Here is a 72,089-nt window from a genome sequence, read left to right as displayed (position 1 = left end):
TAATTTCAAGTACTCACATTTGATTATGGATGATGATATGAGTGTATTTGTATTTCATGACAGAAAAAAATACACATAATATATATTATAAAAATATATAATATACTATAAAATGTAGCGCTTAGTGATATTTTCATAGAAGAACATGTAAATGTCTCATTTTAAAAATTTCTGTAGTGTATTCAATTGTGGGAATGCACCCACCTTTCTTTATGTGGTCTAGAAATAGATTAACAATTGACAAACTAAGAATTTAATATATATTATTATATATTAATTATAATTATATATTTATTTTATACATAATATACATAAAATGAATGAATAAAGAGCCTTACATTTAAAAAACTGGAGGCTCCAGATTTTATTTTCTTCTCCCAAAGTGGGTTTATCCTTTCCTCACTTATCTAAAGTATGAGGAAAGATCACCTTAACATAATCACACGTTGAGCTAATTCCAGGCTAAGTTACTAAACTTTGGAAGTTTAGTCTTATTCTGATATATTCCTGCTCCTCTCTACTGAAAGCTTTGGGTAGCTCCACACAATGGATCTTTGTCTGCAATCTTTGTCTCCTGAGCTCCACAAGATTTCTTCAACTTCATTCAGTTCTAGACTTCTAGCCTCCTTTTCACACAAATTGACAAAAGACTCAAGAAAAAAAAAATCAAGCACCATGTGCCAGCCAAAATCTCTGCTAATTTCCCAGCCCCCACAACATGATTCCTCTGTTGTGGAAACACTAACTACCAGCTTCCTGCTTATGTCCATAAATAGGTCCATAAATAGCAAATGACATCAAGGGAATAGCAGCAATCCCCTCTTATATCTTTGTGGCTATCCCTACTCTGGAGTACCAACTGTCTCAGTTTCATTGTTTCTGTGGTTCTCTAATGCCTTTATCAGATAACCTTATGAACTACTTTTCTCTGCTTATTGTTCCTCAGAGTGTTTGTCCAAAGAATTACTGAATTACATCCAAAACTCGAAGTCTGCAATAACTCTGCTGTTTGTTTCTTTGCTTTTCTGCTTTTTTGTGTATTTATTAGTACATAGTAATTTTACATAATCGCAGTGTTTGACATATTCATAAATACATATAACATAATTTGCTCCATTTTAATCCCTAGTGTACCATCTTCTCCCCCCTGATCCCTCTCCCAATCCTCTTTCTCTACTACATTTGTCTTCTATCAATATACTTTTTAATTGATGTCTTATAGTTTAAAAAGTGAAATTCATTGTTATATATTCATACATGCATATAGAATAATTTTGTAAATTTCATTCCACAGTTCCTTCTCTTTTCCATCCCTCCTCCTTATTCCTTTATCTCCTTGCTCTACTCCACTGTTCTTCTCTCTATTTACATGAGATCCTTCTTTATCCCTTTATAAAATTTTTAGTTCTCTCTAGATTCCGTATATGAGAGAACACACTGGACCTTTGATTTTCTGAGTCTGGCTTATTTCACTTAGCATGACATTCCCAGTTCCATCCATTTACAAGCAAATGGTATAATTTCACTTATTTTTATAAAATAGTTTATGGAATATTCTTTTTAGTCCATTATGTATATGTAGTAGAGTTTCTTTCTTCTTTTGTATATTAAGGTACACTGTGCTGTTATAAATATTCATATGCATATATCACCGTACTAGACTGATTTTAGTTCTTTTGGATACATATCAAGGAGTGGGATACATGGGTCATATGGTGGATCCAGTCTTAGTCTTTCATTTTTACATAATTTTTTATTTATATATGACAGCAGAATGCATTACGATTCTTATTACATATATATGCACAATTTTTTCATATCTCTGGTTGTATACATAGTATACTCAGACCAATTTGTGTCTTCACAAGTGTACTTTGGATAGTAATGATCCTCACATTCCATCATCATTAATTACCCCATGCCCCCTCCCTTCCCCTCCAACCCCTCTGTCCTATCTAGAGTTTGTCTATTCCTCCCGTGCTCCTGCTCCCTATCCCACTACAAATCAGCCTCATTATATCAAAGAAAACATTAGGCATTTGGTTTTTTGAGATTGGCTAATTTCATTAGCATTATCTTTTCTAGCTCCATACATTTACCTGCAAATGCCATGATTTTATTCTCTTTTATTGCTGAGTAATATTGTGTATATATGCCACATTTTTTTTTATCCATCCATCTATTGAAGGGCATCTAGATTGGTCCCACAGTTTAGCTATTGTGAATTGTACTGCTGTAAACATTGATGTGACTGTGTCCCTATAGTATGCTGTTATTAAGTCCTTTGGGTATAAACCGAGGAGAAGGACAACAAGGTCAAATGGTGGTTCCATTCCCAATTTTCCAAGAAATCTCCATACTTATTTCCATATTGGCTGCAACAATTTGCAGTTCATTGTTATATATTCATACATGCATATAGTATAATTTTGTATGAGTAATTTTGTATGAGTGTACCCTTTTCCCCACATCCTCGCCAACACTTATTGTTGTTTATATGATAATAGCTGCCATTCTGACTGGAGTGAGATGAAATCTTAGAATGGTTTTAATTTGCATTTCTCTAACTGCTAGTGATGATGAACATTTTTTCATATATTTGTTGATTGATTATACATCATCTTCTGAGAAGTGTCTCTTCAGGTCCTTCACCCATTTATTTATTGGGTTATTTGGGTTATTATTTTTTTTTTGGTGTTTAGCTTTTTGAGTTCTTTATATACCCTAGTGATTAGTGCTCTAGCTGATGTGTGAGGGGTAATTATTTGTATGATTCAATACCTGAAAGACCCTGAAAGTTCCACCAGAAAACTCCTAGAACTAGTTAATGAGTTCAGCAAAGTAGCAGGATGTAAAATCAGCACCTATAATTCAAAGGCATTTAGTGTATATCAGTGACAAATCCTCAGAAAGGAAAATGAGGAAAGCTACTGAATTCTCAATAGCCTCAAAAAAAAATACTTGGGAATCAACATAATGAAAGAGGTGAAAGATCTATATAATGAAAATTACAGAACTCTACAGAAAGGAATCAAAGAAGACCTTAGAAGATGGAAAGATCTACTTTGCTCTTGGGTAGGCAGAATTAATATTATCAAAACAACCATACTTCCAAAAGCACTATACAGATTTAATGCAATTTTGATCAAAATTCCAATGATATTCCTCATAGAAATAGAAAGAGCAATCATGAAATTCATCTGGAAAAATAAGCGAACCCAGAATAGCTATAGCAATCCTTAGCAGGAAGAGTGAAGCAGGTGGCATCATTATACCAGACCTTAAACTATACTACACAGCAATATTAACAAAAACAGCATGCATAGTATTGGCATCAAAACAGACTGGTAGACTAATAGTACAGAATATAGGACACAGAGACTAATCCAAAAAACTGCAATTATTTTATACTAGACAAAGGTGCCAAGAAAATGCTTTGGAGAAAAGATAACCTCTTCAATAAACAGTGATGGGAAAACTGGAAATCCATATGCAACAAAATGAAATTAAACTCCTATCTCTCAGCATGCACAAAACTCAACTCAAAATGGATCAAGGACTTAGGAATAAAACCAGAGACCCTGCATCTAATAGAAGAAAAAGTAGGCCCTAATCTCCATCATGTGGGATTAGGCCCCAACTTCCTTAATAAGACTCCTGTGGCACAAGAATTAAAATCAAGAATCAATAAATGGGATGGACTCAAACTAAAAAGTTTCTTCTCAGCAAAAGAAATGACCTGTGAGGTGAATAGAGAGCCTACATCTTAGTCTTAGTCTTTCAAGATATCTTTATATTGCTTTCTAAAGTGGTTGTACACATTTGCAATTCCACCAACAATGCATGAGTATACGTTTCCTCCACATCCTTAATAGCATTTATGGTTATTTGTATCTTAAAAATTGCCATTCTAACTAGAGTGAGATTAAATTTAACACTAGTTTTCATTTGCATTTTCTTGATTACTAAAGATGTTGAACATTTTTTCAAAATTCTTTTTTGCCATTTGCACTTCTTGTTTTGAGAAATGTCTATTTAGTTTGTCTATTCTTAATCTGCCTGTTGACCATGTAAAGAAATGTGGGTGCATTCCTACAACTGAATACACTACAGCAATGGCTTTAAACGAGGTATATTTATATGTTCCTTTATGGAAATCTCACTAAGTGATATTAAGAAACTAACATTTTATTATATATATTTTGGCTTATTTTAAATGTCTGCCAAATATATTAAAATATCTTTTTAATTAAAAATAAAGTATAATTGATTACCCTGAGTAATGGTACAAATCTAATAATTAAGACTCTAGTTTTGAGATTTAAAATGAAGGGAAAAAAATGTTTGCCTCCTAAAATTCTATCCATATGGAAAGTGCATTAACAGGCAAGCTGTGATAGAAGAATGCCATAAATGAAAACCTGGATGTTAGATGATTTGTATTCCAGTCTATTTTTTGAGTGATATTGAAAAGTCTCTGATTTCTTAGTGACTAAGTTCCAATCTATAAACTGATAAAACCAAATAATACAATTCATTTCTAGAATTCTACTATCCATTGATAGAAACATTATTTCATGCCCTGATGATTAAAAAAAAATAAAATAAATTGTGAATATTTTACACAATACATCCTCACTGAGGATGAGATATATATTAACTAAATAATAATATATTTACATAATATTAGATTTATATGTAACATAAATTGAATATGAGATATATATTGAATATAATATATATTGAATGTAATATCTCTTATTTAATTTGATAGCTACTCTGCAGTAAAGTGTAAGGTTAATTTGTTACCATCAGGTTAACTTGCTACTGTGTGTGTATTTTGTGTTTTATTTAAGCTAAATAAAAATATGTTCTAAATCACTAAGTTTAAAATCACACTGTGGCTTACAGAAGATTTTCCTTTTTTGCTGTATTCCATTCTAAAAACTTTTGATTACTCTCTCCTAACTTTGGCCATTACAGATGTTTGAAATTTTAAATATCACTTATTAAAGCACATTTTTAAAAATTTTAGAATTTATACTTTCATGAGCAATTATTCCCAACTGGAGTTAACACAAATGTTCTCCTTTCATAGGTGTCAAATTTAAATTAACATATGAGCCAATTTATTATTAAAAACACAAAAGCTAAGCAGTTAGCAATGCTTAAATTATGTAGCTATTTAAATAAAATAATTTCAAGTATAATACTTCAGTGTTCTAGAATTCCTAGAAGAAAATTAGCAGTTTTATTTAGCCTAGATTCAATATGTATTAAAATACATGCCTTGTTTTGTTTAACTCTGCTAATTTACCTAACAACCGTAATACTTTGTAATTCAGGTACAAAGTTACCATAGCACACTGCAGCAACCTGCTCAGATTCCCTGAATCCCTTCACTGCTATCTGTGTACTCTTCCCCAGACTTTCTGGCTTTTCTTTAAAGAGCTTGAACTTGCCATTTTAGGGAGGTTTTTCAAATGTGCAAACTAAAAGTGCTTAGGGTTTCACCAGTTACTCCTTGCTATCTAATTGCACCACCATTTGAAAATGACTGAGTAACATGGAAACATAAAAGTCCAAGGCCTATGTTATAAAATATGATAAACTGAGGCATCATTTACATTGCATAGACCCTACAGGGTCAAGCCCAGGCTCAGCCTGTTCCTCAAATTGCACCATTTCTTGCTGTCTTCCCCTTCCCTGTCCTGCTTCTCCCACCATTTTGCTGGGTTATGCTGAAAGTACTTGTACACAAACCTCTTCTCATATTCTACTTCTGGTGGATGGATTTATAAACAGGTAACTAATAATTAAGCAACAGCTCAGCATAATGATAATGAGAAAAGAAAAGGTAACATCACCTTCACCTTGTTGCTAACCTCCTTTCCAAAAACATCCTTTTTTTTTTTATAAGGACAGAGTCAGTAAGACAATTCTCTGATTCTGAAGTAATACTGTGAGAGAACAGTGCCATATATATTTTAACTTTCCTTATGCAGAACAGACAGAGGCTACCTACCCTGCATTCATTGCCCCTCAGCCTTAACATGAGGCATGTCAACGGCCGTGCAGATAGAGTTACTCTTATTGGAATTTTTCCAATAAATGAACACAGCATTTGACTCTCACTATGTAGCAAGTGGATAATAACTTCATGTATGTATTGAGATTTATTCTGATTGAGTACTTTAAAAGATACTTGCAGCCACTATTGAAACCCCAGAGGAAAAATATTCTTATATTGGTGCAAGGTTTTTTTTTTCCCCAAGAATTTAAATACCATAGCAGATGGTAGCATATTTAAGCATTTCCAAATTATTTCACCTAAATGTAATTACATTATAATCCTATTACAGACAAAAAGGAGACATGAGGGCCATGTTTAAATTAAAGAATCACATTCAAACTAAATTGCTACGTATAATTATACAACTACAACAGATGGCAGAGGTGGTATTATGCTTTGAAATCAAAATAAGTTATTGTTTTAATATGAATAAATGTTTTCTGTTTTTGAAACTTGAAAATCTGTAATTAGAAATAATGAAATGTTGGCCTTATCTATTAATGTTCTGCAATTAAGAAATCCTTTTATTAAACAAAAAATTACCACTTTATTTAAATGCAGTGTACATGAAAACTCTTAAAATTCCCTACAAGATGGAGTAATACTTCAATTTACCTTCTTCTTTTAAACAAAATTTCTCAAATTATATTAGATTGTATTTCCATATGTGTTGGCATCAGAAATATAACCAAAAGAGCCATTTTATTTTTCTATTTCACAACATTCTCATTACTAGCTATAAGACTTGATTTTATATCTGTTTTTATCTTCTGGACTTATTAAATATAGTCCTACAGCGCTCAGAAAGTGTCAGGTGCTCTGCGTCAGTGCTTCTTATCCTTGAGCAAGCACAAGAGTACATGCAGAGCCTACTGAAATGCAGGTTCCTCACGGCATGTAGGTGTGGATGGGTCCAGAGAATTTCCGAATCTAACAACGTAACATTGCCAAGGTTGTTGGTAGAAGAGCACATTGGTCGAACTCTCTAGGTAAACTCATTCTTTGTTTTTCAATGAAAGAATAAATTAATACTAAGAATCTGGTCACATAATCTCACTTAATGTCTACAGAGGTATAATGCAGCATGTAAAATTTGGAAGTTTATTAATTTTTAAATTTGCTTTGAATATTGAGATTACATTTGTAAACTATTTTGAATATAAATTCTATGATTAACTGGGAAACAAGAAGACTAATTCATCAAAGAACATATCTGAAAGAAAGTATCCAACTGTGAACATGCTTGTCGGAGCCTCATGTCTAAAAAACGAAGTAAGATTCTCAAAAGAATCAACTTTTGAGAAGCGTCAACTCATCTTCTCTTGACTCTTACCACTTCTGCTCTGACCAACCCACCCCACCACATCTGCCTTTTATTTGATGTTTGACCTATGCTTGACTGCTTGGTAACTTTCCACTCATTTCATATCACATTGGGAAAAATAAGTTTTATAAAAAGTGGGTAGAACTATACTGTTTCCATTCTTGAAAGAGAGGTCATTTCATGTAGACTGGAATTCACTGAACCTGTAACTGAATCCTGGTACCATTTTGGGATTCGGTCATATGAAATCTTCAACTTCTGGCACTTTGAGTCTATAATGATATGTGAACCATGGGAAACTCTTCTAATGTATTGTATCAAAAACTTACATTCCTCAAACTTCAATATTTCATCACAAACATTTTAGAAGTTTCAGCAAGAGCCTTTTTTGGTGGTGGTTGAATATTTTAGAGGAGCATTCATTTTGTTCATTGGATGGTTCACTGGATTGAAATTCTAGACACTCCTTCTGTAATCATCTGTTTTATGAGCTCTTGGAAGGCACTTCATTTCTCTCAGCTTCATTTTCACTCTTCTGAAATATAAATCAAACCAGAGCATCTCCATCACCTTTACTTTTTCACCTCAAAAGATCAACTATTCCAAAAAAACAATTCTTTGAGCCATATTTCATAAGCAATTTTGTTTTGGAGGTAATGAATACACAAACTCTTGATCCCTGAGAAAGAAGAAAGATGAGGATCAAGTTAGGTTTCCACATATTTTTATGAAGAAAAGTGTATTGAAATTATTTATAGGATTTAAGCTACCTCCACAGGCCAATTTTCTAATCCCAAATGTAATGTTTATATTCTTTATAAACCTGTATTGGATAATTACTTGTGCCCTTAGAGAACTCATACAACTCCTCACTGCAATTTAATTGACATTAGAGAGTAGTGTTACTTGATAGGTTTAAGACATTATCAAACTCCGTATTTTTTTAAAGGCATAGCTTTCTGCATTAGTAGTGTGGCTCTTTGGAGGGGTATTATAGATATACACAATGTAAGTTAATCAATGCTTAGCAGCACACAGATCTGAGAAGATACAGTCTGAAACAAGATCTAAACAAAAACTGTATTCAACTTACACTATTCCTAATTTTAATAACAGCTAGACAAAAACTTGGCTTTTGCTAAGCTTCCATAGAAAATCTTTCACTAAAAGCAGCAGAACCCTTGCCATACAAGGCCCCAGGCCAGACATTTAAAACTGGTCTGTTGTTCTGCATCCAAGCTTGTCACTTCATCAGAGCTCAAGAATCTCTTTCAAATCTGGAGAATAGCTTTCTAGGCAGAACAGGAACAAGAGTTCTTTGGCTTTCCCATGAATTCCCTCTGAATTGTCAAGAAGTCCCTCAACATGGTGGGCTGTTACTTTGGTTAGGATTATCAAGTCCAGCTAGGCTCAACTTGTCTTTGAGTTTCATCATCTCTACAATCTGCCCCATTCGATAAAGAAGCAAAGGACTCACTTGATAATGCCTTGATGTTAGAATTTACCCTTTCAACAGCTGTTAGCTTTTTGCAATTTTGCATTCTCAATCCGAGGCAAGTAGAGATCTTTGAAAGTACTATGTTTTTATTTTGAACACCATGATATACCTAAAATACAATCTAATGTGATATATTTAAACCATTATTCCTACTAACAGTACTCCTTTTTAAATACAGACTCCTAATTTTAGTAACTAAGAAAAATGTTGTTAAATTTTCAGATGAAAAAAGCTCACAAGAGAGGACAAACCATAGATGACAGGTTCCAGGAGATAGGCAGTTCTCCCAGCTGAAATCAACAATGAGAGACTTCAAAGGACCAGGAAGTATTACATTGACAGGCTTCAAAATTAATTGCATAGGTAGCATGACGGAGACATGGCAGTCTAAATAATAAGTGGATGGGTGCTCATGTAGCCATAAGCTTCACATGAAATTAATATACAATGAGATTATAGATTAACACATTGTGTTCCACAGGTATCAGACAGCATTGTCTAATTTTGAAGCTCATATCTAAAGAAAGTACTTTGAGAAGACAATAATATAACTTAATAGTTATATTAAGTCTGATATTAATGTAACTTAATAGTGATGGTTGAAAGAAGTGAATCTACACAGTTGTCTGGCCAGTTGTGGGTGTCGCACAGGGTGTACTAATGTTGGATTAGAAATAGTGGGTATATTACTCTTAAAACTTTTGCAAACAGGCTAATTCTATGTTTTCACTGAAGATAAAACTAGAATCAAAACAGCAAACAAAATATAAGCCATGTTATAGCTTGACATAAAAATCAACTTATGCTATCATTAAGATCTTGTCTATCCCCCTTAAGGCCTAGATGTTAAAGGCTTGGTCTTCAGAGTGGTGCTGAGGTAGAAGGTTGTGAAACTTGTAAAAGTGGGACCTAGTAGAAATAAGGTGGGTCATTTGCAGAATGACTTGAAGGAGACATCGGGACCCTGGATCCTTCTCTTCCTTTCTCTTTTTGTTTCCCAGACTACCATGAACTGAGTAGCTTCTCCTGCCACAAGTTTCCTGCCATGATATACTGTCTGGCCACAGACCCAAAGGTAATAGGGCCAAAAGACCATGTTTTCAAACTTCTGAAACTGTGAGCCAAAATAAACTTTGCCTTTTTTTTTTTTTTTTGAAATTGACTATGTCAAGTGGTTTGTTACAGAAATGAAAATTGGTACCAAGAGGTGAAGTCATACTGAGGTCACACCTAAGGATGTGGTCCAGAAACTTTGGAATTTGTTCACAGGATACATTTTGCAAAGCTTGGAGAAAAAGCCTGGAATATTGTAAGGGGAACTTAATTCTGGTAAGGGCACAGAAGATCAGAATACTGATAGAAATTTGGACAGAAAGGATTATGCTCATGATCATATGGAAATAAGGACTCTATTAGACATTGGACTAAAGATTACTTTTTTACACTCTTACAAAGAATTGGGATGCATTATGTTCATGTCCTGCTTGTTGGAATCTGAATTTAAAGTTGACTATCTAGCAAGGGAAATTTCAAGGCAACACAGAATTCAGGAAGCAGCTTGGGTACTACAGGCTGCTTTTTTCAAAATTTACTGTGAGACTCGGGAAAAAAACAGGATCAGGGTAGGAAAAATTAGAAACTTGCAGTTGAGCCAGAAAAGGAGCCCATTTGAAGGTGCTGCCAAGGAGAGTGCAATGGCTAAAAAGACCAACACCAATAAAAAGAATTCAAGTACTTAGCTCTAAGACAGTGGGGAAAATGTCTTAAGGGCATCTCAGGAATGGGCAAGATTCCAAAAGACTCAAAGGTACAAAAGTGTAAACTTCTTCAAAAACGATTTTGTTGGTGGTGCTGCCCAAGGAATTATTTCCCAATAATTCATTTCCCCAAGTTCAGCCTATAAGGCACTCAAATGCTGCTAAATCCTTGCTTCAAGCAAACCTTTGTGTAGCTTGTACCCATGGTCGATGTTGGCATTGTCTAGGAGACACTGTTTTTGCAGGAATTCAGGAAAAGAGTTATGTGGTCATAAAAAATTCTACTGAAATTTCAAGGGAAAGTATGGGAGGGTAGGCAGTAGGAAACATGGGTGGAATCTATGTCCATCTCCTGCAAGACAGTGTAGAAACTGTGAGAGCAAAACCCAAAGCAGTAGAGACCCAGAAAGATAGAGATGCTGAACACATGGCACATTAGCTGAGGGAAACTTCAAGCTGTGACCAGAGCCAGCCCAAGAGAGTTGCCCTGTGGGTTTTAACCAGCAAGATTATAGGAGTACAGCTGTCCAAGTTCACTTCCTACCACCGTGTGCCCCAGATGCCAGACATAGAACTGTACAATTTAATCTTGGCTTTGCTCGGTTTAGTCTTGTTTTGATCTTATTCCTCCTTATTTTTCTATTCCTTCATTTTGGAATAGGAAAGTTTATCCTGTTCCATTGTATCTTGGAAGTATGTAACTTATTCTTCTGATTTTACGAAGGGCTGAGAGCTGAGTTTGAGTCTTGGAAGAGATTTTGGGCTTGGATTTTTCAGCAATTCTAGAACAGTCAAGAATTGAGGATTGTCGGAAATGGGCCAAATACGTTTTGCATTGTGTATTAGGCATGAAGCTTGGGGACCAAGGTGAAGAGCTATAGTTTTGATCTAACTATAAAAAATGTCCCCAGAAGACTCATGTGTTAAAAACCTGATCCTCAGCTTGTGCTATTGAGAGGTAGTGGAACCTTTAAGAGGTGCAGCCTAGTGTAAGGCAGTTATATCATTTCAGGCACACTTTTTAATGGGATTGGATCAGGGTCCCTTCTTATCTCTCTTTGTTTCCTGGTCACCATGAGGAGAGCATCTTTGCCTCACCTCACATTCCCTACCCTGATGTTCTGTCTTCATATAAGCCCCAAAACAATGGAGGCAACTGACCATTGTCTGAAATCTTGAGCCCAAGAAAACACTTTCCCTTATTAAGTTGATTATCTCAAGTATTTTATTACAATAACAGAAAGATGACTTCCAAAGAATTATGAGTGTGTAGTAGAGAAATAAACTTCTTCATCAAATAGAGAGCTGATTATTAGTGAAATAGTTCCAAAAAAATCATATCACTAAGACTCATAGGGACTTCCTTCCTAAATTTAAATTGAAAATTGAAATCTTGTTTATCCAACCATCTTAAAAATCTATGAGCCCACCTTTTCAATGTGATTTTTGTTTTAAGATGTAGTCTTTCTTTCCTAATACTCCTGGAATTGGTAGACTTATAAAGGGCTTTGGTGTATTCTTTGTCCTTGGTAAAAACATTCAATTCCCCTGATAAAGGCAATTAGCATTTAAGAGAAGAGTAACATAACCCACAAAGAAAATATACAATTTTATAATGGCTAGATAACATTCATCCCAAACCTTATTTCAGAGGGCTTTATTCAACTCTTTATTGTTTATGCTTTCTTTAACAATTGATAATGAGAATGATCATTTCTTTTCATTACAATCTGAAAAAAAGACTCATAAAACTTCTTTTGCTTAAAAAGCTTTACTTTTGTGAGGCACTGGGTTCAATTCTCAGCACCACGTATAAATAAATAAAATAAAGTTCTATTAACAACTAAGAAAAGAAATTTTTTTAAAAAAGCTTTACCTTTATGTTTCCCAAAAGTTCACATTTCCAGGGATACAACATTTTCTTACAGATTTTATGTATGACAAAATACATGTGATAATACACATCAAATTCCTTCAGACTTATGCAGTGTAAATTTTTTTCATATTTACAGACAATTTTCAAAGTGAAAATTTCAGAGAGAAAATAAGAAAAGTTTTAAATTCTTAAAAATAAGACTCAGAGTACATTTTTAAATAGCTTCAAATGCTGATTTTGCTAGATTTGCATTTCAGAACTCTTTCTGTTTAGTTGATCTTTATGTGGTGTTTCATATTTCCTGTCTTTAAAAAACTGTTCTTTGGGGAATATTAACACATTACTCTTGTCCAATTCCACTGCAAGTGTGTTTAAAAAAATGAACAAAACAACTCTGGCAGGTTAGTGTTCTAGCATTTTAATGTTAGAAATACAGGCTCAAATTTGAAAGTATTTGGTGTTAGGAAGTCATTTATCTACACTCCAAAGATAGAAAATTGGTAGCCTTGTGTAGGTAAATGGCAGTACTATAAAATACAAAGGATACATACATATGCTTCACAATAAATCCTTTATGTGGGTCTTTTCAAATGATCCTGCACTGTCAACTGTGTAGGGATTAATTCACATTCCACCCATTTCCACAAAGATAAGTTCTAAATTTTTTCTAAAGTTTCCTTATATATTTAAAAACAAGTTTAAAACCTACATAACTGAATGAATTAAGGAAATCTAACTTTTCCTCTATGTTTCTAATAGTTACTTTAAAACATAGTGTGTTTCCCTGTTTTTCAAATATATTGAAGCATTAATGCCCAAAGCTCTCCTCAAAGAGCTTTCAATACTTTTTATTAATTATACCATTCAAATATATACTGATTATTTCCAGTTGAACTCTTTGCTACCAATTCTATTAGCTTTTTTTCAATGATGTAAAAAAAGGTTCAAAAATGTACTATGCAGAATAGTCTACAAAGAGGAATAGAATGAATATTAGATTTCTAAATGTTTATTTTAGTTGGAGATGAAGGCCAGAAATTTTATTCTAATCTTTCAACTTTTACCCTGTGAATTTAGAATTTCAAAATTAAATTATAAATTGTAAATAAACTGTATGGCAAGAGACAAAAGGTACAAGTGTGAAGCAACTTGTAATAAAGTCTGAAAGTGGTATGTATACTCAAGGTTGAGCATACAACAACACAGGAGAGATGGAAGGTACTTTCCCTACAATAATGAAGAAAAAAATACAGAAAAAGAAAGTGTTGATCATTTGTCAGGAATAGTAGAAGTCAATGTCAAAAGATGAGAGGACCTCAGAAATATGAACATCAGACTATTGAGTGATCCTCCTACTAGAAGAATTAGATATTCCTAACTGGTTGAACACAAGCATGATCATTGGACTCATTTTTACAAGAAAAGGTAAGTGAAATTTTTGTCACAGCCAGTCTGAAGATTTTAAAACCTAGTATGTGATTTACTACATTCTCTTCTCATTAATTGCTGTTCTGGAAGCAGCAATTTTGGTGTTAAGGAAAGGAGATGGGAAAGTTCAGAGAAGGATATTTGCCAAGTTATATTGTTATATTATATAATGGTGGTGTTATGGAAACTTTATCAGCCTGTATCCATAGATAACCGTGAAGAGCACAACAAGAAAGACAGGTAGCATGTATAAAATTAAAAACAGATTATGTTGTTGCAAGTAAGCAAAATTTTCAGCTTGTTCCTACTGTACCATAACTTATGATCTTCTTACTGATACACTCAGCCAGATGGTCCTTAAGGGCATCACTAGGAGTGACAGAGAGAAGGGGGAACTCCATCAATGTCATTGCCTGTCCCCACTACCAAAAAAAAAAAAATAAGAAAACAAAAACAAGAAACCTCTGTTGGAAGAATTCTATAACTCCAGTGTTGTAGAATATATTATATTCATCATACAAAAGGGTCATATACACATATCACTTTTGGTACACACTCAGATATAAAATTGCTTTTATTTTTGGAAATTTATAAGCAGAGAAGTAATTGAGTATATTTTTCTCTTAAAATTTCTCTAACTCTCAAAAGTAAAGGGCTCTGAAAAATATTGACAGTGTAACAAAGGATTTAGTTCTGATTTCTAGACCCAAGAAGGAGACTGCTAGTTTTGAGTGATTCTCCTATGACTCACTCCTGCCCCAATAAGTTGAAACTGTATTCTATATTGCTCCATTGCTGAGATGAGGCCAAGCTAATCCAGATGCCTATAGAGAGCCTGTGACTCTCTGATAATGTGTAACCTTATTTCTCAATCTCGGTATAGGCTATGAGGCTCCATGCTTGTGATGCCATGTTTTCAGTTCTTAGTATTGACTAGGGTCATACAACTTAAAACTCCTGAACTAGCAGAATTTATTTCTCTGGAGGACTCCACATGTTTGCCAATATTTAAGGAAAATATAGTGTTATACCAACTTTCCCTGCATAACCTCTGAAAGGGCTATATTAAAAGTGAATGAATTAGTAGAATAGAGGAAAGGGACCAATAGGTGAGAGAAGGAAAGGAGATGGGAAAGTTCAGAGAAGGATATTGGCCAAATTATATTGTTATATTATATGCATGTATAAATATTTAACAACTAATCCCACCATTATGTACAACTACAATGCTCCAATAAAAAACGTGGAAGAAGCGAATAAAATTGAAATAACTTTGTTTTAGTCAGCTTTTTCATTACTGTGACCAGAAGTTCTTACAAAACAACATAGATAAGGAAAAATTTATTTTGGCTCACAGCTTCAGAGGTTTAGTGGTAGAAGTGTGTGGAGAAGGAAAGCAACTCAGGACATGGCAACTAGGAAGCCCATACAAAGAACTCCCTTCACCAGCATCAAAATAATCTCAAAGTATGTCCCCCACTTTCCACACCTATGTCCCCCAGGTACATGCAAACTATCTACAGTTACCACCCAGTTAATCCAGAGCAGTGGGTTTGTCCACTGATTAGGTCATAATTCTCATAATATAATCTTTTCACTTCTGAGAGTTCTTGCATTTTCTCTCACGTGAATTCTTGGAAGATACCTCATCTCTAAACCACAACAAGCTAATTAACCAAGGCTCTACAAAATGCATCTCTTCTTTGTAGCCTAATAAAAACTTATAGGAAGTGAAAATGAAATGTATATGCCAGATTTAATAAAACAACAACAACAAAAAAAGAGCAAAATCAAACCTGAAGAACCATAAAGTCACTATTGGAAATAATAGAAGGAAAGCAAGCCAGTAATGGCAAGATTTCCTTTCCACACCTGTCTGAGGGAACTACTTTAAGAACTCAAAGATCATATGGGAAAGGACACCCACAGAGTCCACGCAAAGTCTAAAGACCATGCCACATACCTGAACCCCACGTAAGAGATTTATTGTCAGGGACATGGTGTATACCAACAAGGCTGTCCGTCCAAGGAAAGCAGCAGCCTGTCAGCACACACAGAGCAGTGTTATACCCTGCAAAAAGGAATCTCTGCTTCGGAGTTTAAACTAGGATGAGTTGATCCTAAGCTGTTTAGGAGTTTAAGCTGGGTGGGGTCCATCATAAACTGCTTAGGTGTTTAAGTTGGGTTGGGGTTGATCATTTTTTAGGAGGCACATATTAGGGGAAGTTAAACAACATTGCCTCAGAATCTAAACTTTGGAACCTCTAAACAAATTAGCTCCAGACCTAAAATGATGAATCTGATGCCAATAATATGGGCTTCAAAGGGACTTTGTTTCTCATCTTCTTTGAGATCAAAGCAAAGCCTAATTTCAGTGATTTACTCTTGATTCTTTATTTTTAATACTTTGGTAGCCAGGAAGAAAAAAAATCATAAACTTAATCTTTGATGAGGTTTCCTTTTACATGTGAAATTTCATTTTTATATTTGATTATAGTTCAAACTGTTAGAACCAAATATATTACATGAGAGGTTTAAGTTGCAGAGTATCAATATAGTTCTAAAATGATCCATATCAGATTAAGAACCAAATAACTGAAAAACAGTAGCTTTAGTCTAGAATCATGGTGTATTTGATTTTATAAAGACTTCTACTTTATAATACCCCTCATAAAGTTTGATAATTTTATTTAAAAAATCAGAATGTTTAACACCACAATAATTACAAAATGTCATTCAATTTGCTAACATTGTAAATATATAAGAATAGAAGTTCACTGGACTAGACAAAGAGGAATGAAGGGAAGGGAGGGGTAATGGGGAAAGGAAAGACAGTAGAATGAATCTGACATAGCTTTCCTACGTACATCTATGAATATAGCACAGTGAATCTCGCCATTATGTACATCCACAAGAAAATATTTTTTTAAAAAAATAACTGAGTTAATGACAGAAAGATTAACAGAGGGAAGGGAGGAAGGGATGGAAAGAGAGAAGGGAAAGAAGAGGTACTAGTGTCTGAATTAGAATAAGTTATATTTCCATGCATGCTGTATATAATTATTTCAAAATGAATTCTACTGTCAGGTATAACTAAAAAGAACCAATAAATTTTTTCTGAAAATTAAAAGTGTTTAAAATATACACTTTAAAAACGTTAAAAGTGTGACTAAAATCTAAAATGAATAGCTGTCAAAGATTCTCTTCAGTTTAGTAATTCATGTGGTGACCTATGGTGCTAAGGCTTATTAAAAGTAGAATTTAAAACCAAGGATTAACTTTGATCAACAGAATTGATTGAAATCAACAGAATTTATTAGATATAAAACTAGTTAATAGTCTATAAACCAATAAAACTGTAACATTGATGCTTTCTTTTACAAGACAAAAGTCTAACATATAATAGTTAACAATCATCAGATCTGTCATCAAAAATTAAGTACCAAGTCAAGCACAGATTTTTTTCTCCCATGTAATTAAATACATTTTAGGCGAGTCTATAAAAAACACCTCAAAATCTATGCAAGTCTTCAATGGACAAAAGGTCATGAACATGATTTATTTGAATTTGAATTTTTTTTCTTATTAAAGGAAACGTAAGAGATGAAAGAAGTTCTAAACAGAATTAATTTGGGATTTTTAAAAACTGAACTGAGATATTAAGAAAAAACAAAGATATTCATCATAGAGGCACATCAAGTTTTACCAAATGCAAGCTCTGATTTTAAGAAGACATTAACGCTAATAAAAATAACACTCAAAGTAGAATAACACATAACTTGTTCAAATACTGGAAATAAAAGAATGCTCAAATCAGATATGGATGACTTTCTTTTCTTTTAAATGGGTGTTTCTCATGAGAGCCTTTTTTTTTAATTGCAGAAATTTCCCTTAGAGTTTTGTCCCCAAAAGGAAAATCACTAAGCATATCCTGGTACATCAGGATATGAGATTTGGCATGTGTGGAGCAGAAATCTATGGTTTTAATTTTATGGTTTCATGTCAGGAAATAGTTTTTCCCTTTTATATTCTTGTTCTCATTCCAATAAAGCCCCCTTTTAAATAATTACAATACCAGCCTCAGAATGGTCATCCAGCCAGTCATGCATATATGTGCACAGATGACGTAGGTGTATTTTAAATATACAAATGTTTATTGATTATTGCCAAATATTGTTGAATAAGTGCCTTGTTTAAGAGACTAGTTTCCTAAATGGGTCTTATAAATCATTTTCTATTCTTCATTCCTAAAATAAAATATTCCTTTATCCAAAAGAATCATCCAAATATACATGAAGGCAAAAGGAAATTTGAAAATGCAAGTATCTAATAATCATCATTAAAAAGTAATTATTTAATAAAAGCAAAAATCATATGTTAATTAGAAACATTAATACCACCTGGTTACTATAAACTTATATAAAAATAAAATTTTAATATTTATTTACATAATACATATATATTAATAATATCAATAGCATCACATTTTATGTTTGATAGAAAATGTTGATAAAAATTTATGTGGGAAAATTCTACACTCAAGTATGCTTGAGAAACATACTTCACTCAAGTATGCTTGGGAAACATATATTTACTTATACATGTTAAAGTACAATTTTTAATAATGTAAAGCAATAAGCTTATTGAAAAAGGTAAGTTTGATTATTGTAAACTTATTTCACCTTTTGCAAGAATCACATGAATATTGCCTTTTATTAAAACTTTATCATTAAAACATGTATTTTAGTATACGTATCATTGTGCTATGAAGTTTATCTGATCAACATCATAAACAGATGAAAATTGTGCTGGCAGATTAGGGTAGAAAAAAATCAATAATGAATAGCCTTTTTTAACAAATTAATTACTCATAAAATTAGCATTAAAAATAACATTTTTAGCTGGCTCCAGTGACACACACCTGTTATCCCAGCTACAGTGATGCAGGGGCAGGTGTGAGCAAGAAGATTCCAAGTTCAAGGCCAGCTTAAGAGACATAGTAACAAATTAAAAAAAAATTATCTGAAGATCTGGTGATATAGCTCAGTGGTAAAAAGCACCCTAGTTTCAATCCTTAGCACAAAACTTTTTTTTTTTTTTCCAGAAGAAAATTAAGAATATCTAAAAAATGAGAAGAACCAGTACTAGTACTGGGATGTAAATATATTTTTTCAACATATGCAAATAAAATCTTGGGTACTTCCCTGGGATTGTGCACATAAATCATTTTGAAGCTTTTTACTTTTTCTTAATGATAATCCAGGAACTTTTTTACAATTTAATGCTGCAATGGTCATCTTGTATTTAAACCTTTGGCCACGAATATTTTTTTGGCAGTTTCTTAAATTAGAGTTGAAATATATTTTTTACCTTTAAAATTTTGGGTATAAGGAAAATGCATGCACTCAAATTTTAAGATATTGAGGATTGCCAATGGCAAAACTTTGTAAGAAACTGTAATATTGTTACAAAGCAAAACATTTTTAATTATTCTGTTATAGTTCTCTGATCACAAAACATATGTGGCAGAAGTAAGTTTATGTTAGTTTTCTGTGGCTGGATTATAAAATTAATGACATTTCCTTGTAATATAATTATTACTTTTTTAGTTATAGAAAATGTAGTAGCACCAATTTCAGCTCACACATCAATTATATGAAGAGTCATGTAAAATATTTGAACCAAAATTTTTAAACACATTGTATATACTATTTCACTCATATTGTCCCCAAATCAATCATTCATAATTGAGAAATAAATACAAACTATACAATATTATACATTCTCCTACCCTACCTCTTCCACTTACTGAATGTACTATGTCATCTTAAGCAAATTAGTTTCCTCATCATGTCGTTTTCTTCACGCATATAGCAGAGATAACAATACCTAGTGACTCAGTTGTGAGGTTAAACTATATTAATGATACATGTAAAGCACTTAGAATAGAATCCAGTGTACTGTAATTACACTCTCCCAAAATACTGGATGTCAGTAATATAACTTTTTAGAAGTGACAGTAATATTTTTTAAAGCATAATATTTACACTTATTTAAAACTAACTATGGGATGGAACTTGTTTTCTTAGTCCAGTGTCCATTATGGGATTATAAATATGATGATGTAAAATCAGAAAATTTTGTTTGATTTATTTGAATTATGTTAGACATTTTTTTCCATGTGTGTGGTGTGTGTGTGTGTGTATGCATACATTAGTTTACATTTGTATCACTGGTACCATCTTTGTCATACATTTATGCCTTTCCCTTTTTAACAAAGGAAAACTTTTTGGACTTGATTTCTAATTATGTGAATAAAAATATCTGTACTGTATAACTCAGTGTCCATGTTGCATGTTATACCCACTCTAAAACATTTCTAATTTATTAAATAAGGAATATATACAAACTGAGGTGTACAGTCCCTAATTTAAATTGCTGATATATTTAAAGCATCCTTCAGAAACAAATATTTTATTACAGTGTGTTTATTTGAAACCATTAAATTTGTATATTTATTTTGGTTTGCCTTTAACAAATATTAGTGAAAAATTTCTTTAAAATGACTACAAATGATTTATTTCTTTCTTTGCAAAATTTTTTGAATCCTACACATTTTGCAATATATCATTCTACAAATGAGAAAATTGAGTTAAAGAGGCATATGATCTGCCAAAATCCATACCCAAGTAAAAGTTAAAGGAAAGAATTTTACTCACAGAAGATATGCAAAGACTAAGAACTATCTATCACACACACACACACACACACACACACACACTTATCTTTAGTTTACATGTAAGTATGATTTTTATGTTTTCATTCATTCAATGGCATTCCCAGACCTTCAGTTTAGTTTGCCAATTAAAAATGAATAACCATGAATTAGACTAAACACTGTTCCATATTCTCACTTGGTTACATCTAAACTTTGAATTCATCTGCTATGTAAATGAACTTTCCTGGAAAACATCACCAAGAAATTTATAATATATAAAATATAGTTTAAAATCATTCAGTCTATCTCATTGCTCTTTCCATGTTGTTTCTCTATGTTAATCTTGTATCACTGCTGCAACAAGTTGTCACATACTTGGTGGTCTATAATTACAAAAGCTTAGTAATTCATAGGTAGGCAGTCCAACACAGCTCTCATTGTACAAAAATCAAGGTATCAACAGAGCTGTAATCCATTCCAGATCCATTAGGAGATAATCTATTTTCTTGCATTGTCCAGCTTCATCTTCACAACAGCATCATTGCATCTCCAACCACATTATTCCAAGAAATATCGCTATCTGGTCTCATCTACTGCCTCTTCTGTTTATAAATATTCTTGTGATCATACTGGGCTCACCGGGATAATACAGGAGCATCTCTGTGTTTACCAGCTAAACTATCTTAATTCCACGGGCAATCTTTGTTCTGTTTTACCTGTAAAGAAACATATTATCAGCTTCCAGAAATTAGGACATAGGCATGCTTGGGAAACAAGTAGTGGGGACCTGTTACAGTTTATATTTGGTGTCCCCCAAAGGTTTTGTATGAGACAATGCAAGAAGATTTACAGATGAAATGAATATGTTATAAAAGTTTTAACCTAATCAGTGCATTAATCTGGTAGGAATTCACTTGATGGTGGTAATTATAGGCAGGAAGGTTGTCACTGGAGGAATTTTTTTTTTCCTGGGGGTATGCCTTTGTCCTTGTTAAGCAGATCCATCTCCCCCTCCCCTTTCCCTCCCCCTCTGTCTCCCCCTCTCCCTCTCCCTCTTCCTCTCCTTCTCCCTCTCCCTCTCCCTTTTCTTTGATGTTATGCCTCACCTCAGGCCTCATGGATACAGCTGATCATCTGTGGACTGAGACTTCTGAGATCATGAGACTCAAAATAACCTTTTCCTTCTCTAATTTTTCTTGCTAAGCCTTTTGATCACAGTGATGAAAAAGTTGAGTACCATGGAACCTGTTATTCTGCTAGCAAATACCCCTACTATTTTTAATGTATGCCCTGTAAATTATTGACTGTTATTTTATTAACATATTAAAAATCATCAAGAAGTCCTTAAGAAGATGATGCTATTCATTGACTCACTGAAGACCCCCAAACCCATTCTTCCAGCTGCCATTGTAGAAGCTGACATCATTTTAAACTTGCTTTCAGTCAGAATCCTGACTAAGGGTGGTTCTGTGACATAGTGATGTAGTTCTGTTTATTGAGTTTTTTTTTCAGTCATCTAAAAAATATGTCCCTTTTCTTTTCAAATGGTCAGACCTAGTTGATGTAATATTTTCACTTTCTGTCTTGGCTTCAGATATGATTCTTGGAGATGGAGTTGCCATATTGTAACTATCATGAGGCATCTGTGAGGAAAAGACCAAGAGAACCATTGATAAGACTGCTTTTAAGTGAATGACCTGCAGCTGCTTACCTCAAGACATTTGTCATGTGGAAAAAAAAATTCAACATTTTTTAAATTTAACTATTACTAATTTATTCTGTTATGGATGGCCAAGTTGAATATTCTGCAATTAGTAGTTAAAATCACTTATTTCAAACTTTCCTTGAATCTAGAATCTCTCAGCCTCACTCTAGAGGTTGATCTTTACACCTGCTATTCTTGTGCTCTTTGGAATTATCTTTACACTTATCAGCATCTTTTTACATTATTCTAATCCCCATTTCAGTTAAAAAAAAACACTTTATTAAACTATTCCTTTTCAAATTAGTGTGTGATCAGAATTGACTCAGCATATACTTTACATATTGAAACTGTTATCTTCAGATCTTTGAGCCTATTGTTTATAAAATCACAATGACAAGTACGAAGTAATTGTTGAATTTGCATGAAAGTAGTTTTTCTCAAAATCTTTCTTGGAATCTTTGTCACATGATGTACTTCAAGAAAAATGAGTTCCACAATTCAATAGCTAAAGAATTCTCTTTCTATGAGAGAGATTCATGGTGCTTATGAGAATATTGAAGTCTCCCAAATTTTTGTAGTTCATATGTTTAATTCTGTTTAATCCAGCATATTCTAAACTTTTCTAACCTTGAAAACAATTTATTAAGCAAAACAACTGTTTCAAATTGTAAAATATCATGCTGGAAAATGAATTTGTGGGGGGAAAGTATTTTACTAAAGATATCAATATAATGCAAAACTCTATCATCTAAAAATGGAGGAAAAAACTCTTGAAGCACACATAGAATGTATTCTGATGTCACTATGTGCTATTCCTTTAGGTTGTTTTTTTTTTAAATGCCATGTATGAAATGTGGCTGTAAGAAGAGTTTCTCAATTTTCCATAAGTGCATTGCCATTCATGTTGGATATAATCCAGCAATTTTTGAAACAGTTCTATAATGATGACAGGGAGGGGAGGAGAGTGTTGTCAATTCATGCTATTTCCTATCAATCTTCACCATATGTCACATACATCACTACACTGCAACATTAGTTAGGAACTTTCTCTTAATCAAAACTAAATTCCTAACTGAAGTCTGGTTAGGTTTTCTTTCACTCAAAGAAAATTTAAATAGAACAATTGCTGTCCAACACCCAATATCTGTGGCTGGCCACTGCTAAGTGAGCTTAGGTAAAAAAAAAAAAAAAAAAAAAAATCAACACCAACTGCTATTAAAAAGGAAAGTCACACTTTGGAATGGTGATGTGATCATTATTTATTTGGACTAAAACTGCAAAGATTGCTATTCTTTTCCACAATCATAATACACACACACTCACACATACACACACACACACACAAAAAAAATCCAGTTTCACTTTTTCCTTTGTACTGTGATGATAGATTACATTAAGGAACTTGAATTGTTTCTTTAAAAATTAAAAATATATTTTTACAATTTTACTGATTAAAAGGATACAAAAATGTTTCAAGTTCTTATTTCTGAGTGATTGAGGTATTTTTTTAATAAAAAATTTTGAAATCATGTTGATTTTTGTGTTCCTTAGCATGCATTAGTAATTACATAAGACTTCTTTAGGAATTTACATGATATATTGAATGGTTGACAACTTCTTGTTAAGTTCAGAAAAGGAGAATTATGGTTTATATTTCTTTTGTAGCTTGGGGTAAGTTCCTAACATGTAGTGGATCTCCAAATATGGCAAAGTCAGAAATAATCAACGTAGGTAATAAAATGCCTAAGAGCTAAATTAAGTATTCAAAATGGGGTTAATGAACTTCTTTTCATGAGACAGTCCTATGTCTGGATTGTCCAACACTCACAGTTTACAGACACTTGTGCTTCCGAACTCTGCTCCACAAACATGGTAGAATTTCTTGGTACTTTACCCATGGTCCATTTCTCAGACCCTCTGCCACTACCTTTTAGCAGCTGTGAGCACTTGTAGCCATCAACTTATAACCGAGGCCAACTTAAATAATTGCCCTTGGTTGAAGGTAATCAACATGCCTGGAAACTGGTGTGTTAATTTTACTCCCTGTGCCCCCGTTTACTGGCAATAAGATACACAGTACAGTCTCTTTGCCTCATGGTGGTAAACTCTATGGTGTAATGTGGTCTTCCCATCTTCCCTCCATGTATCAGACCAAGAATAGTCTATATTCTTGTCTACTTTCTTGCTTGGCTTTTCCACCTCATCTGCCCTGCTTTCCTTATCTCCTTATAGGACTTTTCTGAAGCAAACTTGCTCAATAAATCACATACACCTGAATCACTGTCCCAGGCTAGTCTTCTAGGGAACTGACCTAATAAGCAGATTAGGATAAGGTTCTAGAGTTGAGAAGCTGGTGAATAGCTGGAGTGAGGGACCATCTCCAAAGGTAGGTAGAACAATGATAGTCAATGATCCACTGTAAAGTCACACTTGTTGGGGCTTTCACATAGAATGAAGGCTACACTACTACTAGAAAGGGGTGCATGGCATTTGATATTTGGCACAATATCCCTGGCCTTTGAAAATATGACTTATGGTAATTGCATTGAGAAATTAGAGAGAAATTGGATAGTTAGAGGTGAGAAAATGACACACTTGAGGTAATCAAACATCAATTCCAATAATTCAAAGGGAAATGTGAGAAGCAGAGACTTCCTTAGTAAAACATGGCAACATCTTCATTTTCTCTAATGGGAAGAAGAGAATTTTTTTCTACAGATCAACAAAATTTAGAAAATTCATTATTAACCTTTGTAAATCTCCTATATGAAATATGAGGTCCAATTATGAAAGTAATGGGAATCCAGAGCCTTGAGATGAAAATACAAAGTAAATGCACTAGAAAAACTTGAGAGATGACCTGAAATTTCTGGGTCTAAAGAAGTAGCACATATTTCTTGTTAAAGGATCACATACATCCACCTCCTCAGACATAACATGGATCTTTCAAATAAGTAAAGGCCATTGCTTTACTAGGCAATAATGGCCTTCCTCCAGATCTGTTGCCACACCCCTCCTGCTTAACAAATGAAATCAACATGACCAATTGTGGAAGTGCTGGGCCAGCTAAGGGAGGAAATGTGTTACAGAACAAAGGAGCAGCCATGCCTGTCTCACATGCAACAGCTAAGCAGCAGCAAAGCAACCATAAAAGTAAGCAAGTAAATCTAGGTCTTTCATTTGCAGCAGTCTAGTAATTTAAAACAAAATGAACAGAAAGGCTGAACCAAGAAATAATAGATAAATCAATACCAAACAACTAAAAATTTAAAGAAAACCTCAGCTAAGGTAGATCTTAAGCATAATAATAAGTCTCAGAATAAATCCAAATGTGATATAAGAGTTTAATAAAATATATAATAAGCATTTATTTTTATGTCCCAAATAACAATAACATATAAACTAATTAAGTAAAAATTACTAAAAATTAACTTTGATAGCAATACAGTTGTACTGAAGACTTTAATATGCTTTTTCCCTAATTGAACTAATATAATAGAAAAGAAAAATAAAGTCATAAAACAATAAACACTTGTCATTATGTAAATAAATAAATTGCATTATTTTGATATGAACATAAAATTTTTACAATTGAAGGATTCTGTACTAAAAAAAGTTATATTTTAAAGCAACTGTAGTACAGTTCTGTATTATCTGATAACAATCCAGTAAAAATAAAAAAATAATATTTTAGCAATTGAGAAATGATGTAATTTACACATCTATATTTTTTGTAACAGAATGATGTTCTTTAAATCTTTTAAAACTAAGTAAAGCCAAAATCAAAAGTAAATAGCCCCCCGGTGTGGAAGCATACCTATAATCAGCTACTCAGAAGACTCCAGAAGGATTGCAAGTTTGAGATCAGTCACAGTAACTTAGTAAGGCCCTGTCTCAAAATTTAAAATATTTTATTTCAAAAAAAAAAGGACTGAGGAGGTACCTCATTGGTAAAGTATGCCTGGGTTCAATCCCCAGCTCCCTCACCCACAAAAGTAAATGGTTAGACTTAAATGTCTTTGATAGTAAATTAAAGAACCAAAGGAATGAACAGATGAAAGGAGAGAAAGAGAAAAGGAGTGAGGGAAGGAATATTTTAGGTTGAAAACATTTGAGAAAGTAATACAAAGTAAGTTGTATAACCCAAGAAAAGGGGAACCAATATAGATAATATAAAATTAATAAACATTAAAGAAGAAAATATAGAAAAGGTAAAAAGACCTAAAGAAATTCATTTTTAAAAACTTTAGACCAGTACTATCCAGTATAATGTTATGTTATAAGATATTCTTCTGTATTTCTTCAATACAATAGCCCCTACATACATGTAGCATAAAATGTGATAAATGAAACTAAGAAACCAAATTTCAATTATTTAATTTTAATTAACATCAATTTAATCAATTAAATGCATACAATAAAATAATTTAATCCATATAAACATAATTCATTACATGTATATAATTTAATTCAGTGATTATAAATTTAAATTTCAGCTTATATAATATTGGGCAAGAGAGATTTAGACACATAGATTTTTAAAAAATATTTTTCATTGTAAATGGATCTTTTTCAAAATTTTATTTATTTATTTATTTATATGTGGTGCTGAGGATTAAACCCAGGGCCTCACACATGCCAGGCAAGCCACTACCACTGAGCCACAACTCCAACCCTAGACACATAGATTTTTCACAAGTTTAGTTCAAAAGAAAAATATAAGGCATTTTTAAATATAAAATAATTTATAGATAAAAATGGATATGCAGGGCTGGGGATGTGGCTCAAGTGGTAGCGTGCTTGCCTGGCATGCGTGTGGCCCGGGTTCGATCCTCAGCACCATATACAAAACAAAGATGTGTGTCTGCCAATAACTAAAAGATAAATATTAAAAAATTCTCTCTTTCTCTCTCTCTCTCTCTCTAAAAAAAAATGGATAGGCAAACAATAGGTTTTGAAAAGTACATTTTCAATACAAAATAATTAAGTAGTATACAAGGTGCTTTTACAAACTGACCAGAATATGATAAACAACCATTCAAGGGGAAGAAAATATGGCAAAACAATTTACAAAGAATAAATATATAAGGTCAATTATTGTAGTCCAAATTCTAGGATGAACTCCACAATTCCCTGCCTATGCATAATCCTTTCTCTGATCTGTGAACTTTTTTTCTAATAAAATACTGGAAAGCTAAGAGATTTTTATATGTAAATAATATTCTTAAATAGTTAATTTTGAGTTATCAAAAGGAAGATTGTCCTGACTGAACTAAACCTAAAACCTTCCCTGAAGTTAGAGAAGCTAATCGATAAAGATTGACTCTTAAAGCCAGCTGCCAAGGGACACACCTGTAATCCCAGTGGCTCTGGAGGCTGAGGTAGGAAGATGGAAAGTTCAAAACTAGTCTTAGAAACTTATTATAGGGCCTAAGCAACTTAGTGAAACCCTGTCTCAAAATAAAAAATAAAAAGCTCTTGGGATATGGCTCAGTAGTATAGAATCCCTAGGTTCAATCCCCAATAACAACAACAACAACAAAAGACTGTACCATAGCCAGCTGTGAATAAATTCCCAAGAAGTGTACAGATAGGATGGACTCCAGGAAACTGGAAGGTGCTGGGAAACAGATCTCTCTTTCATCAAGCATCCAGATTGGAATATAGCCCCGAAACAACTTAATTTCAGAGCAGAGTACCCATGGAAGACCTGTCTGAACTTGTCTGACCTACAGAAATTTGAGATGTTGTTTCAAGCCATAATTTCCGTTACGATGCAACGGAAAGCTAGTCTATCAACAAACAAAAGAAGGTAGTGCAAAACTGAGCATTAAAGAAATAAGGAGTTTTCTCTATTTTAATGGCTTTAAAATTTGACTGGATATTTTTAAATACTATACAACCAAAGGGAACTTCTTATTCTTCATGAATGTGAATTGACCTTTATTGGCTGACTTCTAATGCAGGTAGTAAGATAGAAGGAATGTTACTTGTCTCTTCTAGGGTGCTAAGATTTTTCTCCAGGAATGTTTGCCCTCAGAACCCAAACTGTCATGCTGTAAGAAGCCAAACATCATTTGAAGAAGTCACATGGATGTGCTTTGGCCACTGTGCCCAGTGAAATCTCAGACAACAGCCACTATCAACTCACCAGACATCTTGAGTGAGTGAGCCTCTGGATAATTCCAGCCCACAGTCTTTGAACAAACCCCAGTGAAGCTGAATAGTGCACTGTATCCTGTGGTATCCTACCTACATCATACATTCCTCAGCAAACATTGTCAAGGTTTTAGGGCACTAACTTTTGGAATGGTTTCATTACACAGCAAAAGAGAACAGAATATCTTTGCACACATGTGACTGGCAAAGGATTCAAAGAACAATACCTAGAGCTGGCTGGTATATTGCATCTTCCTTTGCATCTAAAGTGCAAGTAGAGTAAGTAAATCAAGTAAATGTCCAGCAAGAGAGAAAGGCAAATGGTGGAATAGCTGGGTGTTTGCCAGGATGCTGAATTCCCAGCCACTATTTTAGCTCCATAAACTTAAGTCATTCTCTGTAAAATATAGGCAGTTATGATGCTTATTTCATAGTATGGTAATGAGAATTAAATGTGTTAGTACCCTTAATGTTCCTAGAAATAAACCTGGCATACTGTAAGAGCTCAATAGAAGTCCTCTGATGTTATTAACAAATAAACAATCTAGTTTGAAAAGCAGCAAATAATGAATTCCTATTATATTCCATGTCACTGAGGTGCTTTATTCTACTAGTTATGGAACTGTAGCAAATGCTGTAGATGCACGACACCTTTCCCTAAGTCGTGAGTATGTACTTGCAAGTACATACTCCAGGAACTGCCTATGGTTTTTCCCAAAACAGAACTGAAGAACTGGAGAATTAACACTGCCTGGGAGTAATTTGTAACCAATAACAGGATAAAAGTTAGTGTCAAAATACCCTGGCTTTCTTGCCCTATAGGAAAGTAATTTTAAAGCAGGTATTTTACACTTTTATGAGAACTTCTCCAGTGAAATGCAGGTGCAGTCACATGTAGCTTATTGAAGTGCCCCTTCACTGTCTCATGTCCTCATTGTCCATACTAGGAATCCCTTGGAATCCTTCCTTGTCTCAGGGTTGCTTTCTGGAGCAACCAAATCCGAGACACCTCCAGCTCAAAAAGAGAATCATCCTTATACTCGCACTTTGGAAGAATGGTATATTCAGGACTCCCTCCGTTAGCAAATAGCCTTACCTATGCCTTATGACATGCTGCAAATTATAACAGAAAAAAGGAACCAAACAAGCAATAGGGTTGTACTGCAGTGGCAGAGCACTTGCCTAGCATGGAATAGGCACTGGGTTCAATTCTCAGCACCACATATAAATAAATAAAAAATAAGGGTCCATTGAAGACTAAAAAATATTTTTTTAAAAAATAGCACAGACTCCAAAGTCAAATCCCACCTTCACTCCACCTTGGAGTACTGAAGTATCTTCATCTTTTAAATGAATATTGCAAACTTGCTAACCATAGAGGGTTATTCTGAAGAGAAACTTATACAATGTATTCATCAATTAGAACATGATCACTATTGTTATTAATACAATTGAGTTGACATATAGGAGCTAGATGGCTATATTATAAGGTAAAATCATAACCAAACATACATTCCTGTCTGACTCCCACTCTCTCCCTCCATTCCTTGGTCTCTCCACTGAATGCTTGCAATGCCATTTTTCTTCCTGAGGAAACTAGCCTTTCTGCTCTTCATCCCACTCCAATTACTCTCAACAAAACCAATTCAGCCCATCTCTACAGTCAGAATCCCCTTCCTAGGCCCTTCATCTAAAAATGCAACCCTATAAGGTGGTTCAGAATTGGTCTTTAACAAAATTCCAAATTTCTATTTACAGTACATTTTCCATTCAAAACTATGAGCATTTATATTTCAAATACTGAAGATCTATTACATTGTCTTCATGGTCATTAAAGAAGTTTCTAACCAAATTATTATACCTTAAGTGGAACTTGCATCTACCTTAAACTTGAGAAGGCATTTGATGTCATGAGGACAGGCTAAATGAACTTAAACTTGAGGTCACAATGGCCTGTCCTACTGCTATTGTAGCTTGTTAATGGTGTCCCTAGAAGCAATCTGCTTATCTTCTTTGTACTTTGTAGGCCTTATATTCACAATCAAATCTTTACTATCTCTTCTCAGTATCATAACCATCCATTTCCATCCCATTCTAGCTGAGACCACCTCTCATCTCCTGCATTCTTCCAGACTTCTGGTTACTGCCTTGAGTCTCTGTCTCCAAGTCTAGACTTGAAATTTAATTGACTTTTCCTTATTTTTCTGCTTCAATGATCTTTACTTAAAGCAATGAACTCCAAATGCCTATCTATGTCCTGATTTTAGGTAAGCGTCCTGGGTTCCAAAAAATGGAGCAAGGTGGGTGGTATACATTCATAACTAAAGAGTTATATTTCATTGAAGTTATTTGGGAATTGTGTACATCTTTAATTGTTAAGTCTGTTTTGCTAACTATTATGAGCTCATAGAGGTCAGAAGTCACATCTTAGTTATCATTGTATATCTAAATCTTTGCATATTGCCTGGTATATAAAAGGAGTTCAAAATATGGTGTTTTTTGTTGGTGGCTGACTTAATTTATAAGAAGCTGAAATGTAAAGACACAGAGGGATACATTTCAGGTGAGTGATATTTGAAATTTGATCATGATGCAGGGTACAACATACCTTTATGGTTTGAGGAAAACTCAGTTTATCTAGCTAGTACCACTGAACAACAAACAAAAGCTACTTAGAGCATGGAGGACTAGAGTTGTTTTACCCCAAAGGGAAAGATAATGGTCCCTCACTTGCCAATACACACACCTAGAAAAAAAAATCAGTGTGAATAAACTTCAATCTAAAGGGAGAGAAAATAAGAGATTAATTGAAATAAGTTATAAGTTATAAGGCAATTTATTAAGAGTTTAATTACTCACACCCCCAGAGGAGGGTACGATGTTATAGTGGAGGAAGAAATCATAAAACGTAGCAGCAGGGGTTCATTTACTCAAATATTAAATAGTCAATTAATCTCAATTGCAAGAGGCAACTAAGCCTTATTCAGTAAGGTGAAGATTTTTAGACTCACAGAGTAAAGCTTCAAGTCAAAGCAGAAGTGGAAGAGGCAGGAGAAAAATAAATGGTGCTTATAAATATTTTTCTATTTAATAATGTTGAACTGTACTGCTCTCAGAAATCTAAGTTTTTGCCTCGATTATTATTTTTTAAATTTTCATTTAAAAATGACTCATATTTCCCCTGCCATTTGGTTTTGTTTTTCCAAGATTTATAAAAATTACTGTGGATGCCAGAAATGTGCTTCAAGCATTGTACAGGTTATAGAAATGTCATGTCACAAAAACACGTGAAAATCCAAACTAGGGGAAACACACTAGTAGGATTCTTGTTTTAGATCTTACAAAGGGTTTAAAGATTGATTTTATTAAAATAACATTGCATTAATGTTTCCCTATATAAAATATTAAGCAAATCAGATTTGAACAAAATTAACTGTTTTGTAAGTTTGGGAATAAAAAAGAATAACATATACTATAATTGCTTGTGGGCTTTCATAATAAAATGCCACAGGTCATGTACTTTAATCAATAGAAATTTATTTTCTCACAGTTTTGAAGGCCAGAAGCCAAAGATAAAAGTTTCAGTAAGCTTGGTTTCTCCAAAGTCCTCACTTCATGGCTTGAAGATGGTCATTGTCTTAGGTTTCTCCAGAGGAACAGAAACCATGGAATGTATGCAATAATACAGGATTTATTAGATTGGCTTGCACATTCAAATCCTGAATAGTCCTACAACAAATGTCTGCTGGCTGGAGAACCAGGAAAACCAATAGCTGCTCAGTCCAAGAAGATGGAAACTTCAGAATGAGAGGGAACAATGATACGGACCCACTCAGGGCTGTAGTCCTGAAAGCGCCCTGGACATTTGCTTGTGCACATCTTCATTCAAAGGCTGAGGGATCTGAAATCTGACATCTCTGGGTTAAAAGCAGCAGCAAAGAATGCAACAGCTTGAGAAGGGCAGAGCATACCCTGTGGGATTTCCCCCTACCTTCCCTTCTAAATTCATCCGGGCTCCCAGCCTATTGGATGGTGCTATGCACATCAGGACAGCCTTTAGGGGACTCATTCCAGTAACCCACATGTCAATCACCTTTGGAAAACCCTCCCCAGACACACCCCTAAGTGTGCTTTACCAATTTAATTTTTAAAGCATCTCTGAATTAAGTCAACAACCAAGATTAACCACGCTGTTGGGTGTAGTGACACACAATCCCAGAAACTCTGGAGGCTGAAGTCAGTTCAAAGCATGATTACAAGTTCAAAGGAGGGTTGCAAGTTCAAAGCCAGCCTCAGAAACTTAGCAAATCCCTAAGCAATTTAACAAAATCCTGTCTCAAAAAAGTTTTGGGAATGTTGCTTAGTGGTTAAGTACCCCTGGGTGACTTGAGCAAAGCTTCAAGTCAAAGCAGAAGTAGAAAAGGCAGAAGAATAATAAATGGTGGTTAGGAATACTTTTCTGTTGAATATTGTTGATCTGTATTGCTTTGTAGAAATCTAGGATTATTTTACTTTATTTTATTTAGAAAGTTACTCAGGTTTCCCCTGTTGTGTGGTTTTGTTTTCTAGGAGTTACAAACATAACTGTGGATGCCAAAAGTGTGCTTCTGAGCATTCTACAGGTTGTAGAAATGTAAATGCCCTGTACCAAAAAGATTAAACATCACAGTCATTTTCTTTGTCTTCACATGGTATTTGTCTCTGTGTGAATGCATCCCTACCACTATGCAAATTCTAATCTCATTTTATAAGGTCGCCAATTGAATGAGGTCCCACCTCAAACAGCCACATTTTAGCGTAATTTCTTCTTGTAAAACCCTATCTCTAAATAGTCATATTCTGGTGTAGTAGAACTCGGGCTTCCATATATGAATTTTGAAGGGGCTAACATATACATAACAAAGCAAGTATAAAGTTTGGAAGTGGAGAAACCTGAGTCAAAATACCAATTCTGCTTTCTTGTTTCATGGTTTGAATCTGTTCAGATCTGCTGAACCTTGATTCCCCCAAATCTCTGTGATTGGATAAAAGCTATCAATGTGGAAGTTCTTACCAACTTCTATGTGCTTCACAACAAACTGCTGTACTTGATAGATTTCAGCTCTTTGCATGATATACCTACCTTCCAATTGCCCTAGACAATGTTGTCTTTGCCACACCAGTTAATCAAATATCTCATGTATAAAATAAAAAATATAATAGCATCTGTGTAATACAGTTGTTGCTATTATTTTATAAATTAGCATAGTAAAAGCACATATAACAGTACCTGGAAAAGAGAAAGAACTACATATAAAAACATAGGAATTACTATATATTGTAACAAAATTCATGTTCCAGAGCTTGGTGCATAGTAAGGTTGCAGTAAGCAATAGTTACTTTTATTATTAATAGTCTTCACTACAAATATCTATTACAACTATAGTTACTACTATAACTATTGCTATTACTCTAATCACTGTTATTACTATGACCATAGTATTCCTATTACTATTGCTATCTTTATTGAAACTCCTAAATTTTCTAAAATGTAAGTTGGAAAATTTTCACTCCCTTGGTTCAAGGACTTTCAATGACTTTAAATGACTGTCCATTGCTTTTCAAGAAAAATTTAAACTCTTTTATGTGGTTCATAATTTCACACAGATTCTAACTCCTATGAGTCTCATTTTTAGCCACTACACACCTCCCACGTTGTAACCACATAAATACTTCAATTCTGTCCATAATAACAAAAGTACTTATTATGTTTCTGCCTCCTATGATGGAAGCACTGTTCTGGGCACAGAGGATATAGATGTGGTCACAGTAGTCAAGATCTCTACACTCAAAGAGCATATATGTATAAATTCAGGGAAGAGGTATTGTGGAGATAATCAATAAATAATAATACAAGCATAATTTCACTTAATGAAACGTACTTTGAGAAAAACTGAATTGAACACAGTAACATATATGAGAGACTGAATAGTAGACAGACTGAAATAGGCTTTTTAAGAAAGATTTATCTGAATGAGCATCTTTAAGGTGAGACTTGACTGAGGAAAAGAAATGAGATGAATGTTTCAGGCAGTGGGAGCTATACATTAGAAAACTCTATAAAGTGGAATGGATTTAGTGAACTCATAATACCGGTAAATAGTAGAGGGACTAGAAATCAAAACATTAGGGGTCATGAGATCACTCAGGACCCAACCCCCGTTAAAGAGTGTGGCTGTTATTCTAAATGCAGTAGAAAGTCATTAGAAGAACTTAAGCAGACTAAAACATATCTAAACTACATTTCCATAAGGCAATTCCAACTGCTTTATTGAGAATTGATTGAAGGTATATAGTCATGGAGATCTAAGACCACATCCCAAGGGGACAGGACTGATGATCCAGTGAGCAGTGATGGTTGCCTTGAGCAGAGTGGTACCAGTGGAGGTAAGAGAGAAATGGATAGATTTTGGAACATATACGTGAGAAACTTGACTTCCTCATATATTCAGGGAGAAATCTGTGCTAAAGAGGAAACCAAGGGTCATTTCTAAATTCTGGACTTGGAAGAACAAGGTGGATGATGCAAAATGAAATGAAAAGCAGCTTTCCATGGTAATATCCAGTTAAGGACGAAGTTGCTGAGGCTGCCCTTAAACTCGCAATCCTCCTGCCTCAGCGTCCTGAGTTTCTGGGATTACAGGATTACAGGTAGAACCACATAATTGTACCAAGGAAGAAGGGAAAAAAATAGAGGTTGGAGAGAGTTAGCAGTGTCTACCATAATAGATAATGGAGGACTAAGTTGCTGAGGACTAAGTTGCTGAGGCTGCAATTTAGGTTCATAGGTGAAATGATTAGATTTGGGAGTTGTGACCTAATTAGTGGGACAATCTATTTGGTGGATTGATAATTTGAAAGAACTACTGTACTGAACATGGTGGGGCACACCTGTAATCCCAGAAACTCAGGAGGCTGAGGTAGGAGGTTTGCAAGTTTAAGGGCAGCCTCAGCAACTTAATCCCTAAGTGATTTAGTGAGACCCTGTCTCAAAATAAAATATAAAAAGTACTGGGGATGTGACTCAGTGATTAAGCACCCCTGGGTTCAACCAGAGTACCAAATGAAGAAGAAGGAAGAGGAGAAAGAGGAGGAAGAGAAGGAGGAAGAAAAAGAATAAAAAAACTACTGTCCTGAATGACAACTGTAGGCAATAGGGCATGGCTGAAGGAAATGGAACTCTTGGGGAATGCCCTTGGGGATTAAATCTCATCCCCCTGGCTCTTCCTTCCCCACCCCCCTACCCCCACCCTGTTTCTCTGCTACAAGGTTACCATGAACAGAGAAATTTTCTCCTCCACATTCTTCTATGATGATCCTGCCTCATCTCAGGCCCAAATTAATGGGTAGGCCATTCACTGACTGAATTTCTAAAACCATGAGTCCCACATAAACTTTTCCTCCTTTAAGTTATTCTTGTCAGGAAGATTGATCATAGTGACAGAAAGCTAACACACAGGGATAATATCAGTAAAATCCTAGACAGAAATCCAATTTTAGTGGTTTAAGGAAAAAAATATAAAGAGAAAAATAAATGCAACAATCACAACAGATTGTTTTTTTTTTTTTCAACCAAGATAATGAAAATATGCAAATGCAGGAGGAGGAAGATGAAAGATGAAAGGAGAGATTTTGTTTTCCTTTGTTTCAAGGCAAATAATAAATCTATCTATTATTTAAGACATTCTTATATTAGTTTTAATTGTGGTATTTTCATATATTTTCCCCGAGAAAACATTTTTCATTCTCATTTTCTCTTAGTTTCTCATTTTGGGTATAAAGTTCTGAAATGACATTCTTTATTTACTAATCTATAACTTCTGTTAACTATTCAGTGTATTTGCACACATTAATATTTTATGTAAATTGAAGTCTGCTCTGAGCATTTAAAAAGAAGGGACATGTTTAGTATCTTTTACCCTATGAAGTTACAGTATTGTTTTTCATAGATTATTTTTGATAATTAAATCTACCATCCAAAAGTAAAACCTGTGTTAAAATTAGCCTTTTCTCCATGGCCTCAATTTAAGTGTTTCATTTAGATTTGCTTAGCTTTGAAATGGTCTGTATATACAAGTCATTTAAAGATGTAATATTTGTTTTCATAATTATTCAATACCATTTGTGGGATTTTTGTGTTTTCATATTTCTGCTGAGTTTGACGAAAATTCCTGGGGAAAAAAATTAAAGAGTCCTTCTGTATAATCTTGCTAGGACGAACAAATGAACATCATGAAATTTATCTTTTTTCCACCTATCTTTTAAAAATATTATGCTTCTATATTTCTTTAGATAGCATACCAATGACTCTTCCACAAATATTTGCCAGAAATACACTGAAATGAATTGCATTCTCTAGCATTCAAACTGCCACTAATTTTTGATCCCAAACTGGATTCAACTTTTCCTCTTAGAATTGTTGAACCAATCAAAAAACTAAGCACCAACTGAGCAGAAAGAAGTTTTAATCCTGCCTAAGAATAGGAGAAATGGGGAGAAAGATCAATTTCTCTACACTGGGGTCTAGAGCTTATAGATACAAGATAAAAGACATCAATGGGAGGAATGGACTAATAAAGGGAAGAAATGTTTATGTTTTTTTTCTTGGGGCAGAGATTTCCAAGGAATTTGGATGCTACCTCCTTTGGGTCCTTTTGTAGTTCCCTCAGTCATCAAGGCAATTGCCAACTGTCATGGTGCTGTGGGGGTGACATTTACCACACACATGAAGTTATAATGAAATCAGAGGTTGTCTGGCAGTCACTCTGGCAGCCATCTTAGGTCCAACTGAACTCCTGGTGTATACACAGAAAAATAAGCAAGCTGGACTAGATAAGGGTAGAGTAAAAGTCCAGCTAGATCACCTAGGTAGTAAAAGGTTAGGGTAGGGTAATAAAACTTTGTATAAGCAACTGACTTCTCACAATTTTCTCCAATTTTAGGACTTGGTCAATGAAAGATTCCTATGCAGATCTCCAGACTCCATGCTTACTAAATTGGGACATAAGTTACATAAAACTGTATTAGTACTCTGTTAGAGTATATTGGCTTGAGACAGAAAACTAATTTGCCTAACACATTTATTTTTCTTAGCATGCAATTTTAAAAGACAAAAAATACATGTTGGTTAATAAGCAGGGTGTGTCATGGCATATTTCTCAATTTATGAGCAATTACTTTAATACTGCCTGATAGTAAATTTTATTACAAAATTATCTCATGAGTTCCTACGAGGAGAAGCAAAATCCAAGTACTGTTTTCACACAATGGCCTGAATATTTTTAGCCTTTATTTATTTATATCTTTTGTAAATAGTCTATGTATCTTCAAAGTCATTCAGACATTGGAACTCAGATAAGCATTTACCTTTATAATAGAGAGAAACTTTTCATTTCTTGTAAGATGGTTATATCTGTTGTTCACAGATATACAGTGATATCCTTATTTGAGTTAAAATTTACATTACTGATATGGAATTGCTTAAGTGATCTGTTTATTTTAGGTTTCCAATATGAAATAAAGCATTCAGGGATAGATAGTATTCTGTCAGGAGAACACTTAATCTCATGTGACAATCTAGAATTATCATTGAAATACTAGTTCAGGACTCTCCAGTTCACAGAGTATATTAATTTCTGAGATTTCCAGAATATAAAAATAAAATATAAAATGAAGAAGCATTTTCACTAATAATAATTGATCTAACACTATATTAGAAGAACAATATATAGGTTACTGAATTATTAACTTAAGCATAAATCTTAGGGAAATCTGTAAGAAAAATTCTCATCTACTCCTTTCTATAAACTTCCTCATCAAGAAAGTCAGGAAATCAAGACTAAGGAAAACTAAGTGTCTTCCTTCAGAGAAGCAGATTCTCACACAGAATAAAAAGGGTTCAAGAATTCAAGTAGACTTTCTAAATACGAAGTGTTTAATATTGAAAAGATGGCTTAAATACTCTCTTATTTCCCTCATTAATGAAAAAAAGAAATACTTTTTTTTTCAATTTTTAAAATTTGTTAGAAGAACTCACTAAAATACATAGAGCTGTCATATCATTGTCCATCAGTAAAAGTAGCTCTTTTCATTGTGAATGTGCTTGGGTCCCTATTTTTGTCTCTCATCCAGTCCCTGCAGGATCCTTTCTGTCTTTCATCCTATTTTTATCCATTGCCAGACTTAGCTAGAATATCACTTTTTTTCCCCAGTAGATTTAATTAAAAGGAACAGAAACACACTTACGTTCTCACATTTTAAAAAAATATATATTTCTTATTTGTTTTGTTGTTTTTACTTTATCTCACATAAAAATGTTCAAGTAAAACTCAGTGGAGTCAGGAAACATTGTCTTGCTAGACTTAGTGGAAGGATTAGGTCTAGTTACAGTTTGTGGAAGGCTAAAGTATAGCATATAAAAGATCACTCAGGAACATGATAGTTCTTTGTTCCTTTAAAGAGAGTATTTGTTAACCTGTGTACTAATAATCTCACTATAGTGGTGACTTGGATTCAAACAATAGTTGTTTATATTTTCCCTATAGCTTTGAATCAAATTATATTATGTGTAATATAATAAATTACGTTGAAGGCACTCATTCACAGTGTCTGCTTATTCATACCTGTTTTTGCCTTCTCAGCACATCTGATGCACACTGGCATTTCTTTTCATGCTTCTGCCCCAGTTACTAACTTATGAAGTCACTTTGAACTCTCAAATTCATGTTGCTGAGTTAGCCACATCACCTCTATTGAAAAAGTGGTCTTACTGTGCAATGAGTCCATGGGACACTTATGGACCCTAAACATTGGCTGTTCAGAGACAATTGCTTCATCTTATCCAATCAGCTGCTTCCACTTTTGTGGATCACATGACAAAGACCATGACCACATAAGAATAAGGTTAGACCACCTACTTCTAGAGGGGCTTTGGATTTGTTAGTTTCTTACAGAATCTAGCTATTGTTAGACTTCTTCTATTAATATAACAATAAAAATTTGTAGTTTGTAATATGTATTTCCTTAAAGTTCCACTTTACTTATTAATAACTAAAGTGAAAGATACCAACTACTAGTTACTTAATGTGCAGCCATGCCATGATTCTACAGACATGACAGGTCTCTGCAAATTATGTCAAAGATAAATTTTATCATATAAATGATAAAACTGTAGTTTCCTGTGATCTTATCAGACTATAAGTGCTTCAAAGAAAAATCCACTTTCTTACTTACATACCTCTAAGAACAGTCAGAAAATGTTTGTGGTCTGTCAGTTGTCTATTAATATATGCTGTAGTCTGAAAGTCAGAAGTCCTCCCTGCTGAAGACCCATGTATGAAAATCTTGGTCCTCACTTGATGCTATTTTGAGAGGTGGTGGAAAATTTGAGAGGTGGGACCTAGTGGGAGGCCTTTAAGTAATCAGGGCAATGCCCTTGAAGGGGATTGTGGGGGCCTCAGTCCCTTCCTTTTTCTTTCTCTTTTGTTTTCTGGCCATGATGTGGCCACTTCTGCTCCTCTACATGCTTCCGTCATGATGTTCTACTTCATCAGAGGCCCCAAATAACAGGCTCAGCCAATGGATTAAAATCTCCAAAAACTGAGCCACAATGTACCTTTTCTCTTGTAACTTGGCTATTTATCATAGTGATGGAAAGCTGGCTAATATAGAATGAGTCCATAATTCAGCTTATTTTGTGGTAAGATAAAACTATCTATAATTCTGTTTTTCTCCTCTGCCATATATGTTATTGTAATATACTGTAAAATTTAAATTATATTCTTTCCTTTAAGTTTTCTATGTGAGTCCAAGCTTTATTGTTTGTCTTCTGAAGGTGAGTGTTAAATCCATGTAGCTTAGACTTCTCCCAATAGTCTATTGCTCTATTTCCAATGCTTAGAAAATGCTGGTCACATATTAGACAATTAATTAGCATCTAATTAACATATTTTCAGTCAATGATTGCTCACAGGGTTAATTAGCAGTCATTTTATGTATACAAAGAATAAAAACAACCCTGTATATCATAACAAATTGACAAAGTCAATTAAAGGAACACTTATTAATTTAATCATCTTTATTACACTGTCATCTTTAATAGTAAGTATCCTCTCTTCCAATGAATGTGATCTATGATATTAAGTGTCCTTTATTTCAAAAATGTCATTGGCATAACATAGTATAATCAACTGAAATATCCATTGACATTTTGATATATGTAGGTATAACATATCCTGCTTAACTATAAAGTCCTATGAACAGTATTGTTTTAGAAGGTACTAGATATAATTACTTGGGAATGATTATGATGTTATTTAGTGAAAATAAATTTTATATTATCCAAAATTAAAAATATTTTCTAAGTGCTATTCTCTTAGAAGTTTGATGAAATATGTACTATTTGACCCCAACTATATTAGAAACAGAGCCTTATGGAAAAAAAAAAACAGGATCCCAAAGAATATATACCATGTCATGTCATCATCATCATCATCATCATCATCATCATCCTCATCATCTCCTGGCTTAGGAGCTGAAATTTTTTCTTAGAAAGAAAAAATAGCAAATGTCTACTTCGACTATTTCACATAAAAGTAAGAACTCAATGATGAAGTATCCTGTGTTTTCAGGTCTCTTAGAACCTTATACTAACAGTATATGTTTTCTTAACTGCAGCAGCAAATCTTTCTATTTGCCTACCTTCTATATATTGAAAGTACAGAGGAGTGACTACAAGTAGAGTATGGAGACAGGAGGCCTTTGTGATCAAACTGCTTGATCCCAGGTATTAACTCCACTTCCTTTTCACATGCTTCTCCAGAGGAATGATACAAGTCCTAAAGTAAGAATTGTCTCTGGACATCTCCAGATGTCCCACTAGGCTTTCCTCTTTCTTTTCGTTAAAGTTTTTCCACCTTGTACTTCAACAATATTGAACAAAGGCAATTCCATAAGTGCATTTTAGGGAAATTCCTAGCCAAAGGTAAATAGTACACACTTAAATTTTCAAACTATTGGTTAATTAATAAATAATGGTTTGTTTTAACTTTTATTTTAAGGCAGTGAGTCAGAAGTTCAGAACAATATAAGATAGGTATCATTTAAAAGCTTTTTATCATTTGTTTATGATATTCCAATATCTGACTTTATTACTTTTTCATATATATAAACTAGACAGCACATTACATTTCTCATGATATAACACAAGATAGAATACTATATCACATATTATGCCTTCTGATCATTCCACTTGCCAAAACCTCTACCAACTGACTCATGGTAATGGAAAAGACCTACTATGTACCCATTCACTCTGGAACAGTCTGTCATGTCAATGTACTCGTGGGGAGGAAACAGTGTCATGTGGTCATTGACCAAGGATTTGGGTGTCCATGTAGCACTGCTTAGGGTGCTCTGACTTGTGGCCTTATAACTTTATACACACTACTCTCTCTGTCTATAATTCCTTAACTCTTCCTCCTTCCATTCTTCAGCTAGTTACGCCAAGTCATGGATAAGTGCTTTTATTTGAATTCTTTAAAAAAAAACACATACAAATATTTTATACATATCACTGTCTTGATACTCATTGCAATGTATTGCACACACGTGAATCCATTGAAAGAAACCAACCTTAGTACAGGACTTTCCACATGGTAGACGCTCAAATATTTGACAGCGAATAAATGGATGCTATTTCACTTTACCATTTGGAAGGCACATTGCAAAATATAACATGATCAATGATGGGGAGAAAAATATTCAACTAACTGTGTAGAAAATGGTATCAGTGATGGAATTTTTTAATAAGAAATCCACCATTTGCATGAAAATAGATATGGATTCTCCCCTTCATTCAGCAGTAATGGAGACTTAATTTTTAATAGAGAAGACAGTAATTTGTGATAAAAGGAGAAGGATAGACTAAAGAAGTTTCTTTTTCCTTTGGTTCATAGAGCCCATTACCATTAAAGTGTTAAACTGAGCTTTAAAGGGATTATATGGCCCCCTTTTGCCCCCATATAATTAGTTCATTTTCTCCATAAAGTGCATAAAGGGACATGAGCTCTCAGGAATACAATGAAGGTTTTATTCCTGGAGGCCTTAAAGGCACAAGCCTCATATTTTTTATGAACGAGTGTCTTCTAAAAGGAAATCTTTTGAAAGTAAGTTGATAATAAATGTGCTCACATAAAATCCCACTTCTCAGAATCTTTCAATTAAATCAACTGTCAGAAAGAATCTTATTTTTTCTCCATTATTCTGCTTTGATGTCTTAACTGAAAAATCTCAATTGCTAAAATATGATTGCATTTATAGAAAGGAAAAAATTTACTATTAAATAATGTGAAATTTTTAATATTGATGTATTTATGAAGCACAGTAGAGAGAAAGCTGTTCCTGGCTGTTATGCTAGTACTTAACATATGAATGAATCAGTTAATAATAAAAATAATAAATTAGTATAGTTCATATTTCTTTAGTGCCCCAAAAGCAATGTAATAAATTCATGTGTCTTGAGAATTCTAATTGTAAATATAAATACCACTATAATCTAAAAATAGAAAAGTTTATACTAGTAATTAAGATTTAGAATAATATTCTTCTTGACTTTGAATTTTCTTTCAAAGATATTATGTCCTTAACATTTCAAACAGCTTTACCTCAAATACAGTACCATATTAATAGCTTTTTTTCCCCTTAGAGGAATATAAAATTTGACTCAATTTCCCCAAGTCCTTTTTGCCTCCTAGTTCCTCCTTCTATGGAAATAATTATTATTGTTCTCTGTTCCCTTCTGTTCCTCATAATTGGTTCCTGTTGTGTAAGTGTGCAAGTGCAGAATATGGTACAGTTTTTTGCACTCTTGCAAAAAATACTACTCAGTGACACTAATTAAATATTAGTATATTTTTTAAAAAATGAAAAAAAAATGAAGCTCCACAATAGCAGTTCTTTTCAAATTGTATCCTCTAATGAAGTGTTGGGTGCAGGAATGAACATATTATTGTCTGGTACCATGAGAGAAAGAAAGACAATAGCACCATGGTTATCTCTTCATGTGTTCTTACACAACACCAGTTATGAACTGTTCTTGGCAAAAATATCGGTCTACATCTCATGAAGCTCCTAGAGCTAACCTTCAAATTTAAGAAAATAGAGGGAAGCGAAGTACACATTAGACCACACCACAGACATGTAATCAGCCAAATCAAGAATATGGCGAACATGATGAGAAAATTACCCTGTATCTTCTGTAAATGGTAATGGGTAAGAGGATGATTGAGGGAGGAAAACCTATGAGTAAGAACTGGGACAGGATGTTGATTTGAAACTGTTAAAAATTTATGAGACAGTTGGGAAAAAAGGGAACACCAACTGGATATGAAATGATTTTAAGGATTTATTGATCATTTGGGGGCTTAATAATGATATGGTGGTGATTTTCAGAAGTCATCATATTTTTAAACTGAAATATTTATAAATTAAATTATATGATGACTGATATTTAATTTAAAATGATCCAGGAGGAGTGTTAAGTGTGCAAGAGTACAGAAGAAATGAGTTTGGTCACTGATTGGGAATTGTTAAAACTGGATGGGACATCACTACATGATTCTATATTGTATGTGCTTGATATTTCCCCTAGTAAAAATATCACATTTTAAAATGTTTAAATTCTGGTCACTTCAACACCAGGGATTTCTTGCTAGCTCATCTGTGCATGGGCCCTAGCCTTCTGCCTGTCACACATCATTCTTTCCTCTGTACCGTGCATGGGCTTCCTCTTGGTCCTATGCCTGTCCCATTGTCTCATTCTAATATATAAGTGCTCCAATGCTCACACTAACTTTATATAAAAGCTTAGCTCTCCATTCTTTGGAGCTATTTAATTTCTACCTTTGCCGATCCTTAACTCACTAACATGTTCTCCTAAATCATGGCTAGATGCAACAGGGGCCAACCCTTAGCATTCCACACTGGCAAAGGCAGTAAGTTGTCAAAACATTCATTTCTTGATAGCCAGGCTCTATGACAAGAAGGAATGGTAAAAATATTTTTATTTCCTCCACAGATGTGAATTCTGCAAACATTGCCTCCTTCATCTTATTAAAAGGTGGACATGATTGAGATCAGCTTCATTGTTAGCATGACTTTGTTTTTACTTTTCCTGTCCCTCTCTATGACTACTACTTTTTATACAGACATTTCTATTACTTGAAGGTCATAACATTTTGACATAGAATTTGAGTCAAGAAACTTCTCTTGGAATTTAAATTCGAAACAAGTGCCATATGAAGTGAGTGCTTTGAATATTTCAGTGTTTTTTTAAGTGAGGCAATTTTGCATTTTAATTATGTATTTTATACTTTAGTTCAGAAGGAGAGGTAGGTGTATCATTCATAAAATACCCCTTTAAGTCATTCATGGAAAATTTCTCTCAATTAAAATTGCATATTTTAATCTTATTCCTTAGTAGGGGTCATAAATCATCTAATTACATTCCCTGACACAAAAATCAATCTTCCCTTTCTTCACTCCTGGCAAACAATTCTAAATATCTGGGTCAAGTCCAGGATTCAGAATAGGAAGTTGAAGATGAAAAGAGACAAGTGTTAGTGAATTTCTTTGATTAGAGTTTCTCTCTCAACAGGATCAAAGTGATTTCATGTAGAGGTCAATTTTTTCTACTAAAACAACATAACTCTGTCCTAATCCACTTAGTTGGGTTAAAATGGGGTGAGTATGTGTCCTCAAGTATGCCAAGGCAAACTTCCCCAAAGTCCCCTGCCACCATTTCATCAGCTTCCTTACATTTAAGGATGGGAGGGTCTGGAAATCTGATCTCTTCCCAGGGTGAATGAAAACTCAGATGCGAAGTTTTTAAAGGAAAGGAGCCCTAACCTTTTGATCTACAGGGAACACATCAAGAATGAGGGTCCCACAATTGCAATCTTGTGCATGTGTATTCAGCTGACATGTGTGGTCAACTGTGTTTATGCCATCGTATACAATAAGTAGAAGATGTTGTGTTTTGTTATGCAAGTGCATATGAAAAGTATGCTGCTGTATACTCTTAAGCACTTATTCCAGGGCTTAGAGCAATTAGTTTCCAAAAAAGTGGTTAATATATTTTCATTAATTGAATCAATGACTGAGGTGACAATTGAATTCAGAAAGATGAAGGGGACTGACATGGACCAAGAGTTCTTCCACTTGAGACACAGCATAAGAATACAATAGAATTCCAACGGAAGTGATGGAGGTCAAGACAGAAACAGATTGTAGGAGAAATCTTATTTTTCTGTGTGATGAAAGAGTGAGATAAGAAAGCAGCTGGAGGGCGATGAAGGTCAATAAAAATTCTAAGATGGAAAATCTTGTTTTCATCAGAGATTTTTCTTCAACCACTACATTGTTTTGCAGACTTTTCCCCCCATTGTTTCTTTTCAGGTTTGACCTACTTAGACAGTTTCAATATTCTACCCTTTCTACTGAGAAACACCAAGAAAGCTCTGCAAACATTCCCTTTCACACTTGGAGAAAATTTGCGGAAAGGGTTGCACATTTCTTTTGTTTTCTTGGTTCCCCAGTTTTTAAAACATTTTCTGGTACATAATGAATATGAAAACCTATTGTTAACTGAATTAATAAGTAGTCCCCTTCTTTTAAATTAAAAATCTTTCCATGAATGTTGTAAAACTGTTTGCTTATTTAATGCTGCAGAGAGAAATCCAAGTCTACTAAGAAGTGAAGTTTAATGTAGGTTCAGGACCATATGGTAGAAGGCAAGAGTTAACGTTTTCTATAAACAACTGAACCCAGTTCAGAGATCCCATCCCCATGGAGAGGTATAGAAATACGTGGAAATATACAGAAGTATAATATGAAAGTATAAGGATCTTCATCTCTGATTCTCTCTCCTGCCAACCCTCTCCAACAGCCCCTAGAGCTGTTCTCTCTCTATTTAGTACTGTACCACTTATTAAGCAAAACATTCAATGGAAAGAACTGAGAACTCTAGGGTTGTTGCAACAGTCGTAATTAGCCTGGAGTTTCAACCTTTCAAATTTTTGTCTGAGGAAAGCCCCCTGCAATATGTTTCTTGCTTACATAGTCCAGTGCCTAGACTGCATCTGGGTTGCCTTTGTGGGAGCCCACAGGTAGCTCCCCTCCTGCCTCATAGTTCTTATCTACAGACCTAACTCTTCTGAGCTGGAGGCAACAATGGGAGTCTCCCAGTCTCCTCTCCTTCTTTCCCTATCACTCTACCTTTCTCATACACGAGGGAATTTCTGGTGGCCCTTCCTTGTCTGTCATATTTCTATCAGACATTTCTTTAGAATTTATCAATAATAAATATCACTTCTTCCACTTCTTAAAAATTCCTACATCATAGAAACTCTATAGAGTAGATATCAATGAAATCAGTGAAAAATGTTATTAAAACAAGTGTGCCCTCGTGTAAGTTTATATAAATGTTGTTTCTCATCTATTTTTAAAGTAGCCAACTTGTATTTTTATTTACTAATAAAGAGCCTTAACACATTTTGCATAGATCAATATATGTATTTAAAAAATACTGCCAATAGAGAAAAACAAGGGGTTAGGGAGAATGTGTGAGTGTTTATTTGGGGTAAATTTGTTTTAAAATTAATAAGATAACTTAGTGAAAATCCGAGGTCAATTTTTTTCATACTGCTGAAAGATGTTCTTATTATATACTGAATTTCTTCCTATATCCTCATCTCTTTTGCAGCACATCATTTGGGAGGGAAAATCAATGATGTAGTTGGTACTTTCTGAAATTATATGTCTTAGACACATGGATTCTTTGGGTCATTGCTTTCCTTCACTAATGGAAAATATAATGAAAACTGCATAATGGAAAGAACAATCCCAATGAGAGCAGGTTAAACTGCAGCAGAATTTTAAACTTGAAATATGGGCTGTGGTGTAAGTACCTAATATAAGTTTCATCTCTGTAAACTAAGAATTTTTTCACTTGGAATACCACCGGATTTTTCTTTTAAATTGTTTTGAGTTTAGAATCTTATTTCTCCATATCAAAAGATTTATTTTAATCTTAAGCAAAGTTAGTATCCCTAATGATTCTAAACCTAAGACACAGAAATAAAAGGAAGCTGATGTTTTGGACAAAGAAGTAGTTTTAGAAAGAAACTGCACCCCTGAGAAATTATCATTTGAGTGTTATTTGCATGGGCAAATCCCTGAAGGAAGCTGAGAAATGAATAGCATATTAGTAAGAGTTTTAGTTATACTATATGTGCATGCATATGGCATTAATATTGAATATAAAATTTCTAAATAATGATGTCTCTCAGAACAACTGAAACCCAGGGCATAATTTAATAGCACAAATAAGGAAAGTGGCATTTAGCTCCTGTTTCTTCTAAGTGAGGAAATTCATGACTAATTCCAGTCCTGTTGAGGAATTTCTTCCATGTTGCCCCAATCTTCCAACACATCATTAGTACATCAGTCCCAGTATCATATATAAAATAGAAATCTACATAGAATAAAGTCAGAGGTAGTTATCCAGAGGACACAACACTCATATTATTAAGACAGAAAGCTGAAATACCATCTTTCACTGTGAAGAAAATAATGAGTTGAAGAAGGTATTTTTCAATTATACCTGAAAGCCCTCAGAATTTACTACAAATTCTAAAAGTCACTTAGGGAATGTGAAAATAGATTTATATATATATATATATATATATATATATATATATATATATATATATTTAGCAGAAAATAGTATAAGACTTTGGGAAGGTTAATAGTACATACTAGTGTTATAGTTTGGGTATGAGGTGTCCCCCAAAAGCTCATATGTGACATAATGCAAGAACATTTAGAGGAGAAATTAAGAACATTTAGAGGAGAAATGATTAGGTTAAAAGAGCCTTAACTTATTCACTGAATTAATCCCCTGATAGGGATTAACTAAGTGGTGTCTGAAGACCTACAGGGTATGGCCGGAGGAGGTGTGTCATTGGGAGCATGCCTTTGGGGTACATATTTTGTATTTGGTGAACGGAGTCTCTCTCTGCTTTCTGGTCATCATGTGAACTGCCTCCCTCCACCATACTCTTCCACCATGATGTTCTTCCTCACCTGGAGCCCCAACGATTGGAGCCTGCTATGTATGGACTGAGACCTCTGAAACAAAGAACTCCCAAATAAACTTTTCCTTCTCTAAAATTGTTCTTGTTGGGTCTTTTAGTCACAGCAGCACAAAAAAGCTGGCTAAGAGCAGTTAGTTATCTATCACTGCATAAGATATTATTCCCAAATTTAGCAAGTTAAAAATAATATTTAGTGTCTGCAAATTTCTGTAGGTCAGGAATTCAGGAGTAATTTAGCTGAATGATTCCATATCAATGTTTTTCATGAGGTACAGTCAAAGATGAGTTGGGACTGCAGTCATCAGGAAGTTTGAGTGGTGCTACAAAAGTTGTTTCCAAGTTGGCTCAATCACATGGCCATAGGCCCAATAAGATGATGTGATAGGGGTAGATTACTATGTGACAATGCAGACAAGAATTAAAGTTATCCAGCTTCAACCAAGGTATAGGCAGCAACACCAGAAGCTAAGAGAGAGGCATGAAATAAATTTTCAACTTGAGCATTTCTTAAAGGATGACCCTCCAGACATTAGGATTTCAGACTTGTCATCTCTAGAGCTGTAAGAGGTAAATTTCTTTCCAAACCACCAACTTAGTGATACTTTGATGAAGTAGTCCTAGGAAACTAATGCAATAAGAATTAGCAAAATATGATTTGACAGACCTACAATAAGCATGAGTCTGCTCTGACAAATCAACATTCTATGTAATGGAGATTAGTGGCAATAGAGGAATTGTCATTCCAACCACAAGTTATAATGGCTAATACATTTGGGGGCAAAAAATTAGTAAATAAAAAAGAAAGAAAAACCTGACAAGAATTTGCTAATGGGATGACATTTTAATTATCATTGATATGAAGAGATGAAGGCCTTGAGGTATAGAGGACATTCTTACTAATAAATTATGAAGGAAATATACTTAGACCCAAGGAGATTAGCTAAGAGGATGGATAGAGAAGTTCAAGCAAAGGGAAAGTTGACTAAAAGTTCTATTCTTGAATATTATAGCAACACTGGTGAAAATTAAAACCACTAAAGGAAGAAACTAGAATACGAAAGTATTCTCCATTCAAATGTACTATTAATATGGAAGTTAAAAATAAGTCTCAAGGGCTAGGGTGGTGGCTCAGAGGTAGGGCACTCACCTACCACGCATGAGGCACTGGGTTTGATCCTCAGCACCACATAAAAATAAAATAAAGATATCGCATCCAACTATAACTAAAAAATATTTTTAAAAAATAAATCTCAAAATCCTACTGTATGTTGATTAAATCCTGTGTACAGTATCCTTAGAGACTGGTTCAAAACCCCAAGGATACCAAAATCTGTAATGCTCACGAACCTTATAAAAGATGTTACAGTATTTACATTGTGGCCTACGCACATCCAACCACACAATTAAAATCATCTCTAAATTACTTATAATACAATGTAAATACTATGTGAATACTCGTTGTGCTGTGTTTTGTTTATGAAGTAATAAAAAAGAAAAAAAATGTACATGATCACTACAGACACAGTTTTCTCTTGCCAAATATATTTGTTCTTCTGTTGATTAAGTCTACAGATGTGGAAACTGTGGATAGAGGGCCAAACATATATGATTATTAACTGAATAATTACTTTTCAGTCTGTAATAGAGTTTTAGGCATTATCAAATGTTTATGTGTTGTCTTTATGAAATACTGAGGTAAGGAATTCCTCAGAGTACTATCATGGATAGTGTTGAAAGATAAACTTTGGCATGTTTAAGAGTTTATTTGAACACATAGTAATTAATGAATCCAAAAAGTTCACAGCAACTGGTTAGGGGTTATGAGGATGGGGTTTAAAAGGGTTTTATGGGGGTGAACGTGGAAAAAGAACAAAAAATTATCAGTTTGAGCCTTTACCTTATCTGGACCATTCCTGTAGGATGCCCAAGCCAATATAACCAATGCCCAGTTGGCTGCCTAAGATTGGCTTAGCTAGAGTTTCATTTTCAGATAGAAAGCCAGGAAATTAGAGAGATGCATAAGTTCAATGGCTTCGCATTTAATTACTTTAACGATAGATACCTGGGAAATGTGCATTCTGAATGTCTAGTTCTTCTTATTTCATTATTCTGAATGGAAAATATTTGGTTGTCATTTCACAGATTGTGGCTAAAATGAAAACTAAAGTAAAAGCTAAATGGTAAGTGAGTGAACTATTATTTATGTGATCATAAATCAGGTTCCATAAATATAAGCAAATCATAATGAAATTGAATGCAGATATAGTGAAGTAAAACATCAGAGGAATTGACAGATCCCATCAAGAGAATAGCTTCATGCTAGAATTTAATGTAACTAATTTTAATACTGATCCATTAAATTCTATTAATGTTGAAAAGTTCATGGGATGGTGTATTAGTTATTTACAGTAAGTAAGAAGAATATTTATTTTAAAATCTTTCTCACAAAGCATTTCTGAAATGAGACTTGGAATATATGTACTATATATTTACTGAATGTTTACCAAATAGTTAATTTATGCATAATGGATAACATTATTACATTAAACATAAAAGGGAATGTAACTCTTAATAAGTTATAAACTATACATTTTATTATTTCCACTCAGTGCCATCCATAGGACTTCATAATATTAGTTGCTAATAATAAAGATGATAACCCTATACAGAGGGAAAAGACAGTAAGTCTATTAGCTATCATCAGAATGAAGTCATTATAATCAAATGAACTGCAAAAATGGCACCCTAATTTCTACCATTGTTTTTATTTTCAATAGGAAGAACATTACAAGCTACCTAATCTTGTAAAGAGAGAAAAGGATTAATTCAGGACCCTATTGAAAGGTAGAATTTGTCAATGTTATTTTTATCCATTGAATAAGATTTGTATTTAATCAACAAGTCATTTGTGACTAACACTTGAAAATGAACCAATTTAGTTCTCAGCAATTGTCTAAATACTTCAGCATATCAAATCCTTTTAAAGTAGGGAATTCGAGAATGAAGCAGGAAAAATATTCTATACTCAGTCTAATACTGATGATTGTATTATATGTATCTCATTATTAAAATAAGGGTAAAATTTGTTTTGTCTTTTTAGCACCAGACATTATAGTTACAAAGAAATCCTGGTTAAAATGTCAATTTGACATGAGATAGAAGAGTTCAGTGTAATCACAAAGGGAAAAAAATCTTGATTTAAATATATCTACTGTCAGAGAAATGCAAATCAAAACCACCCTAAGATACCATCTCACTCCAGTAAGATTGGCAGCCATTATGAAGTCAAACAACAAGTGCTGGCGAGGATGTGGGGAAAAGGGTACACTTGTTCATTGCTGGTGGGGCTGCAAATTGGTGCGGCCAATTTGGAAAGAAGTATGGAGATTCCTTGGAAAGCTGGGAATGGAACCACCATTTGACCCAGCTATTGCCCTTCTTGAACTATTCCCTAAAGACCTTAAAAGAACGTACTATAGTGACACTGCTACAACAATGTTCATAGCAGCACAATTCACAATAGCTAGACTGTAGAACCAACCTAGATGCCCTTCAATAGATGAATGGATTAAAAAAATGTGGCAGTTATACACAATGGAGTATTACTCTGCACTAAAAAATGACAAAATCATGGAATTTGCAAGGAAATGGATGGCACTAGAGCAGATTATGCTAAGTGAAACTAGCCAATCCCTAAAAAACAAATGCCAAATGTAATCTTTGATATAAGGAGAGCAACTAAGAACAGAATAGGGAGGAAGAGCATGAGAAGAAGATCACCAGTAAACAGGGACGAGAGCAGGGAAGGAAAGAGAGAGAGAAGGGAAATTGCATGGTAAAGGAAGGAGACCCTCATTGTTATACAAAATTACATATAAGAGGAAGTGAGGGGAAAGGGGAAAAAAACAAGAGAGAGAAATGGATTACAGTAGATGGGGTAGGGAGAGAAGATGGGAGTGTAGGGGAGGAGAGGGGAGGGGAGGGGAGGGGGGATAGTAAAGGATAGGAAAGGCAGCAGAATACAACATACACTAGTATGGCAGTACGTAAAAAAGTGGATGTGTTACGGATGTGAATCTGCAATATGTATATAGGGTAAAAATGGGAGTTCATAATCCACTTGAATCAAATGTATGAAATATGATATGTCAAGAGCTTTGTAAAGTTTTGAACAACTAATAATAAAAAATAAATAAATAAATATATCTACTAAAAACTGCAACACTTGCCAAGCATAATTTAATATAATACTTCCTGATTAATGTGTATTGTTTACTCAATAAATCCATACCTTCCCCCCTCCTTCCATTTCACCTGCATTACACTGATCAACATGGCATTTTTACATTTATCTTGCAAATTTTCATTTTACTGTCTACATTGTTAAAATTAAAAATCTTTGATTTTTCATTTCCAAAGTATTTTCCCACTTTTTGGCATCAAGATTTCCTGATGAAGGAACATAAACAAAAACTATTTTGGCATGAATGGACATGAACTACAAATCAGGAAAGGCAACAATTCCCAAGAGAATTGTTGGGAAAACTTATGGTCAACCCAATGCTTATGGTTAACCATAAGCTTTCCAGCTGATTCAGCTGTGTTTCTTAAAACCCTGACCTTGCATCTAGATTAAGGCATCTACTATGGGAGCTGGCTCTAGCAGTGTTTTCAGGAGCTACCAATGGCAAATGTTAGCAAAACTAGAGAACTACATAGCCACGAAAAACAAGTCCATCAAAATTTCAAAAGTACTTTTCTTCTGCAAGATTTTGTTATAATGTGCAAGAGTTGCAACATTACAAATATTGCAAATGTAGTGTGAATGTATATATACTATGTGTGGATAAATAATAGGCCTTCCTTTTTTTATCTTTTTGGGATTGTCATTATAGTCTTGTTCCCTGTTGTGAAGTTGATATGCAATTTTTCAGAAAATGATGATAATGCCAGAAGGGCTTCCCAAGAGAGGTCTCACTATAGTCTAGAAAAAGGAGATATTAGGCATCATGTGGGGGAGATTAGCACTTTCCTGAGCTCACTGAGAAAGGCAGATCATTATTTAGTTATTGAATCCAATGCTTATCTGACTGGGAATATCCTGTTCAAGACATACTTATTAAATCCCTTTGTCAGAGACTTGAATATGCTCTCTGCTGATGCATGGATATGAATATGTGGTCACAGTTCACAAATCTGATTTGAAACACACATAAATGAGCTGCCATTTACGATATTTAGTGATAAATCCTAAGAAAGGAGTATACACAAAGTGTGCTGATCACATTGTCAGCTGAGTGGGGTAGAAAATGTTCAAGAGGTAACACCTGAGCTCACATTTGATAAGTGAATGGAGTTTTGCTAAGAAACCAGAACAAAGACATCCCTAGTGGGCAATCTTGAAAGACCAGCATACAGGTGGCATGTTTGAAGGCTAAAACTAGTCAATATTCCTGAAATATAAAGAGAGCAAACTTATAGAGCTTAGATTTACCTTTTATAGGATAAGAAAAAAAAAGGTTCTTAGCTTTAAAAAGCCTTGGATGTTATACTAAGGAATTTAAATTCGATTCCAAAGATCACAGGAAAAAATAAAAAGTCAAGGAAGAGGAATACAAAAGTGGACAGAGTAGTATAGCAGAGAGAGAAAAGGGTAAAAAATTCCAGTTATTATTTAAATAATTGCATGAAAAACATTACAAAGAGCAGAAAATGCCGTGATTTTTCAAGACCCTAGCGTATGTTAGAAGATGCCTGGTGTGTTATTTATTCATATAGAAAATATTTAAGGAAAAAAGTCAGTTCTGAACAGGTTACACTTGAGGAAACAGATGGACCTGAAGAAAATTCCAAGAGAATCATGAAATATTGGTCCTTGGAAGAGAAAAGGAAATTCTGATTGGACATTTAGAAGTTGTTAGTGCGCATGTAAGTAATTAAAAACATAGGCTTAAATTCACTAGTAATTTGGAAATACATTGTTGCATATAACAGAATCACAAACTTAAAGTATCATAAAATCTATTTTTAGAGTACAATCTCCATTAATCTATCAGGCATCTATCTACAAAGTCAGAAATACCTAACATTTAAACCCTTCCTGGACCTAAAATAATTCATGTGCTTACATACAAGTAGAATGTATCTGTGTAATTATACTCAATGCATTGTGATAGTTTTAGAGACCCTGAAGATTAAAAAAAAAAATGTCATTGTCCTGAACAGCAGTCTGGAGGCAATTGTAATCATCCTAACAAACAGCATTATGTTCACCATCATCCTGTCATGTAAATACCATTATAATTTCCATTTTTTGGACAAGAAAATTGAAGTACAGGGAGCCTCATTGCTCTAAAATGTGGGAAAAATAGTCTATATTAATTAGAGAATATTTATCAGAAAACACAATGTTTTTCCTGTAATAAGTTACTGCATGCAAATATTTTTAAGTTTTAGAAGAGCTAGATGAAAAAATAATAAAATGTATTTACTAATGAAAACAATTTATACTTTTATCATCATAATTTAATCATAATTTCCAACCTATTTTTATAAATAGCATTTTGAGATCATTATAATGATATATCCTTTTGAAAAATATGAACAATAAAAGAAATATAAACACAAAATTAAAAAGGACTTGCACCTATTTGCCATCATCGAAAGATAGCCATTGGTAAACACTCAGTCTCTAGACATCCAAAGTCTACCCTATTTATATTACTAAATTTCACTGAACAAATTAGACTTATACTACACACACACACACACACACACACACACAGCGTTTCATTGTCTTCCTTCTTCTCTTAATCATAAATAATCAGAACTATTCCATGCTGTTACTTGAAACCCTGAATTTTGAAATACATAGCATTGCATTCTTTAAATAACTCAACAACAAATATGACTTTCATGATGTCTAGTATTTAACTGTCTGGTTTTTGTAAATAATGATGTATAGACATTCTTACTTGTAAATACTTCTGCATACCTCTAATAATTTCTAAAAATAAATCTCCACATTTGGAATCACTCAATTCTTTTAATCTGAAATGACTGCCAACCCACTAATAATAATTTAACATCCTATACAATGACTTCCCCTCAAAAGTCTTTAATTTAATTTCTTTCTTTTAATCAGTAAAATAATTACAGCTATATTAACAGAACTTGGAATACGGCACCAACACTTAATAAAAGTTAAATTGAAGTTAATAATGATTAACTATTATTATTCTTATTAGGCTTTTAAATACTCTTTCATGACTCTTGGTCTGCATTTATTTTAATTATTTCTTGTTAAATTAATTAGGACCTAAGCTTTGGTCCAGAAGCAAATTCTACAACTATCTAATGTTCCTATAGAGATCACAGAGTTAGCAATTTAAAGAGAGATTATAAGAATAAACCTATTTTTAAATTATCATGTAAAATTCAAATGAATATTAATATCTTAAAGTTCTTTATATTGAAGAAAGCACATTGTTTCATATTTTTAAGCATAGAAACCACCATAAAAAAATAGACAAGATTTTTATCTCAGGAAATATTCTCTGTGGGCACATAAGCTTTTATTTTAGAATCATCTTTTTACATGCCAGAAAAATTGAGCCTTCTTCTGTATCACAGAACTGGTATTTAAACATTATTTTCTGTTCCTTTTGCCAGGTTTCCCATCTTTTCAGTTGTGTAAAGCACTTTGCAACTTCTTATATGCATAATTAAATGTTGAGCCATAAGTCACCTACAACTGAACACTTTAATCAGGTATGTACATAACTCAGTATGAATGATTAATCCTCAAATATGTCAAGTATAAAATGGCCCTTTAACAATTTTTGTATTGGAATTCTGAAGACAGAGTACATTTTGTAACAAGGACAGAAAAGAGAAAAGTAAGGACTTTAAGAAAGTATGTATCATAGACCTGACTGAATCCAGGCAAATTAACATGTTAATTCAAAGTAAATAGGGGGAAAAAGTGCCACCACTTTATATGTCCAGAGAAAATCTCATGTAATGTTGTTATTTCTAAACTGTGTTTCGAATATGTGCTCTGTATTATAGCAGAAGTATAGCAGTTAATAAAAAAAAGGAGATTAAATGAAATTCCCTAGCCAAATAATATGGGAAATTTGCTTAAACAACATTCTACACTTTGAATTGTTGTTTTGGTAGTATAGCTTATTTCTTTCTTCAACTAATATTATGTGCATGTGCATTGTATATTCTTAGGATATTTGTATCATTTAACTACTGATGGGAAACTAAATCCTCCAAAACTTTGAATCTATGGATTTTTAATCAGTTCTGCTCACCTAGACCAGTTCTCACTGATCTATTGGCTTGCTCTTTCTTCTCTGGTCAGCTGTCAGGGCAGCTAGGAATTGGGTGCTCTACTATCCTTAGTGGGTAACTTGACTATGTTTTGCATGGTCTTTAGTCTATTATCAGGTTAGTCTGAGGTTTTCTTCCTCACAAAGCAGGATTGCAAAGGAGATAAATGAAGCAAGCTAAGTCTTGCCAAATCACTTTCGCTGCATTCTGCTGGCCAAGGCAAGGTACACATGCCATTCAAGGGCTAGGTAGTTGATGAAAATACCTCTCAATGAGAGTTATGTTTCAAAAACACATATACAGAAAGGAAAGTTGTATAAATGTCCATATTTTGATTGAACTATCATAACATGTGACCCAGGACCACTTCTCTCACATAGTGTCTTCCAAGACTGAATTTGTGGCTCATATCTTAAAAATGTTGCTATATAATGATTTTAGCCATTCAGTTTGTCCGATCAATATTAATTGCTCACTAAGTCCAGTTAAAGATGAACTGAGAACATGTTCTTTATCCTCAAAATAAATGTGTCTTTCACATGATAACATAAACTAAAATGTGAAAGCATGATTCAGTGCAGCTTTTGATGTTGTTTCAAGGTCATAAAGCAGATTGTCACATTGGTATTCTCCAATAAACCACACTTAACAGTATTTACTCTCCTGCATAATCCTCTTTCATAGTGATTCTGAGCTTGGTCATGAGGTTTTCATGGTTAAGGGGATATTAGTAATGTGACATAAGTAAAGGTTTGGTAAGTGCTTGCACTTGGACTTGGTTCCCTTGAAATGCTACCTCTTGGATCTCTGAAACCACCGTCCATCGAAAGGAACCGAAAAATCAAACTGATATCCAGATCCAAGACCCCAGGTAATGTTATGATCTCATTAGACCTGTTTTAATCAGCCCCAACAGTCCTTGCTATCGCAGTTTAGGCTATAGACATGAAGCAGTTACTCAATTGTCTTCTCTGTCCCCTGATAGTCTAACCTACAAAACTGTTAACAAGTAAAAATGATTCTTGTTTTAAACTAGAAAGTTTTTGCAGTAGTTTACTATGTACCAAAAGATAACTGAGGTTTTGGTTTGGTTTGTTATGTAACAAAAGATAATTCTAAAAGAAATTGATCCCAGAAGTGAGACATTGCTATAACAAAAGTCTAAACTGACTTCAACCTTGGAACTGAGAAGCTGGGACAAGGCTGGCATGCACCAACCAATGCTTATGAACAACAAAGGCAGACACAGAGGGAAGAAAACCATAAACAGGGCAAACCACTACCCTCCTAACCCCAGTGAAGGACTATTTCCTGCTTCCTAAATAGGGATACCTAACAGGAGGCCAGATAAATTTTAGAATTGTGATGGGCCCATGGTGGTTACATGCAATGTGTTCCCCACTTTTTCAATAGGTTTGTGTATTGTCCTGAAAGAAAAGTAGGACAGAAAAATACCATGTCCCTGTAATACCCCCTTATTCACAAGAGCCCAACCAAGTAAAGGAATCAAAGAGCAGATGTAGGCCTGGACTGTCCAGATAAACTAGGACATTGGCTTTTCCTCACATATGTTGGAAATTAGGGCAAGTTTGTTATTGGTAGAAAGCTACCTTATTGCCTGCACACCAGAACAACTGGTCCTTGGGATGCTAATCATGATATGGGACAAAGCAAGCTAAAGTGATGTTGCTTGTGTAACCTAATCTATAACTGCCACCTCCACAGTAACCACATGCAATAACTGGTACAGATAAGAGTGCCATAAAGAGGGAATTGATCATCCCAGTGACCTCTTCAGACAACGTGTAGACAGGGAAAGAGGGCATTAGTTTCCAGCAAGGAACCAGGGGCACTGTGTGAAGCAGAAGTACATCTGCCCAGCCCACCAACACTGACATTCCTGACAAGACACCTGTTCAGCATGTCACCATTGCATTAAGCATTTCTTGAGAAACTTTATATTTTAGATTCCATCTCTGGGTGTCTTCTTTGGTCCCTTGGCAACCTATCCCACTATCCTAGCACAACTGAGCAGTAGATGTAATACCTGGTATATTGCAGTTTTCCTATTACTATTGCATCATTATATACTAGGTGTGTGAAGATTGATAAGTCCTTCTTTAATGGACAGATGTCTGGATTGTGAAGTCTTTTATGAGGAGTTTCACTGAAGGACTGCACTGAAGGATCATCAGTTTCACCTGTACAGAATTCAAATGATATGACCCTGAACTTGAAATATGATATAAAGTATTTGGAGAGGGACAGAGTATTTCGCATATGAAGGACTGCGTGGATTTATAGACAACAGAGAAATTACTACAGTACAATGGTTATATAAGCTACTGCTGAAAATCCATATTTTGCAGTATTCACATATGTATTAGTCAACTGTTCATGGCTGTGATCAAAACACCTGACATAAGTTTATTTTGATTATGGTTTCAGAGATTTCAACCCATGGTCAACCAGCTCCATTTCCTGGGCCTAAGATAAAATAGAACATTATTGCAGAAGTGCATGGTAAAGGGAAACTGCTCATTTCATATCCTCTGAGAAACACAAAGAGGCCGAGAAAGGTACCATTTATTCAGCTATTAGTGGATAAATTCAATAATGAGGATAGAATCCTCACAATATAATCATATCCCAAAAGCCCTACCTCTGGCCATGCTGCATTGAGAACTAAGTCTTCAACATATCAACTTTGGGGACACCTTTCAAGTCCAAGCCATAATAACACTCTTACACAGTCTCCTCCCACTGACTCTAAATTGACTATGTGACTTTCTTTGGCCACAGAGTCATTACAAATTATAACATAAACAGTCACTGGGTAGACACTTATACTCTAGTCCTCATGTAATGCACCCTCTTGGGATTCTGAGAATTGTGCAAAACCATCAACTAGCTACTTGGAAAAGTAACGTGATGGAGAACCTATCAAATGTTAAGACCAAATCCTCAGATATAAAGCATCAATCAATTTATGGCAGCCAACCCCTTCCTGTTCCAGGTAGCACATCTGACATTCTAAACGTCAGAGAGCAAGATGTGTTGCTCCCACCGTTTCCTGCTCAAATTTCTGACTAAAGAATCCCAGACCAAGTAAAATGGCTGTGATTTTAAGTCACTGCCTTTTGGGTTGGCTTGTTACAGAGCAGTAGGTAACTAAAAAACTATGCTGTAGTTGCATATGAGTGAATATGAATATCATAGGGCAACATATGTATCAGCAAGGATCAGCAGTTACAATATCACATAATTAGGAATGTGTCCTATTACTTCAGGCTCACCACAGAAGTACAGAGGGAGCCATTAATCTCTTCCTTTTACTGGGAGAACTGGGCAATCAAGACATAGCTCCATGACTTTGAGGTGTTCAACTATTAACACACATGTGTAAGCTACCTAATCTTTCACATTGTACTATAAAAGCCATTCACGTTCTTTCATATTAAATACAGTCTTCATATCTAAATCTGTACAGTGATATTATAAACATGTTACATAACTCTACTTAGAACAATTTAATGAAGAAATATGGCAAATAAATGGAGATGGTCTTGCTCCAAAGAAATAGTTGTAAAGAGGGACTAAGCCAAGAAAGAGAATATTCTTACTTACTAAGATTACCTACTACATCTAAGGAACTATGCTTTTTATTTAAATATTCTAAATTGTATACTGCCCTATATTCATATGATTCTAATATGAATATTTTATATCAAATAAGCTGGGAATTACTGAAATTCCAGTTATTAGTAGTTTTCTATTATTTTATGTCTCGAGAAAATAATAATTACCCATATATGCATTTTTAAAATATATCTATAATAGAAGAAGAAAATGCCAAACTTTTTTTATTTAATAAGAATTAGAAATTCTCATATGTAAAAATATTAAATAATTCACCTCTAGGTTATACCTAGGTTATGTCATATTTCCATTATCTATATGGATTATTTGTTTAATTATTTGTAATGTGAGTCTGACTTAATGGTTGAAAAGGATTCTAGATCTCAAACTGCTAATATTAAAATCCTTGCTCTATCACTTCTTAACTGTGTGACCTGTGCTTCCAACTCCACAATGTTAAAATGAGGACATGAATAGTAATTTCTCCAGTTATCTTTTAAGAATTAAATAAAATGATATATATAAAGCAATGAGCAGAACCAGAAAATAATATAATATGAAAAAGCGTAAATTTTGGATTTTTAAACAGTGTGGTTGCCAAATTTCTCTTCAGTTTAGATAAATTTTCCCTCTAGTCTTTTGCACTCTTAGAATTGTTTGAAATAATGATCAGGTGAAAAAGGAAACTAACATTTATGGGCTGTCAGGCAATTTCCAAAAGATTTGCTTTTAGAAACAATGAAGTCATTGATTTAATCATTACAACTCTGTTTTTTAAGATTTTTTTAAAAGATGAACACAATATCTTTATTTATTTTATTTATCTTTTTATGTGGTACTGAGGAACGAAGCCAGCACCTCACAAGTGTGAGGCAAGAACTCTAATGCAGAGCTATAACATCAACCTCAAACACTGCAACTCTTGTGAGGCAGAAAGGAAAGGCCTTTATAAGTAAGCAGTATTTGAGTAAGAACTGAGTCACTTAAAAAGGTGCATTACATGCAGAAGGGACAGAAAGAGCTGTGGCCACAATGAGAGTGATGGTGAGCTACTGAAAGCACAACACAACAGGAGGAAGAGTGAGGAGGTAAGATTCTACAAAAGAATGGAGATCAGATCATGAAGGGACTTGCATACCTGAGTAAGATATGTGGAGTTAATTTGAGTTGAAATAGAAAGTCACTTAACAACATTAAGGAGGAAAGTGGTTCAAATTGATTTATCTAAATATTTTGGATGATTCATTCACAAAGGTCACCACCACACATTCCCCTTTGTGGCAGAAATGCAAGCCAGTGTAAGAAACCTATTTGTTAACTATTTTTTTTTTTTTTGGTGGGAGAATAAAGCCTTTCTTGAAATATCCATACCTCCACCAGCATAATATAGAACACATCTTCTGCAGAGTGTAAAGGCCATTTGAATTTAATGCCACTGAAATTTGAACTACACTCTTTCTGTATATTTTGTTATTTAAAAATACATCCCAAACATGATTTAATCTTCATGATTTTAAAATATAACAAAAGGTGTTGTAAATGTACTAATTACTTTGGGGCATTGTTAATTAGCAACTATAAATATTCTGTTATAGTTTTTTTAATCTTTTGTTGTTTTTAAAGATCTGGTTCTTATGGTTTAATTAATAACAGATTGAGGCAATAAGAATAAAGATAAAAATTATATACTCCTGAGGCCTCTACTAAATCTCTACTGCTTCTTAAGAATATTTTACTTTTGTCCTTACTACTCAGCATGCAAGTGGGAATTAAAAGTACATAAAATTAAGGACTATCTTCAGGGGCTCTGCAGTCTCTCCAAAGATGCTACAAAAATTAAATGTTTCCGAAGCATGCCAGAGTTGCTTTTAGTTAATTTTCTTGTAGAAGTCTTACCTGAGGGGGTTGTTGGAAGTATACAACATGTTTCATTTTAATGTTCAAGAAGAGAAGTTAAATGACTTGCCCACAGTCATAGATTGTTACTATAAGAATAGAGGGAAACATTGCCAATTCTTTACATTACTCATTTATTCATCAAACCACTGAATAATATTTGGCTGCAAAGCTGCAAGAAGCATAGCAAAACTGTCTGATGCAAAACTGATTTTTGCACTTTACACTTTTTCCCTGCGGGTCTTGAAAAGTTATCCAGAGTTCTGAACGGGAAAGAACACAGGAGAATGGGGACAGGTACTTAGAAGACCTGAAGTATGGTCTAAGGTACACCACTTTACTAGCTCTTGCGATTGCTATTGCAGAATATATCACCTCAACATGTGGTAGCTTAAAACAGCAACTGTGTTATCATCACTGCCAGTGCTGAAAGTTGGTAGAGTTCTTTTGTAATTTTTTATAAAGTTGCTCAGATTGTAACTGAATGAGGACATTTCCAATGCTTCTTTTCCCTACCAGTCTAAGCACCAAAGCTAGCTATTGGCCATAACATGAACACATGACCTTTTCACAAGGCCAAAACTTCCTCACAGCATGGAAGCTGAGTTCTAAGTGCAACCATAGGCAGAAGGAATATTACCTTCTGTAACCTAAACTCAGAAGTCAGATAGCATCAATTCCAACCTAACCACATGCCTACACAGACTCAAATAAAGGAACATAGATCCTTGCATGGCCCAGCGGGAGGAGTGTCAATGTTGCCTTATAGGAATAGCAGGTGGAATGGGAAGATTGTTATGACCATCTTGGAAAATACAATCGGATCTAGCTATGTTCTCTCTATCAGGTTTCTCAGTCCCTTGCTATTTCCATCTACAAAATGGAAATATTAACTGTTTGATGTACTTTAAACTGTAGTGGTAAAGTCTAATATTAGTATACACAAGAAAAGTCAATAAATACTAAAACACAATTTAAACAAAAGATGTTATTAAGGTATAAATTTCCCCTAATATGACAGAGATAAAGAGGAATCCATTGAGATCTTAGATTACAATTTGTTCAGAGTTATAGTTTTCTAACTTAGCAGTAAATTGCTTACATGGAATATACAGTGGAATTAACTCATATGACAATACAAAGAATCGAGTTTTACAAAGATGATTCAAAAAATTATTTACATGTACAGATTTGAAAATTAATTTTCATAAAAATGAAAATGTTTATAAGATAATGACTGTGTAAATATGAAAATATACTGTGAAAATATGAAAATATAGGAAACCTTAAATTTTATTTTTTTCATGAAATGCTTGGTGCTTTTTTTTTTTGCATGTAATGTTTCTATGCTTCAAGTGTCTGCACGCGTAAAATTAAAACCTAGTACCTTTTATAAATATTATCTGAAATAACCCATTAAATTATGTTTAAAATAATACCAACCTGAATGGTAAATATAATCTAGTACAGAAATGTAGTTAGGATTTGATTCTGTGTCAAGACTGATTAAGTTCATAAAGCATAGCAAAATTCAAGAAGTGAGTAAAATGGCCTTATATTCCCCTAAGGTCTGACTAAACTTTAGCGAGATTTAGACAAATTTCTTCTGGACAAAAGGTCTTTGACCTCCTTTGTTAAGGGCCTTCACTTTAGGAAAGTAGCAATTGCAAGCACAAGCACTTTCTCTGCCCTTTGGAGAGGTAAATCTAGCATGCATTTCTCAAATACATGGGAGCCATCTAAAATGTAATCATCAATAAAGAGTCCTTCACTCTCAGTCAGTGTTGGAACATTGACACCCACTTTAGTTTAACTCTGTCAGATAGCAAAGGTACGTGACCTAAACACACTGAAAGGTATACTGACTTAAACACACTGAAAACACTGTTCTCAAGTGCTTCTCCAATAGCTCACTGTACTGTTTTAAAACACTTTTTTTCTTTTATTTCATGGAGTTCAATGCATTCTTTATCCTAGACTGAAATGGTCTTGGCATTTATTGCTATAGTCTTGAATAAACCAATTTAATTGGTTCTTTGAAATTTTTCTGGGACAAAAACACTTGGATCTGTATATCACTTTGTGAATTCCATACATTGACTATATGATAATATCTGTTTTGTTTTGTTTTAAGAATTTCTCACATTTAATGGCCAGATAGCAGAAAATAAGTTTACAAAGGAGATGGAAAAAGAATATTCAAAATGATAGAAGACAAGCCATTGGGGTTCTTATTGTATAAACTAAAGACCAAGAGTGTTTCAAAAAGGAGGGAACAGTCAGTGGTGTCAGGCACTGATCTGAAGTTTAGTAAGACTGAGGATAAAAAGCATCTGTTTTAGTCAGCTATTTCACTGCTGTGGCCAGATCTGACCAGAACAATTTTAAAGGGGGCAAAGTTTATTTGAAAGTTATTTATTTCTCCTCTGAACCTTCTTACATTGTCTCACATGTGAGCTTTTGGAGGACACCTCAATCTAAACTATAATAGTATCACTGAAGTTTGGGGTGGTTAACACCTGTTTTGGACTTGTCCATAAATGACAAGTCAATTATATTGTTTGAGCTATTATAAAGTTTTGGGTTTGTAAGCTGAAAGAATCAGCTATACCTTAGTTTAGTTCCTAGAACAATGAAAGCTTCCTAAAGGCAAAGACCCCTTTTTTCTCATTCCATTGTTTTTCACTAATGGAAAAAACAATAGAAGAAAAGAACTAATAAAATTTGTGGGAGTTAAGAAAGTTTTCAAGTAACATAACATGACTTGAAACTTTGGTGAGAAGGACTTTTGTAAGAGTCGATGCTTTCTGAAGAGTTATCCCCATATACAAAACTAAACCATGTTTAGAAGTAACTATGATATACCAGAAATGTTCTTGTTTATAATTATGTTACATAAAGGCAAAAGATTCCTATTGGTGCTTTAGAAGGTTACTTAGGAGCAGGATTTCAATAGCTGAATCTTGATTACTGCTGATAAGTTTCAAACTTAGGGCAGTAGATTTTTACTAAACCTAGGATGAGAAGAAGGCTAAAATTCAGAATATGAAGAAACCAAGGAACTTCACAAATCCAGGAGGCTAATCAAAAACTTAATTTTTAAAAAAATCAAATAAATAAATAACTAAGCTGAAGCAGATATAAAAATAAAGATTTTAGAATCAGGAATGAACTAATCACCAATATTATCCAGAAACAAATAGTTGGTTATTGCAATAATACAGAAGAAGTTTAAGACCTAGATTGGCAGCACCATAGAGGGAACAAATCAGACAAAAGAAATGTAATCTGCAGAACTCTGTGATTGATAGACTTAGAGTATAAAGAGGAAAACCCAAAGGTGTTAGGTTTATAAATTCTGACCTAGGCAAATAATACATAATTGTCACTCATTGAAACTGAATAAAACATTGAGCACATTCAGGTTAAAAGAAAATTAACATACTTCATAACATCATTAGGATGAGGTAAATTTTGAAACCTTAATGTATCCAGGGGGAGATTCAAATTTTAGACAAATTAGGAAGATGAAGCATGCATCCTGCCAAGAATTGAAGTGTTTGGAAGTGTGTTGATTATGAAACAGTGGTGGCATGGTACACACTATCATCCTTAAGAGGATCTTCAGTTGAAAACTAATGAGTCATTGATTCAAGAGATAAGTTAGTGACAGAGAAAAAGCAAAAACTCAGAATTTCAAATGGGAAAAGACTGTTGGGTTTGTCAGGGTCCATGGAAAATTTTTAAAAATAATAATGCCTAGATTAGAGTGCAATGACATTGACTTGCAGTTCATCCCAAGATTAATAGAATAAGGAAGCAAGACTTCAGATTATCTTTCTTTTGTTATTGAGCCAGAGAGTATCCTCAATAAAGCTAAACTTTGGTCTAGCTTCATTCCCAAAACAAATGTATCCTGCATGAAGAGTTTATCAGAATAACTGTTTTATTCTTGGAATCAACAGCAGGTAGTGGACAATTGGTCAATGCATCAAGAAATGATAATTTAGATTCACTGGGAATAGAAAGTAAAAATTCAGACTCAAGAGCAGTTAGCAGCAGGACACCAGTTAGCTCTCTGAGCCACAGAAATATTGCCAGAAATCAACACAAAATTTATTTTCCATACTTGAAGATGTAACAAGAATTGGCATATGGTGCAATGAATGGCATAGTCTTTAAACAGATGGTACATGCTTTACTTTTGTTAAATTTCTTGAGCAATTAGTTGTAAACAATTCTGATTTTTATGTGATATACAATTCTTTTTTCCTGAAATTAAAAAAAAAGTTTTCCTAAAATATTCTAGAATTTAAAATTATCTTAGGAAGAGCACCAGTTAACTATATATAATATTCTGTCTGCTTTTTCACTAGATTCATTATAGACTTCTAATTAAAGATGTTTTGTCCTTTTCCTTTTATTAAAAAACAATGAACATCATGAGACTGAGAACACTGTGTGAACTCTTAGATTCTGAAGCTTTACATCTCAGATAATAGAACATTTGTTGGCTCCTACACAGTTGTATATAACTTATTTGAAGTTTCTAACTGGAAAAAATGATAAGAATATTTTGAAAATTCAATGATCACAAAACTTCAAGGCAATAGATAACTAAGTTTTGGGTAGTTGTTCTATTTTTGTAGCTATGTATTGTCTTCAGTTATATGTAAATGTTGAAAGCAGAGCAAAAGTGAAAGTGTGTGATTCTTGACACTACAGTGTAATGTTTTATAAGGTGCTATAATTAGCTATATTATCATGATCTACAGAATATTGATATCCATCTATTACAGTAAAATGGACTTACACAGTAGCAAACTGATTTTTAATTACAACTGTTCTAAGGCATCAAATAAAATTTAATAGGCATTAAGATAATGCCTAGAACTCGGGGTCTCAGTATAACTACCCAAGTCATTTGTAGAGCACATCTCAACACCACATGTCCTAGATGCTATATGCAAATTATGGGAACTATTTGTCTGTTTGGTTTCAATATTTTGGCCCCATCCTTTCTTTTTATGGCCCCATTCCTCACTTTTGAAATGGAAAACTTTACTCTGTGACAGTGTGTATTGTATATGCGTAACTTGCCAAGAATTGCAGATGAGGTTTTGGACATTTGGGCAATTCTTGAACCTGGAAATATGCAGATTCTTAGAGATGGACTAAATTTTGCATTGTGAGATAGGAATGGCCTTGGGGGACCAAGGGTAGAATGTTATGGTTTAAATATGAGGTGTCCCCAAGAGCTCCTGTGTTAATGCAGAAATATTCAGAAGTGAAATAAATTGATTATGAAAACTGTAATCGAATCAGTCTATCCTAGCTGAAATGGACTAACTGGGTGATACTGGAAGGCAGGTGGGGCATGGCTGGAGGAGATGGATCCCTGGGAACATGCTTTAGAAGGGTTCATCTTCCTTATGGCTCCCACCACCCCTGTTTCCTGGATTCCATAAAGGGAGTGGTGTACCTCCACCACAACCTTCCTCCATGTTGTTCTTCCTGGGAAGATGTGGGGTGTAATAAGTCAGCACAGGCTAGCAGCAAAAGCAAAGTCATAATGCATTCACACTGTACATCTTTTTTCCTTTCTAAAATAAGCTATGAACATATACTGAGAAGGTCCTAATAGGAATGCAGTATGGAGTTTGTGACACAACAAATGGATCAAAGAGCAGAGTAGGAGAATGTTGTTGGCTGAATTTTGTCCAACCAAAATTTATACATGGAAGTCCTAACATGAGGTACCTATACATCTAACCATATTTGAAAATAAGGTCTTCAAAGTGGCCATTATGTTAAAATTAGGTCTTTTAAGTTGGACCTTTATCCAGTATGACTAGTGTCCTTATAGAAGGAAATTTGGGCACAGACATATGTGGCAGAGAGGAAGGAACATGAAAAGACAAAGGGAGAAGATGTCCCTCCTCAAGCCAAGGAGAAAGGCCTCAGAGCAATCAACCCTGCCTGAACCTTAATCTCAGACTTCTGCATGCCAGAAAATAGAGAGGGAAAATAAATTTCTCGTATTTTAACTACTCAGCCCATGATGTTTTGTTATGGCATTTTTAGCAAGACACACACACCCACATACACACACACAAACACACACACACACAGAGATCTCCCATTATTCCATGGTATCCTGCATGATTTCCTCCCCTTCCCTGTTCCTGTCAAGGTAATCCTGATCTAGTATGCAAACACATACATCTTCAAGAGGGTACTTGTTATACTAACACATATCCAGATCTTTTGGGAGTCCTAATTTAAAATTATATCCACATTTTGTTGGAAAAAAATGAATAATTATTGCTATTTCTTGAAATTTTTCTGTAATCATCCCCATTCTTCTTCAGACAAGATAGAAATCTTTGACCAGTTAAGGGTTAGCACAATAAACTGTGGGATTACCCAGAGGTTGACCTTCTCAGATCAACACACAGGTTGACCTCCTCAGATATAATAAAATTATGCATAAACATGTGATATACTAGCAAAAGTTCAGTCATTGATTAATTGATTGACATCTAAAAACATTAGTGAATCAACATAACACAGAAATATTAATATAGGCATATTTTTCCTTTCTTTCTCTCGTCTGTCATTCTTACTGCCCTCCACCAATGAAGACATACTTGTAAAATCTAGGGATTTTTGTGGAATACAGAGCTTCAGAAGTAAATTACTTTAAGATACTTATTTTTTTTTTTTGTAAAAGATTGTTTTAACTAGGGGCTGAAATAGGCCAACAGGAGTGTTGACAGTTTGAGATGTGAACTTCAAAATAAGTCAAGCTCGATATCCTTGGGCTCTAAACCAGAAAAGAAGATTCCATTTAGATGGCACTGGCAGTGTTTGGAGACAAAGATTACTTTTTAAAAGCAAAAGGGGAAGAAAATGGATTATGAAATGGAAGACAAAATTCTAAATTCACAGACAACAAGCATGTAAGCATAGCACATGGATCCAAGAGTAACTCAATCTTTGTAGAGAAAGGTGTATATCTAAGAAGGGGCTGTTTGTAACAAAACATGGAAGATATAAAGTCTGGAACAGAAAGGTAATCTACTGGCTTATGTGAGTAAAAATTCTAGGAGTTATCTGATCAGTGGTTGAAATACTGTCCCACATTTCAATTTCCCTTTCTCTTTCCCCTCTACTCACCTTAATATCAATACTGTTCTCCAGCAAGCTCCCTGATCTTGGTTTAAAAGAGCTCTAGAAGCTCAAACTACACATGCGCTAAGCTTCATATTTTAAATGAAAGAGTATGATGCTTTTATCCAACACCTCCCCTCCCCTCCATAAGGCTTCACTCATTCCATTGGGCCTGAACATGCCACATGTTTGTCTGCAAGCCAATCACTGTAGCCAAACTGACTGCTCAGATATAGGTAATATGTGTATTTCTGGGTCTTGAGGATAAATATACTTTTGTCCAAACCACATAAAATAAGAGTGAAAGAACTGATAATTTTCAAGTACAAAATTGGTTTCTCTAAAGGAAATAAATACAAAGATTTCTATAGCTCACATAAAACATGACAGTACAGAGCTGGCAGACATAAATGGAACACTGCAGGCTTAGACCAAAATAAGAAGGAAGAGGAGGAGGAGGAGGAGGAGGAGGAGGAGGAGGAGGAGGAGGAGGAGGAGGAGGAGGAGGAAGAAAGAAAAGAAACCAATGCTAAACACTGAAGAACTAGTTATCTCATTTTGGAGTATCACCTAGTTAGAACATGAAAAGTTAAAGATGCCACAAGAATGATTAGATGACATTCTTACCAGTATGAGATATGTGCAACAAGACAAATTTGATTTAATGGTATACAGAGAATACTATTTAGCTTACACTTAGTTTATGGAGTAAGATTATTTCTCTTCATAAGTATCTTTTATTTGCTTATTAGTGCCAATTTTGCAAGGTTAAATGCTATCATTGGAATTATGGATACTCGTCAGAGAAATAACCAAATATGAATATTATACACAACTTGGAATAACTTTTGTAGTATTATATACGTGAATTCAATACTACCCACTCAACAATGTATTCATGCTCTGAAAGCTTTCTTAAAAATTGTAGCTATGATGCTACAGGCTCATCACATGAGCTTAGAGAAAATGAATGGGTGTGAGTAGAGATGGGTGGTTTTGCTTAATGATAAAGCCTCTTTAAAGGAAAACATCAAAGAAAAAAACAAAACCCTGCATCATATGTAACAGGTCCTTTTATACCTCTGGTTTAGATTCCTCTATAGGAAATATTAAAAATATATTAAAAATATACATCTGTATTTCAGAGAAAGGAATCCTTTTGTTACCAGCCCCTAGAGTTGTGCTTAATGTAAAAAGTAATGAAAAAGTATAAATATGACTCCAACTATAAATATGATTACAACTGTAAATATGTATGGAGTATTTCATGTTCTAAGTCCACACATTTCAGCAGAATAAATAATGAAACCAGATGACCTCCTGTGGTGACAGATAGGCTCAGCTTTTGATGATGTGATTCTTACATCTGCTCTAAGCTAGAAGTTCTTTAAATTTGATAAGAAATAAAATGAATTTTCATGGTACACTATGAAACAAGGCTCATATAAACTAATAATGAACCAAAAGCATTAATTTTCATTAACTTGAGCTATATATAATGATACAAACATTTATTCTAAGTAGGTAAAGCAGAAGCAAATTTACAACAGAGCAGTTCAGTTTCCCAGAAGGCTGAAGGTTCATGGTTAACTCATTTGCCCTTTAATTCACAAGAAATTTGAAAATGAATTTATTTTATTTCTCTTTTTAACTTGATTAACTTCATGTATTTCCTCAGGAGCCATCTTCAATGCAGAAAATTAATACTTTAAAAAGTCAAATAAATTATCATTTCATTACCTAAATGTCTATGTTTTAGGAGCTAATTGCTCTCTATACAAAATTCTATTTCTTAATCATTGATTATATAGCTTTTACCTCTTGGTTCTTCATACATTTATCCAGAATGTATGCTTTCATTTTGTTATTCATAATATCTCAAGTCAATAAATAATACAAACTTCACAGAAACTAAAATTTGAGATTTTATATATAGCTTTCATTACTCCCCCATAAACTGAGATAAACTAACTGCCAAGCATTATTTATTTTTTTCATGGCAAAATACCAGATTTTCCTTTTTCTTCAAGTTGTTATAGTTATCTGGAGATCTTTTCATTTTAGTTTTAAATTGAATCAATGGGGGGCAAGTGTGCATGCAGTTCAGAATGTATCACAGAATGATTTTTCACTATAACTTTCCTGTGGGAACACTCTGCTACCAGACAAGTATTTTTGCTGCTTTCCATCAGATCATCTGTACCCACTTAAGGAGTGCATAACTACTTGGAATCTTGTTTCATTTTATGAGGTTTTGGTGTAGAGACTAATATCTTGGGTGCATTAAAAAATAAGTATGGGGAGTGAAACT

This window comes from Urocitellus parryii, chromosome 5, assembly GCF_045843805.1.
Source record: "Urocitellus parryii isolate mUroPar1 chromosome 5, mUroPar1.hap1, whole genome shotgun sequence".
Classification (NCBI taxonomy): Eukaryota; Metazoa; Chordata; class Mammalia; order Rodentia; family Sciuridae; genus Urocitellus; species Urocitellus parryii.
The sequence above is the reverse complement of the archived record's forward strand: the minus strand, read 5'-3'. Positions refer to the sequence as shown.